The sequence below is a fragment of the Pleuronectes platessa genome, chromosome 19, assembly GCF_947347685.1.
Source record: "Pleuronectes platessa chromosome 19, fPlePla1.1, whole genome shotgun sequence".
Lineage (NCBI taxonomy): Eukaryota > Metazoa > Chordata > Actinopteri > Pleuronectiformes > Pleuronectidae > Pleuronectes > Pleuronectes platessa.
Window position 1 is genome coordinate 7558682 of NC_070644.1, and position 72089 is coordinate 7630770.

Sequence of the window (72089 nt, forward strand, 5' to 3'; positions counted from 1 at the left end):
CTGATGAGACATTACAGTGATGAAGAGGAGGAAAGAGAAGCTACATGTGACATATGTCCCCTGACAATCTAGGCATATATATATATATATATATATATATATATATATAAATATACAGAATAACTAAGAGCTGGTCCAAGACAGACGTGAACCAGCTCTAACTATCAGCTCTATCTGAAAGGAAGGTTTTAAGCAGACTCTTAAACGTGGAGAGGGTGTCTGCCTCCCGAACTGTTTATTTCTTCTGTTAAGCAATTATGCAGAAAGCAATGTATTTGTCCTAAAAGCTTCCAGACAAATATATTCAACCTGAGCCTGACCCACATATCCCTCAGCATCTGAGCTGATTCTGGCTTTTATATGTGCCCCAGAATAGTTCCAGATGTGGGAGTAGCACTAGACAGTATGTGGGCTGGGCTCGGGCGCAGAAATCGGTCCAGACAAAATACAAATGTCGCCTGAATAATTCACCAGAATAATTTTGCTAATGTAAGTACACATTAGTAATGTGTCATAACTAATTGATAGCATTTTTCAAGTAGCACAGCCACCACTGGAAATCTGTGACCTCTTTTGCTGCCTCTATACTTTAATACCAAGGAGGATAAACACAACGTTCCTCTAATAATAATCAGTGGTAAAAGATTAATATCTGAATTTATAATGTGGGTTCTTTTTCTTGTATTTCAAGCCATTTTATTTCCATCCTCTACTAATGAAATGTAAAAGAGAGATAAATAACCTCCTGACACAATGCTGCAATCATCGGTCTGTGAAACAGCTGCTCGGAATATACCAGACACCGACAGCAACAATAGTAGCTGAAGCTGTCAGACCTGTCAGGTATGGGCGTCGGCCTTCAGAGGTAATAATTATACTCAGATGGTTGCACAGTTGTGAGCCATTATCATCAATGCAGAGCAGCGTCAGACCCAAGAGAGAGATGCTCGGAGATGGATGGGTTCATCCTCGGCGTCCACAGAGGGAAGACATTTAGGATTCATTTCATCATAAGATCACAAGCCATCCTATGAATACAGCCCTATAGCGAAGAACGTGGGGGGTAAGATCTGAGCGAGCAGAGTGCGCGAGGGAGGAAGGTCCTCGGAGAGCAGAGACAAAAGGGAAACGGTGAGAGGTGAGAGACGGGGCGAGTTGGTGGCCACCTGCTGCTCCGACGGTGGGGAAGTGGTCAGTGTAATCAGTTACTGACCTTTTCATTCAATCCCACCTGAGCGCCTCCACCGACGGTTGTGGAATTCTATATGCTCGGGAACTATAATCTATATAGTCAAGTTCCATAAGTGTTATGGCTGGTTATTATACCACCCTTTTCTGTAAATCTAAGGGTGAAAAGTTACGAACTTGGCCCATAGGTGTCGTCATTTAGCTTAAGAGTCATTGGAGACAAGTAACAGGTGTTTTTTGTTTTGTTTTGGCTCTATGGAAATACAAGAGCAAGGTGACATTATGTTTGGATTGGTGTTGTTTGTTACTGACCCTATTTCCGTGAAATTTTGTGGAGGGGTGGAACATGACCCCAAAAATTACCCAGTCAATTTTGGAGCAAATCGGGATAAACGTGCGGATCTAAAGCTCTTTTCCCCCCTTTCTTCAACATGGTGAGATATGGCGTTAGCCTTGGTGGAGATACAGAATGAGCTCTGAAGTCTTGCGGCACTGAGTGCATGTGATGCATGTGACAGCTGTGTCAAGCATCTACTGCATCTCATGCATGTCTGTGGTCTAAACAAGGAGTGTGCCTGCTGCGGAGCTGTTTCTGGAATCACTTCTGTTTTTCTTTAAATAGAAGTAGGCTTATGTACTCAACTAAATACCAGGACTCTATGGTAAGAGGCATCATATGGTCCCTCACATGTTTCACAATCAAATGTTGTTAAACAAATAAATGGATTCAGTAAAAAGAAACGCCAGGGTGATTTTACTTTGAAACTGGAACAGGGAGTGTTTGTGAAAAATCATTTTTTGTCATTTATTTTGCAGTAAACTGCGTGTGCAGTACATCAAGAAAACCGGCGAGTCCCAGAGAGACGCCCCTGGACTCAGTTTGGCTGCTCTAACCTGATAAGATTGGCTCCGAATTGAAAAGCAAGACGTTCTGAAACGCATATGAGCTGCTTATACGGGCGTAAGAGTTCCCTTCTACTTAGGTTTGATCTGGTTGATTTGTTATTCGTTCGCGTGATATGATTTATGATAATTATATAAATGATGAGTTCGGTCATGTGGATACTGGGTAGTAATAGCTCGTAATTTATAGAGGAGTGGGTGGCCACATTTTGGTTGAAAACTACTTCTTTTGATCACTGGCAATATCTTTTATCAAAGCTTGTGCATGTATAAATAATCAATGAAAGTATTTAGTATATTGATATATTCTGGATCGCAGGGATAGTTTTGCTATGCTCTACCAAAACTTTTGGGCCCGACCTCAGCAACTTTTTTACTATGTTACGCTAAACACGTTCTCGTTATGGATTCTGCCCATTAACCATCTAATGGTGAGCATTAATGGTGCTATCAAAATCAAGAGGCCGATGTCACTGCTGCTGTGTCTCAGTCGATGCGTCAATTTCTCAGCCTGTTTGCAGCTCCTTGTCCTTCTACGTTTATCCTTAGTTGGTATATGCACCATTGTTCTAAGTGATTTCTCTGGCCCTTTTCAAAACATAGTTACAAAAATCTTCACGGTGAAAAGACGAGAAATGTATAAAATGTACAGATAATGAAATCTCAGCCGAGATCAAATCAAATGAGGCATTCTGTTGATAATTTGTTATATTTTGATAATAAGTTACTAATAGAGTTGCAGCAATCAAATCCAGTCTGTGTAATGGAACGTCTTTGTCTGTCGAGCCTTCCAACACTGCTTAAGTCTCATCTCAGAGAAAGGGAGACAGAAAAACGCTGATTTTACAGGAGGGTTACAAAGCTGTCAGCAAGTGCCAGCTCCTTGTCTCTGAGTCAGCGGTTATATACTTATAGGACCATTTGTCCCCCTTCCAACAGCCCTGAAGAGGATGAGAGATTTGGGAAACAGATAGATGGATGCTTCTTCTTCCGATCCACATTGGTTTACATTACATCCGCCAGCACTTCATCATCTCCACTACAGAGACCCGACATCTGTCCATCACGCTGGCAACTCTTTCAAAGCCTCCTGCACACTTATTCATATACTCCTCTCATACTAGTACTTGTTCTCTTCAAAAGCTTCTTAGCGCAGCATTTTCTGATTAATCAGCACATAAATCATCTTCATCTCAGATTTTTTTTTCTTCTTCATATTCCATCCTCTTCACCTTTCACTGGAGAAACTCTTGCTGCAGTTTAAATTATGTAGGGGTGGCATTCATATTGATATATGATCGTGGTCAGACCTGGCCTCGGCCTTATTCTTCCTTCACAATACAACAGTTTTACCTATTTCTCACTTGTATCATAAAAGAAAGTTAAACATTTCCTCTGTATATAATTATTTACTTGTTATGGCTTTATCAGAAGTTTGTGACAGAGGTAATGATTAGCATTTTGATACATGTCCACATGAAATGATGGATTTGGATGAGGTCAGAACAAAAGTGAAAAGCAAACGAATTAATACAATTTGGATTCAGATATTATTATTCTTTTTAGAAGCAGTATTTACCGTAGAGGTACTAATAGTTTTAAATAGGAAGGCAACACAACACAGAGAATATAGGCAGCCTATGTGTAATTGCTCTCACAAAAAGTTTTCTCATTTCACATTCATGGGAAAGCCTGTTTACCACCGTAGCTGTTTACGGGGTCTAATAATCATGCTCGCCACCAGGGTTTCACACCGATGAGGCTCCATTCAGCTTTTAAGGGAAGGTTTTATTCTTTTATCTGCCACTAAAATTGGCAGCAGTTTCAGCCTTCGAAGACAAATTCTACCTGTGAACGAGATTAAAGAGGCTTTTAAGAAAGGTAACAATCTGCAGAGAAGAAATCTATAGGTAAGAAGTGCTTGGCCTCACATTCGATTGTTTTTAATCCTGCTGAATCTCGAAGCTGCTTTAATCTGACGTTGTGACCAAAAGATTATTACGTGTGTGTCAAACGTGTGTTTGTCATGTAAGTCATAACCAATCAACTTAGTTAACTCATTGATTTGTTTTATTGCCCTCAACGTATTCAGCTTCACTATCTGCCCATCAGGACAGATGGAGTTAGCCCCGAAATGGTGACCATAGAGCTTTTAGAAGCAAGTAGTACAGAAGTTAGAGGAGCTAAAAGGAGAGAATATTAGAGCTACATTTATCAAGTGGCTAGAAGTTACAGTTTAAATCATAACACAGGTTTAAGTGCAGAACCAGCGAAAATAATTTGAATAGTATTGGAATGTGGGATGCTGTAAAATCGGGAATCGCATGTGTGAAGACCAGGGACTAGGTATTTACTCCGAATTCAAAATAAAAATACACCAAGAGATTTATTGTGAAAGGCTCATTTACCACAGTGTTTGACCAAGACGATGTAAAGATATGGTGCCAATTTCTTCCTCGTGTTTATAAAGTCCCTGGACATGACAGGGAGATATGAATCCAACACTATCCAGCTCTGCTGACCTGTTGAGACACGGAAAGACATTTACAGGGGGAGACGGTGACAAGCTGGTCAGCGTGAAGGCTCCCTGTGAATATTCCATTTGTCCTCCAAGCCTTAATTCACAATGAGTCACACCTGATTGAACCTCCACAGGGGAAAGAGGAGCAGGCGTTTCAGAGCACTTTACCGCCTCGGCTCTTTCTTATCTCGGTGCGTGCATTTATAACCCAGGAAATATATGTTTAAAATGAAGTGGGGTTCAAAATGTGGCCTCAGACTTTTTTCGACACGAGCTCCAGAACAAAAACAAATGACTCATGCTAAATATTCCCGGGCAAAACATTGAATGACACAAGGATAATGTTAGAAGAGGAAGAAAGAGAAACAAGAGAAAACCCTTCAGGGCAGTTTGCAATGAGTGGATATGATAGATACGGATTATGGGGCCATTTGGAGTTGGTGAGTCACAGCTGGGGAGTCAAGGTGAGTCATTTGGGGACAGTTTGTGAGGCAGAAGTGCAGGTTTAGGAAAACTTGTCTGCAAGGCCAGCCGCCGTAGTACAAAAAAATCAATTTTTGATCCCCCCCCCCCCCCCCCCCCCCAAAAAAAGAAGAAATTGAACACATGAGCCGGAGTTTGCGGCTTGAAGCCTAAAGCGACGTCTTCATTAAATTCACTTGATGACTGAATTATGCGTAAGCGCCGGATATGAACAGTTGGCGGTTGTTTGGGAGGCACAGGCTGTCATTCACACTGTTTCTCAAAGGGGAAAATTAAACATGCAAAGGGATCACAGAGACTGTTAATTATTGACATGAAAATTGATGACATTTTCCTACAGTGTATCGAGGATGATCGGCCCCTGAATATGGTAAACAGGTGGCAGATGCTGCATCTCCCTCTTAGAGAGGTTAAAACATTGAAGATCCAATTAACCTGCGAAGACAAACAGAAGGTCCAAGATAGAAAACCTGATAAGAGACAGGTCGGCAGGTACATTACTAAGGTGTGACGAGTTTCTCAAAGCAGGCCTCTCTCTGCAGGGGCATGATGGGAGGAGCTTAATCGTCAGGGAGATTCACCTCACGTGGTCTGGCTGCAGGATATAAGCTGGTGAGATTCAGCCAGTCTCCCTCTCTCCCATGGCTGCCACAGAAATGGGTTTTGCTTGTACTTGTATTTCTACATTTGCACTTCCTGTTCATTTCTTTAAATACGATGCTTGTTAGGTTAAACTCATGCGTGGCCTTCGCTACGTATAGTCCAGATTCGAGCCAGGTCGTGATGTAGGACTAACTTAGACAAAAGGCACAGGGTCTGATCTCCGTCTTGGCTATAACATTCACCAAATCACTTCCAGTTTGGCAATTTGTCTTTAAAGTAAAAGCACAGTTTGCTTTGTTGCTGCAATGCTTTATACCGAGCTGAATTGCAGCGCTTTCGATGTTTGAAGTTGTGAACTTGGGTCTGAAGCCAGTTAGTTAACAAACTTGTGAAAAAGCTGACATGCATGTATGAATAAAAAATTACGGCAGTTGACTCAATCATTAAAACGTATAAATAAACCACAAATGTGAACAGTAATAAAGCAAATTCAGTTTCATTACATGACAAATACTGAGTGTAAATCTCCCTAGCAGATAAACCAGGTAGGATGAACGCAAAGTTTTCTAACTTCACTATGCATCCAAGTATATCCCAGAACTGTTTGACGAGGAGTCATTTATTACTTGGAATAATTGAGAAGCAGCTCATCACCAATAAAGTTCCTTTCAAACAGGCAGTTTCAGAACGGGCCAAGCATTAGGGTTGCCAATTAAATAATTGATAAAGGGAATTAGCGGCTCATATCAGCTTTTAATCGTCCCTCTACACGAGTGTGAGCTTGGAGTGACTCAAGGTGCAGAGCGAGTGGGCATAAAACTGCATCTGTGATAAAAGAGTTTCAGTACAATCAGTATTTCAGATAACCATGCAGCCGCACTGCAGCCACTCTGTGATCGAAATCAATCACGAGGATGATGGAAATGAGACCAAACACAGATCAATGCGTGGCACTCCAAAAGCCTCACAGATTTATCCCACACCTGCGTTTTACTGGCTGCAATAATCCGTGCTTTGAGACACACCTTCAGTGCATCTATTATATATGTTTACACCAGGGCTGCACTCAGCTCCCAAAAGCCTGTGGGCTTCCGCTATCCCAGAGGCTGCCGCTGGGACATCTGTTCGTATAAACTTAACAGGTGGGACCGAGAGTCTCCCTCTTCCCGCACTGTCTGCTTCCTCAATTGTTTTCTCCTCCGCCTATATTCAGGATGTAAATCTGAAGAATAAATCTTTGATCTCTCTCTCGCTCAGCCAGCGGATCTCCTCATCCGTGTCTCCTCCAGCTCCAGACAACCCCTACGCCCACATGGACGAGCAGCCAGTTATTGCTTTATTGGGCTAAATGCAGCACTGATCCATATGAGAAAGGAATTATGGAAATCGGCGGAAAATACTTTATTTTATATGAGAAGCATCAGACAGGGCACAACATCTAGCCGTAAGAATTGCTTTAAAACATAACAGCCTTTCAAAATTTAGAAACCAATCTAAATCGTTAACCGTATCCCAATATGCATTAAACATTTTACAGTGTGTATAAATGTACAGATGAACACTATGTGATTGTTCATCGTATGAGCCCTCAGGCACCTACCATGGAGTACACAACGTGTAGCCTGAAGGCTTTTGCAAAGTGAAGTGTTTATTTATATTTTATCTCATTAATTAATTTCAAATCTATATTAGGTCAATGGAAGCTTTCACATAGTAACATTGCAGCTTTTCATTTTTCAGAGCAAAGAAGATATTTCCGAGATATACAGAACTAACCAGGCAGAATGCGTGTTATTTACAACACTGGCTGGCTGCAGTGTAGGTCATGAACCCAGCCTTTTCCATTATCATTGAAAGGATATGGACTAAAACGTCAAAGTGCATATCATATAACTTATTTTCATGGTTTCTGTCATTTGTGGCAGTTCTTGTCACACAATCTATCTTTAAGTGCAAATGCTTCTGGTGAATTTGGTTTTATCTACCCAAGTGGTTAATGTTTGTATTCCCTGTCCATTTGTTGGTTGGTTTGTTTGTTTGTGAACTTGAGTAAACTAAAATGATTGGACAGTTTATCATGAGATCAGTCAGGGAAGACCCTATTAGATGTTGTTGCAGGTTAGTGGGCTTTTATCGATATGTGTGTGCAACGTGCTGCAGCTTGATTGAATGTAAGTTAGCCATTGGGCCTTGACGGGGACATACTTTAACAACAGGCTTTGACTTTTAGAGCGACAGCTGACATAGACTCACGATTGGTCGTACTGGCACGATTTTGCTCCTGTGGCTCCATCCCTCGATGGCTGATGACTCTGACTCTGGATGACATGTTTGGTGCAAGATGGCCACTTTGGTTTATTTTGGCTTAATATATGGATAGTGAGAGGAAGTGACTCTATCCATCTTTATACACACTCTAAATGCCTATAACCAAACTGAAGCACTTTAACATCTGTCTTCTTTCCCATCAACTGTATCTCAGCAATATTTCCTCTAGTTGTACCTACTTCTTGAATTGTAGTGTGTCACTTTCTTTTTCCTTTTTATTATGTATTATTTTAGGTCCAAATAGTATATTGAACACAATAATTCACAATAACTCATATATCATAGGGAGCACAGTGTAATCGCAGCATGCACAGGCAATCTATTGCAGCAGTGCCATCATGCTTTCTACGCATTATTATTGCATTTCTTCGATAAAATAATATCCACCCTTGAGAAAGGACAGAATCTGTTAGCTGATGTAAACATGGTATAATAAGGTTTTGAGTTTTTTTTTAAATATTTTCTTGCCCATTCTTCTATATCCTCATATCTGTATATAAGGTATGAATATGGATGCGTGTCCATAATTAGTGTGTGTGTGTTGCTTTAAGTGTTTGCGTAAAGGGTTTAGGAGAGCCTCAGGAAAATGCTAATAAGTTGTTTTTTTCGTGAAGCAATTCCAGCCGGCCCCGGACACATTATTCACCGATCAACGCGGCTATTTTATCCGAAACAGACAAAAGAGCAGAAGTGAGATGGTGGAAAAGGGTTGAGAGAGCTACTGAGGATTCTCGCAAATTGTTTGGCCGGACTGGGCTGTCAGCGAGAGAGCTGCGGTGAAGGGGAGCTCCGGATGAAAGTATTCAGATCAGAGTTTTGTTACTTTATTTTCACATCCAGCCGGCTCCTCAGCAGGAGGCATCAAGCTGCGCTGCAAGAGGAGGAGCGATCTTCAGAGAGATGTCGAATCACTGGAGACTTCTAACGACCACTCCATAGTTCGTTCCTGAGGTTCGGATTTGGGATGTTTCTGCAGGAATCCATTTAAAAGAATTTGCAAAAACCAGTCTTCACATGCCTGTTTGGAATGGGGATGTTTGCTTGGCCTGTGGTGATGATGCAGATTGAGCAAAGTTGATATATTTTGAAGATATTGCTTGTCTGAATCGCATCAAATTCAACAGTGCACTTCCTCGGGCCGTTAATACACACGCCCAGTGAAAAGCCGATAAGAAGAAGCGTTCACAGGATGTGTCTTCCACACACAGACAGATGTTTGGGGAATTGCTAGGTAGAGGGTTTTTTTCCCAAGCTTAATTACTAGATTCTCAAGACAGCACTACAGTTTCCACTGGTTGCAGCCTCCGTGTGACTGCTCCTTTGTGACATAAACACTGAGCTGTGGATGCACACATGCATATGGGCGCTCTGATCGACTCAGGGTAGCCACCGTGGCTGCTGGTGGACGCGGCAGCAGCAGCAGCATCTGTTAGATCCTGTAATCCGTCCAGATTTCAGCACTGTGGGCAGCTGCTGCAGCACATTCCAGGAGAGGGTCTGCAGCGGGAGGAAGAGGAGACAAGAGAATCTGCACAAGAAATGAGAATTGAGTGATATTAAATGTGTGGAGGGCAAAAACTAAAGATGAGGGTTGCATCTGTGATCAATACGACGCCTGAAGTGGCACTTTTTGTCTGACGATTAATTATGCAACTCGGATTTTATGTACAGTGTCAAACGATACGACACGCTTGTGTGTTTGTGTGTGTGTGTGTGTGTGACACGCCAGCTGTCGTGGTCATTACAAGGTGCAGGCGGTGCCAACCCCTTGGTCAGCCAGCAGCTGCCTCAGTGTTGTGGATATCTCAGATTAAGGCCGGTCCAATCTGCTCTGATCCGTTCGAGGAAACAGATGATGGCGACGACGATGATGATGATGAAGAGACAAATAACTAGAATGAGAGATAGCACGACTAATCTGGACAACCCAACGGATCACGCACCAAAAGTCATCACAGGAAATTACTGCAGATGCTGCCAACGCTTTTAAACATGGCGATGAGGCGATGAGTAATGTGTCTCCTGGTTGATTTCACACATCTCTGAGAGTAGTTTTAGGGACAGCCGGCAATTGTACAAACTGTTTTTCAGAGAGGATACGTGGAATTTATTAATTCATCCTCCTAAAATCGGTGAATCGGTGAAGGACATACCTGAGTAGAAAGGTTTTTCAAATATTTAGAACATGTGAAAACTTTATTGATAAAGCTGTCGAGCAGAAAGTCGTGTGCACACGTTCTCGCTCGTCAATCCCACAAAAAAATGCTGCTCATCGAGACGGAATGTAAGCAAGCAGCTGTGCAGCATCACCTGCCTCTGGGTTTTCATTCGGAAACAGTAAGGAAGATGAGCTGGCACTCGCCTCGTCCAGAAGTTGAAATGAAACGGCCCGGCTTGTGTTCCGTCAGAGAACGGCAACTGAATCTATTTTCAGAGTAGCCTCATCACACAGTGTGTCTGAATGAAAGCTCTGGCTGCAGGCAGGGTTAGAGCTCCACTGCATGTGTGGCAATCGAGCAATATGATGAAGCTATCGAGGAAACTTTCACATGCGCCATATTTATATTGACAGATGAAAAAGGAAAAGAAAAAGGACACTGGAGGCCCCGATGTTGACGAACTTTCATGCACTGCACACTTCTTTTCACCTCACGCGGCCTACAAGCATAATTTTCTCCATCCGCTTTGGAAAAGAAAAAAAAAATCACAAGTATTATATTGAATTAGTTTAATAACCCAAACGTATTGTCAGCAAAGTGAGCGTTAGTGAAAAGGGCTCACTTAACACTTGATTATTATTTGATTTGCTCTCGGCTCACATACCGCACAATTTTAATGGAGCTCCGATATTTGCTCCCAATCAATATTTGTTAGATTAGCACACTGCCTCCCTCTGCCCCTCCCGGCTTTCCTCTCCTTTCAGCTAAATATTCAGTCTCGCAGCACTTTCGGTACGTACATGCCAGTCATACATTTTTTATCTTCAAATACAAAGATCAAATCGGAACCTCTTCACTTTGAAAATATTCAATTGGATTTAATTAAAACATCAAACTTGATTTATCTTTTCAATGAGTCACTGAATTGGCCGGCTTTAGTCTGAGGCTGTGAATATTAGTGAAAAAGATTTAGAACATCACAACAATTGAAGATAAAAAATAAAAAAAGTAGCTGTCATACTTGTAGAGCTTTATTTGAACATGAATTTCTCTGCATGACCTCGGTAAAGGTTCCTCCTTACATCCTATCTTCTCGCGCAGTGGCAGGATCACGTCACCCGCTCTGATAAGTAAAGCCGGAGCCTCATCTGGTTGCTCGTCCCTCGCTGTGGCCATTCCAAGCCCCCGACTCCTTTTCCATGTTGGTGTGTTTGATCCCGGCAGGACTTATTGTCACACAGGAATGAACTTTGGCCGTGCAGGAGTTGCAGCTGATTCCACGGCGTCCTATGACACTGGACCATGAGCCATCTGTGTCTTGCGGGGCAGCGGGGACGCGTGGCCGTGTTGTGACTACCGAGCAGGATTAAACCCTTTTTTCCTTTTGATGTGGGACGGTGTATGATGGCCCTGAGAGCTCAACACACATATGCGGCTTGAGGATAAACACGTGCAAATACACAGAACACAAATAAATAAGGAAAACAGCATCACCTTGAACAAATATCTGTAGCAAATACACACAATATACAGACACATACTGTGAATACACACAATATGACCAAATATTGAAACATACTGCAAATACATACAAGATTAGACACCTGCTGCAAATACACACAAGATACAGACACATTGTGCAAACACACAACACAACCAAATACAGACACGTACTGCAAATACACACAAGACACAGTCATGTTCTGCAAATAAACACAAAATGCAGATACATACGTTAAATACACATAAGATACACACACACACTTCAAATACACAGCCTATGCTGTAAATACGCACAAAACAATATTATTTGTGAATATCAGAAGTGTTTTTTTTTTTCATAAGGCCCCAACCTGTCGTAGTCAAGGATACTATAATCCAAATGGCAAATGGTGTTTGTATTTGATGTTTTACAAATGTTAATTCAGTATTTGACCTTTAAGCTGTGTGACTTTATTTATTAAGCGATGATTCGTCCGGGTCAACTGACGTGACTGTGGATTTTCTACCTACAGTTTAACCTTAAAATCCAAAAATGTCAAATGAGAAAGTGACATGAAGTTACAGCCATATCCTCATTGCAGCACCACTGTCTCCTGAAGGTTGGTTGGGGATCCCAGTGGGGTGGGTGGCACCGGGGGGGGGGGGGGGGGGGGGAAGACTTCCACGATGAGAGAGATGCTCGGAAGTGATTCGTCTTCCTGTCACAGGTTCTGTCTCCCCTGTGTGGAAACTCTGTAACGCAGGTTTAACAGAAACATGCCAAAATCCGCGTGCAAAGGCAGATCTAATGATGGCACGATGCTGTGGTGACGGCTGTGACTTCATGAATTCCTACATTTGTTCTACTGTCCTGGGAAAAGAACATCAGCCGCTGCGTCTAACCTGCCACTTTCCCCGACATCACAGCGTCGACTCTGTGCGACCTGTGGCGACTCGTGTTCTCTCCGACTGTCGGGAAAACGCTGGAGCAAAAATACGACTCAGGTTTACAGGACTGCGTGAGATGCGTTTTCTCTCCACTTTCATCCACATGATTAAATCCCCCTTCAACTCAGAGTAAATTAATAAAAATGACTTACCTGCACCATATCCCTTCCAATGCGCCTGGGGAATCCCCCATCTGCCGATTTGACTGATCAAGGCGCATGCAGAAGACAGGTGAACTGTGGGAAGCGGAGCCTGTTGAGAGACCTTCTGTCTGGGCTGCCATGATCAGGAAACAGCACTTCTGTGGATTTGTTATCATGACTGTCTTTGTCGGATCACTTGGATAGCAAGACGCTCGACACACAGAGAAAATAAGAACATTTTCTTCCCCAAGTTGTTTTTACTGGTAAAGTACAATTTTAAAAAAGGGGGTTGGAGTTATAAACCTTTAGGGACACAGTTGCTCTTCAGGTGACCTCTTTTTTGAGTTTGCAATAGTGACGCCACATCTGATAATTCACATATTCTCTTTGTCCTCTCTATATAGAGTTTTGCTCTGTGCTTTTAGAAAAAAATACTCCATCCTGTGCTGAAAACGGTGGAAATGCGGTAAATCAACACAACTATTAAAAATGACCAAAGGCAAGCGCACTACTCAAACAAGTCGAACACTAGAATTGGAATAAGTAGAGTGCAATCTGTACCTCCACCAAGGTTGAACAATCCTACACATGAGTCTACTTCTCATAGTAAAAAGAAAAAAAGAAAGGATATTATATTATAGATAGTTAAAAAAAAATCTGCCCCGTTGATAATTCACGTACTACCTTGGACGGTATTAGCTGTCAATCACACGGTCCAAGCCCCATTGCACAGAATGCTTATTGTTTATTAGACTCAAAATGTTGTGAAACCTAATTCATATCATATATCTTATCAAATAAACAAAACGACTAACGAGAACGGCCCTCAGTCAAGGACATATCTCTGTTGAGGCCCAATATTTTCGTTGTTATTCCAATTTTCCTGTAATCTATCTTTCTTATAATTGTTTTGTCTTGTTTTGCTCTATGTTGATTTGTTCGTTCGATTTCCACCAAGTTTCATGGAAATCTTTGCAGTGGTTTTGGCCGAATCTTGCTCAGAAACAAAAACAAAACAACCCACAAACTGACAGGGGTGAAATGATGAAAATGTACATTTCTATTAATTTTAATCAACTGATCACAATAGAAAGATTGTGTTGTCACAATGTGGAATATTTACCCTTTTTTTCTATTTCAGAAGTGTCGGCTCATGTAATCCAAATAACCTCAGAGCTAAAATGCCATTATAATGCAAAATTAAATATATTTTCTATACATAAATGTACATATGTGCATGTCTCATTCTTTTTGACAGAAATAATTCATTACATATACATTAAATTAGTTTGGGACACTCAGTAAAGAGTATCCTTAATAGAAAATTTTATTCCAGGTACCCGGTGCCAAGGAAGTTAATTCATGGATTGAACCCATTTGGAAATGCACAATATGTCGCAGTCATACAGTACATTATTTAAACCAGCTGCTGATGGGATTTCAACAGAGATAATTTAACAACCTCCAGCTCTCTGTGAGACTGTTTAGCAAGTAATTTCTTATAATTGACTCATAAATACGTGACGCCCCACCAGTGAAGTTTGGTTATTGCATTTGATATTGATTCTATATTCATTGCAGTTTGAGAAGAGGAAACTTGATGAATAGCACTGGGAGCTCTCAGGCAATCAGAGGAGAGCTGTCCGTCAGGGTGTGGGGGAACTGATGGATGGACAAGTGGTTCGCTGGATGGAACAAATACCACAATGAATACGTGCAACATGATGTGTGATGATAGCGGAGATGTGTGTCTACTTTTTTCTCTGAGCAATCAAACCAAAGTTTGAATTGTCAACCCCTGTACCGTGTGTGTGTGTGTGGGGGGGGGGGGGGGGGGGGTTAAAGGGCAGGGCCAAGGTTGCACAGGCTCCAGCTGAAATCTGATTGGCCAATGAAGTGCCCCCGTCTTTTCAGAAGTCTTTTTTAATTTTTTGCTCATAAAGACCAGATTCAACATCTGCGTTTATATACCTTTAAGAACAGATGCGACATATGTGTGTATATACCTTAAGACTGGATACGACATGTGTGTGTATATGAATTTAAGAAAAATGCGACATTTGAGTGCTTCTCCCTTTTGAGCGAAATGAGTCTCATCCACACTGTCATCGTTTTCAATACACGCAACTGATGGAATCAGAATCGGGATTAGCTGAAATACAGAATACATCACAGGATATGCAGTTTGTTTCTTTGTTAGCGATTTTAGCTTCTTAGCGATATTGAAGCAGATGATACTAGTCTCGCATTGACTAAAACTGTTGAAATATTTAAGCTACAAAATGTTTTATTTCATGTTCCTATTTGCTTTAGAGGGTGAGAAATTAAAGTTTGTAAACGTTTTCAATGCTGTCAGCTATTCAGGAATCCCTCAGGTTATAGGTGGTAGTTTTAGAGTGTTTTTATTTGACGTCGAAAATGGTTAATAAACTCGTCTTAGACGACAAAGGACATTTTGTTAAGTATTATTCAATTTCAAAGTCATCTTGGAAAACAAAAAGAATTGCATTGCATTGCTCAAAGCTGTAGAGTTAGCAGTAAATAAGGAATTACTTTAATGTGCACCTAACTGCACTAGGAATTTTGCCTCGATGTTGGACGGGTAATTGGCCCCTCTGGTAAATTGTGGCCCGTTCATGGCCCCTGATTTAGAAAAATCCTAGATCCCCCAATGTCTCAAGGAAACAATATAAATTTGGGTCATGTGAAACATCTGGCAGAATCAGGGCCTGCTCCTCCTCTGTCAAACCAGATGAATACCCTGCATCCAAATGTGCTCCGGCGCTCCCCGGTCACACCTCCATCCATCACGCGGCGGGGATCCACCAGACAGGGTTCACTCTTTTCCCCATCTGTCAATCAGCACCCAGAGGCGGACAGCCAAGACCCCCCCCCCCCCCCTTCCCTCTCTGACAGACCACACAACACCTGCCATCTTGCTGCTTCTGCCAAGAATGCCCGGGCGTTCGACTAGTTGTGTGAACCGCATCCCTAAAGACCATCAAGAATCACGCCCGGAGCATCTTTCACAGGTAGCCAACACAGAACCATACCACTGTTTATTAGGGCCCGAGCACCGAACGGTGGGAGGCTCTACTTATTGGATTTTGGTTTTCTAGGGGCACCACTGCTCAAATGCAATTCGACCATAGTATGAGATCAATTCTCAAAGACTAACAAGCATGTATGTTGGTAAACTGCATGAGGAACAGAACAAACTCTTTTGAAGCCGTTAACGCAAAGTGTGATGGATTGGTCGGCACCACTTGCTGTAATTTATCTCCTCTGGTGTTCACACTGAGAAAAAAATGAAAGACAGGAGTCAGAGGGACTGGACACTAAATAAAAGTGAGAGAGATCATGGGCTGTAAAGCAGAGCTGCTCTCAGACATGCCCTGAACCCTCTGAAGTTGCTATATGTGAGAACCCAAATGTGAGAGCCTCCAGACTTTCTGCAGAGGTTTTTCTGGCCAGTGAACCCTGTGCAGAAAGTCAGGAGGAGCCGATGTGAGAACACAGCAAGATATCCGCCGCAGGATTCACCAGGAGCGAGTGGATATGCTGATGAGGTTTCTAACACGTGAAAGACGCGAAAATGATCAAAACAAAACAAAAAGAATACAGGCATCTCAGCAGGAATAAGCGCGTAGAAGACACCAGGGAACATGTCAAGAGAGCTTTGTGTGATAAGTTGGTGTTGATGTGCTGTGAACAGATTTGTGATCTCCTGAGCGGGAATCAATACGTTACATCCCGCCTCTGCCTGCTGCTTCAACTCTCACCTGAGCGATCTGGAGATTTCTATGAACACGTCTGAGGGGAGAAACCCAAAGTGGTGTTCCTGAGTGAATGGCAATCTCTGGAGGAAGACTGGACCAAATTCTACAAACATACTATATTTGAAAATGTCTTGTGTAGATGAAGCAGTCCCCAGTAACAGTATCTGTGAATCAGCCCACGTCATATGAAGCTTTTCTTCATGAAACTCTGACTCCACTGCCAAACTTGCAGATGGTGAATTATCATTACTTCCTTATTATCGTCTCTTTTTTATGTTACTACAAATTAAAGGCTGCATCGAACCCAGTCGTTAATATGAAATACAACATCACTTAATTACCACTACTGTGGATTGTTATTTGTGTGCAGTCAAACAAACACTTACATAATCTGAACTGCTAATTATCCACAGGACTGTTGCGTCTTATTCATTTGTGGCTGAATCTAGGTTTGGGGAACTTTTTGGTAGAAAAATACCAAATATACAAATGTCTGTCTCTGTATTTATAGACATGCTTGTCTGAATGTGCTGTAATATTATTTATAACCCTGTGGTCATCAGAATTGAGCCTGGAGATGTCGTTTGTGTTAACCCTCCTCTCATCCTCACATGATGATACAACTTCACACTAATACATTTTAATTTTGAAACGTATTTAAAACTAAACTGATCTGTGTCTACGCAAAAGGTTTTAACCCCTCCCCCCATCAGTGATAATCTCTGTCCTTATAACGGAGCGTGCCAGGGTGAACATCCAGTTCGCATTGGGGATGTGAGCCAAGATGCGTCATTTCTGACCTTGTTATGATGAATGTAAGCTTAAAATAGCCCACTTGTAAAACAGCAAATGTAGGACCAAATATCCCAAAGCGAATTTAAGATTTTTTGAGCAAACATGTTGTGCGCGAGTCAAGGTGTTATCTGGATGTAAACCGAAAGTGGCCCATGTGGTGAATATGGCCCAAGTAGCATTAAACAGAATCGGGCCACCTTTGGTTCACATGTTGTATTGTGATGGTTTACTTGTGGCCCAGATCTGGCTTGACATCTGGCGTGGGAGTGTGGGCCAAATCCGGGCCAAAACAACTTTGCCTTATGGATCAACAACACGATGGAACTGTCAGTGTTTACAACGTTCCGCATTCACCTTTGACTGCCTCGTCATGTGCAACCCCATCCATACTACAACGCAGCCCCAGAACAGGTGTTAACATAGTAAGAGTGATGTGCTTTCATTTGAAAACGTAGTAGTGTGGATGTAGCCCTGAAAAGAGTTTGGCTTCATGAAACCCAAAAGTAACTTTCCCCTTATGGTTCATTTTAGCTGTAGTCCAAAAAAACATGCTTTGAAAGTAATTGTAAATAATATCTGTAAATGTTGCAACGATTTCGGACTTTAATATTTACGCCTGAGACACACTATCATTGGAACTGACAGATTAAAAACATAATTTATATATTCATGAAAAGTAATTGGATTCTCATCAAAAAATTATAGGGATCCATTATTCAAGTTTTTTGGAGATTTGAAACACAGAGCACAATCAAGCTTTATTTCTCTGTCATAGATTGTATGAAATGTATTTTGTGATATCAAGTTAATCTGTTGTTCGCCATTCACACAGCTGAATATTGTATTTATTCTAGATTCAATTTTTATTGCTGTTTTTATTTCCTACTACATTTCCCCCTTGTTCTGCTGTGTCACTTTTGAATTTCCTCCAGGGAGGATCACTCTTATCTTACCTTATCTATTATTTCTAATTATATGAAGTCATAAGGGATATTTGTTTAAATATGGATATTAATATCAAATATTAAACTTCTGTAGATACTGCATGTGTAATCCTCTTGTATTTACGTTGCACATTTATGATGTGCATATCAGAGACTAAATACATTCACGTGATATGTTTCCAACTTTTCCACGGGGTTTCAAGGTTTGTTTCTTTTCTATTACACACAGTTACACCGAATGAGACCCGACAGCCAGATGATTGCACCAAATTAAGAGCTAAAAAAAAGCTTTTTACAAATCCAGCACAGACGACAACACATGGCCTCATTCTGTTTACACCTGATAGTCCTCATCCTAGTTCCTCAGGGACATGATAGGAACTTAAGTTTGTTCAGACTTAACTGACTGGGACTTTCTCAAATGCCAGACAGCCCTCTTTTTTCTCATATATCCAATCGATGCTCTCATTTTTCAGCCCTGAGCCTCTTGATCAAACCGTAAACACTTATCTAAGAGCAGCATTAAACCAAGACAAACCGCAGCAAACAAATCAACAGAAAATTACATTCTTCCCGGTCCCTGCAGCCAAACTTTCCTGCGAGCCGTCGCTGATCGTCGGGGGACAATCTGTCCCCTGCACGCTGTCTGGCTGCTACTGTTCCCCAACCTCAGGGATTTCAGGTCTAATCTGTCAGGTGCATGCTCAAGCATTTCTTTATCAACTTTATCAATAACGGAGCAGCATTGCCAGGGAGAGGGGCGGCCAACAGCCATTCCCTTGCTGGAGCAGACAGTAATTACTCAGCCTCTCCCACAAAAGCTTGGCGCAGGTAAGAGGCTGAAGGATGACTGATGTCCACCTACCACAAACTAAAAACACATTCCGCTGTTCAATCATACACCTGAATGAAAGTCTTGGTTTATCCTCACTACGCATGCTGTGGAGTAACATGCACTGAGGATGTACACAATGAGGAGGCTTTGGTGCTGAGAGTGAATTGTAGACTACTAATTAGAAATATGTCTTTTTTACATTTTTCATTTTACACGGTCTGGACCCATTTCTAGAAAGACAAAAAAGCATGCTTCTTATGATAATAGTCATTAATTTATGATTGTTTTATTTGTGTGTTTTAAGTGACTTAAAATGCTTTTAATGAAAATTATGGAAAAAAAAGTTGGTTCCTCCCTCTAAGTTCATAAACTCACCAAGTACTGACTTATTCAGATGAATTACACATGAATCTTTATATTTTTCCATCCAAAGAAACAACATCAAAGCCTCATCTGTTTCAATATGTTCTAAGTCGACAGTTGGAAGTAGGCGGTTTAACTCTATACCATCATTCAAGATTTCTCTTAACAGACATCTTGACTTGTCATAAGACAATTTATGCGGAATACTATAAAAGTTGTATTTGTCTCTCTGTTGGTCTTCTTGCCTCTGTCCATCACTTTACTTAATGCCTTTATGTGTAGGAGCATTTCTGAAACGTAACGGCAGAATTAAAAAAACTGAAATCATTGAAACAGCCATAATCTTTGTAAAGTCATTTTGTATGAGTATTTAGGCCAAGTTAAACCAGCATTTAGTACGCCTCGAAAACAGGATTGTTTTGTGTTGATGAAACTTGGGATACCTGCACAATTAGTTTCTGTCAACTCCATTTACAAATGAATTTGCTCTGTTTAACAATAGCAAACTGTCTTGATGAAACAACAGAGAGCCCGGGAGTCCCAGGAACTGCTATCATAATTCATTCCCCGCGTTGCATCTTGTTTGAAGCTAATCAGCAGAGAGCGTGTTGTTTCCACTTCAAATTATTTCTTGACTGAAATAATTTCTAATCCTGCAAACAGAATGCCAGGTGGAGTAAACAGTTCATTACACTGAAAATGGGAAGACGCTTGGAGAGTTGATTCTGGAGTAGCTTAAGTGTAAGCATGTTTGGGAGCATACTACAAATGCAGACGTTAGCTTGCCAGCTCCGGTACACCGTGATTAAGGCAACCAGCTAAAAAACACTGGTCTGACAATAAAGTTGTTCTTTATACAGCAAGTTTTACCGTAGTTATTAACCTGCCCTGTGAGTAATGTATGTCACCAAAGTTTCCAGTAGTTTACCACGTAGTTCACAAGGACGCACAGGTAAGCGTCGCTGTGCCTTCTGGTGTAAGTGAGCCTTTATTTACAATTATAAACTGTGGGCTTCTAGAATGAACAGGGCTATATGTAAAAATGTCAATGCTCCTAACCTGAATTATCTTGAATGACCAACAGAGCACGTTGGGTTGCTCATTGGCTTCAAGTCCAGCTGACCAGGACAGTACGACTCCAGACCTCACACCCAAAGAACTTGATACCTATTTTAACAGTTATCCTGCCTGAATAAGATATTGTGACAGCCAGCTGTCATCTTTAGAGGAATATTCTTGTGTGGGAGGATACACTACAACTACACTTAAAATTAAACATTTGCTTTAGACTTCAGTTCCTTGGTTTCTCAGAGATGTCAAAATGGAGAACGGGTAGAAATCTTTATTAAGCTGAATGCCCGTATTGACACGGGGATCTCATGGGAGGGTGGGAGGAGAATCAACAGTCGGATTTCAGTTTGACAAAATTGTTTGTATCATCTGACAGCTCCACAGCTTCCTGCAAAACATGATGTAATTATTTGCTCAGAAAGAGAAGGAATACAAATACAGTGCAGATAAAACAGTGTATTTTCACAAAGATGTCAATCATGGGTGATTTCTACACAAGTCACATGGGGTTCTTTCTGCACAGAGCGTTTTAGCACTGCAGCTATTTGTATTTACTTCCACTTGCTGGAAAAGATGATCCCAAAAAGACACATGTTTGTTTATTCATGAACACAACAACTGCATGTCCATACTGAAGCAGACAAAGAACCACACATGGTCCTTCTGAGCTCAGCTGGATCACTCGTTGTTTCTCCCAGCGTTGACTAGCAGCCAAGCATGAGCTCCATAAATTAGCTCCCTTTATCCATGTTGTGAAACACTGCCATAAACTGATTTACCGATTTTGTCACATCCATGATGCATCACCCGCGAGATCCTGCTCACACCATCGACGGAATCTGAGGAAATGCGTGTTTAATTTATGACCCAATAACAGGAAGCTTCTATTCATATTGGCTCTTTTTTGATTTGTTGCTTGCAGATGATTAGGTTGGCTACAATGGCAGCACAACTGATCCAAATCAAACACAGTGCTGTCACAATGACAAAAAGTGTGAAGAGATTTGTTTTCGTCTCCTACAGGGGAGCGCAATTAGACGAGTAATTGATCAATAAGTGGTAATTTGTTCCTTGGTTGCCTTACAAACCAGCACTACACCCTTCTTATCAAAGTAGAAATGGTAAAACCTACACAATCTACCCACGGGGAGACACAATACGCATGGAGATGACAGTAATGTAAGAAGAAAAATGTAAAGAATGGTTTTGTAGCCGAACAAAGATTTGAGGATAAAGCGGAGCGCGAGCACAACAAAGAGGGATGGAAGCAGAAGAAAGGGACAGGGGGATGCAGCAACGAGCTGGCAGTCTATCTCCCTCTCCAGCTGCATGCTCAGGAAACTCTTTGGAACACAACCGCAGGATGGTGGATGGTGCACAACCCGAGGAAGTGTTACACCCAAATGCATCCCAGTTGCCGTATGAATTATTCCATCCCCACTGTTTGCACAGGCTTTGGAAAACAACAACAGGACTTTAAAGTGGGTTTGAAAGATGAGTGGATGAGCACTCGGATAAAAGATGCTACAGACGCTACAACGGTCCAGTGGGCTGCAAACACGGCCCTCAGTCATGGGAACGGAGGGCAAAGAGAAAGACAAGCCTGCCGTCCAGAGTTATTTACTTTTTCATTGGCTTGTGGCTGATGCAACACAGAGAATAAATAAAAACAAACGTGGAGGTTGGGGAAAAAATATTGAAAGGGACAACAAAATTGTGACAAATACAGAGAGCAGCATCCATGCACTACATCCACAGACTTGAATATATAACATGCAAAGTGACTGTGATACCCTATAGACTCAGGGAAGCAGTGGTTGAGGGCACTTAAGTGAATATTTGCCCATTTCAACACGTGGCACTGAAGCAAAACATCTCTGCATCACATACACATGACCAGGGCGGCTTTCAGACTCAAAATCTTTTGAAACGTGGGTACTAGGTTGGACATGTTTGCTTAATAACCGTCTGCAACAGGCTTAAAGGCACATTCTCTCTCATTCAGTGGGTGTGTCAGAGGTGTTGTCCAATCAGCAGCGATTTGTACATATATCTGCTGTATTAAAAAGTACTACTACTGCTCAATTGAAGATGGAATTACAGCTATTTAATGAAATAAGATGATAGTTACCAAAACATGAGGCAAATTTTGAAGTAATCATTTTTGTATATAAAGATGAAGGACTTGAAAGATCCCCAAAAGTGAAGCCAAAGTGTCTTGATCGCCCCCTTGGACCATTGACCAAAACTGAAAACATTACATCAATTGATAAGATGATTTCTGTCTGTCTGTTAGTTCTTATCCCACTGACATTGGTTTAAATGATCATTTGTCAAGTAAATTTGGCTTTAATTCATTCTTTGATGCACAAACAAACAACAACAGGGTGATAAACAACTGAAATACCGGTGATGGAAAACAAATTCAACACACTTCGATTTGTAAGATTGCAGTCCTTGAGCCCAAGTGCCAACTTCACGTTCTGAGTCACTGCAATAAATTCATAATGCTTTTTTGTACAACCTATCTCTTTAATTCTGCGTTGCACATTATGTAATCCAGAGAGAGATGACTTTGTGTGATGTGGATTGAGCATAATGGCAGGTCTGTGCTTTGTTGAAGAGCAATTCCATCAAAGAGCAATCTGATACAACTCCATCTGAGGCTGACAAACTCTACATCAATCCATTTCACTTGAACATGAGTGACATTAACATTCTATCAGAAGGTGCTACAGCCTCTAATGAATAATCGTTTGTGCTGTGTGTGTCTGTGCCTAATTTGACTTTTAATTTACTTGATCAGCAGCCTCGCAGATAAATGTGTTTAGAAATGTGAGATTCTTCGTCAAATTATTTTTCTGTGATTTTTTTTCCTGCAGAGTAGCCCCTTTAAAGACTTGCTTAATTAAAAAAACACCACTTCTGTTAGTCATATCCCAGAGAGGCCCTTTATTCAACACCATTAAGAGCTTTTTTTTTCAAAAGGCTATTTACACAAAGGACTGCAAAGCTACAATCTCTAAAAACCTGTCAGCTCAGAGGGTTTATTAGTTTTCCACTGAGACAGATTTTTTTTTAAGTCAACATCCCTCTGTATCTAGAGAGCAAACACCTCCTACTTTCAATTTGGTCAGGAATATGTTACAGTGATCAAAAGCCTACGAGTCGAAATCTCCATTCCAGTGCGCTTATCAACAATACAATAAAAAAAACATTTTGCAAATAAATAGAGATAAGATTTGACTCTGCTTGTTATTTGTGCAACTTTTTAATGGAGTGTCTTCTCAAACAAACATTACTTGTCTCAAGGGTCAAAAGACATGATTATAATCATGAGAATCAATTACACATTTTTAATTGAATTTTAATTTCCCCATGAGCTATAGAACTGTCTGGCTGCATAATTACCACCATATTTTCATTACAGTGATTCAATGCAAAAAAGATAGAAACAAGTCTTCTTAAACCTCAAATTGTACATGTGGGATACTTCTTCCATCTTCCCAGGCAGAGCCAGTCCACCTGGACAATGCCCCCACCAAACAATCCCCCTTTTTTACATGGTGTTGTGCCAGTGGAACAAAACAATTGCTGCATTCTCAGAAACAAAAACCCAGAACCTCCATCTCATTTAGTCTGATCCATTATGTCTGCTGTCACTGAGAGTTTCAAGCATTGGACCCACTCACCATAAACCTAGGACTGTATGTAAAGATTGAAGATGTGGTCCTGCCATCTTGTGCTGTCTGCTCTGGAGTGATCATGGGGTTGGAGCCACAATAGACAAGCTCAACCAATCTTGAATTGTCAATCAGGTCATTTCACCGTGTTTTTATTGCATCAAATAACTGAAAACTTAGTTCACTTATTTCTTCAATCGTATTGGATTTGGCTGCAACACTGTTTACCCCGGAAACTCCAAAAGTGTTTTGTGGACTCAAATACTCCACCCAGCGTTCCATCTGCATAGGGTGAGTAGATAATGAGTGAACTAACCACACATTTAGACCTCATAGTGAAACTATAAAGGAACAGTTCCAGAATCTCCAATGTCAGTAAGACCCATCCTCTGGGGACCATGAATGTGTTCTTTACAATTTATGGCAATCAATACAACACTTATAATTAAAATAAAATAATTAATTCGGACCAAAGGGGTGAACAAACCAACCAACCGGCATTGTTGTCCCTAAATCACACAAATGTAGAAAGTCATTTGAAAATGTGATGATTAGTCTCAAAGAATTCAGTTCCCTGTGGGAGCTATTTTGGCTCGAGAGGAGTCCCACGAACGTGCTGGGATCTGTAACGATCTTGTCAGGCCACGACTCAGGCCAAAGGCTGCCTGTAAACACCCGGTTTCTAACCTTGATATAACCACCTCCAGGCAATCAGTGGAGGAAGTGAGAGCAGACGACTCGGGACAATTTGTTTGAATTCAACACATTTTGAGAGGCTTGCAAGTACTTTGGGAGCCAATCTAAGCAGAGGGAAGTGCAGATTGGAGATGACAAGAGGACGGACAGAGCACCAGAGGGGGTCCCTGTCTCCTCCGAGGGGGGGAGGGGGGGGGGGGGGGCTGCAGTACAGGGCAGGATTTAACAGTCCTGGATATCTGGGTAGGAGTCACAGTAGAGTTATCACTGAGAATATGAATATAAGCAACAGAGAAACACTCTTCCCATGGACATTAAATGTTTTGTTAACCTCCTCAGCTTTTTTTAAAAAGCACTCAGCTTTTTAAATTTGCTTTTACACAAGATTCAGCACCGTCACTGATGCATTTATAGAAGAGGATGTCCTCTATATTTTTCTATTTTCCTGTATTTGTACCTTTTCGCCCACCTAGCCTCAATACTGCTTTTCTGTTGCTCTTTTTTTGTGTGTAACTTATTTGGAGACTTGTTTTTTTTCGATTTTTCAAGTGCCTGAAAGAGTATAAACATAATGTGTTATTGTTATTAAACCAACAAAAGAACAGTCCCAGGCATTTCTTTGAAACAATAAATAATGGTTATGATTGTTAAGACGGGTCTAAAATCAGGACTAAAGGAAAATAGGCAGTGTTCATTTTAGTATGGTATTCTAGAAAAAAATTGAATTTGCGCCTTGTGGTCGTAGGCCTCTTCCAACCAGGTTTCAGTCAAACCAGGTTTTCCTGACATATTGCATTAATAATAATATGAGGTCACGTAACCTTTGACAACTGAAATCAAATTGATTAATCTTTGAGTACAAGCTATAACCGGTCAAATTTTAGAGAGATTCCTTAAAGGCAGACTTTAGATAGCACGTTGAAGAGGCCAAGCACATGTTTGTGAGGCAAGAGTGGCCTTGACCTTTGACCACTGAAATCGTATTCATAAATCAGTGAGTAGAAGTGAATGTTTGTACCATATTATTTGACACATTCACAAGGCAAAGAAAGGGTTTTGTGAGGTCACAAGGGTCTATCATGTCAATGTTTGAGTTGAAACAGAATTTCAGGCTAATTACAATCCCCACCTGATCTATAAAATACAAGGCCACTGTGACCTTCATCTTTGAACACCAAAATCGAATCATCATATCCTTGAGTCCAAATGAACGTTTGCACACAATTTCGAAAGGACTCCCTCGAGGTGTTCCTGAGATATTGCATTCTTAAGGCAAAAAATGTATCTTCTGTGGTCACAGCGACTTTCGACCAATGACCAGCCAAAATCCATTCACTTAGCTCTTGAGTCCAACTGAATGTTTAAAAGAAATTCCCCTCTGTCGTTCTTGAGGCGTCAAATTCACCAGAATGGGACGGACAACCCGAAAACATAAAGTACAGACCGGTTGGGATTCATTGGGGTTATTCTGTGTTCTGTAGATGAGGCAATTATGAGGATCTCACCTAATGGGCAGATTTGAGATCAGTTAAAAAGGTGAATCTGTTATTGCTGTGCAGAGGTCAGACAAAAATATTTAAGATATGGGCTGCATTTTTGAGGATGTGGAGACAAATTATGGAGCTGTAAATAAAGATCTAGTTCATCACATTATACACTACTGCACAGGCCCAGACACATAGTACAGACTATTCAATTGACAGAATTGGGAGACGGAGCAATCAGACGAGCTGTTAGTCAAGATATTGTACTTAATCTCAGTTATGTATGGTGTGAACCATTATTTGGCTCATTTAGAGACCTATCAGAAATAATTGTATGAAGTTGTAGTGATATTCTGTCATTTATCCTTGAAGCTGTTAACTGGTTATAATCTCGGGTGACGAGGCTCATTGATCACACGGTAGTTTGTCGGCACACGTCGTTACACTTTGAATGGTTTTTCATCTGACAGTGTCACTAATGCGTCTTCCTCCACGACTGCCACTGTAAACAAACAGCAGTTGTCACAGGACTGTCTCTTCATGCAAAGTCTTTGGGCCCCAGCATGTGTGTTAACACTGCTTTTAATCCCCTGGCTTTCCTCAGTGGTGTGCCAGAGCAGGATAAGATGTCATGGCTGTCTGGCTGGAAGACAGCTTCCAGACGCCTCTCATGTCAGTCTGTCACAGCAGGTTTGACGGTGCTCCAGGTGACAGGTAGGCAGCCTGGGAGGGGGGAGCGCTGCCTTTTTTAAACTTGTTTTGGCAGCGATGGTGACACTCGTGAGCTGATCTTACTCGCTTCACATCGCTGCTCGGTATCTTCTCAACCTTGAATCAAAATAAGACTCCAGGTCTTCGTTGACTGACTTAATTATATAGGATTACTGAACTTGTTCTAGGAGATTTTAAAAAACAAATTCTCTGTCAATATTTTTGTTAATATTCATGTATTAATAAGGTTCTTGCCATTGTAAAATTTCCATCTTAGACAATCTGTGAGCTCAAAGCAATTCTTGAAGATGTTCAGCCCAACCACAGCCCGTTCACAGCTCCCAAAAGTGAAACCAAATTATCTGGATCACCCTCTGGTGGTTGGCTGCAGGTAGTTCATAATCCCTGCCTCCACCATGTTAGCAGATGGGACATGGATCAAACAAAAACGTCAAAGTAAACGTCAAATACATTTTTCTCAAAGATGTTTTCTGTTAAGGGATTTTTTTTTCAGTTTGGGTTTAATTCGTTTTTTGATGCAATGAAAATAGGGTGAAACATCATGATTGACAGCTGAAACTGACTCCTGATTGGCATATTGTTAGCACACCAATACTGAGACCTGACTCCAGATCACTTATGCACAGATCGAGGCTCCAAATGACCAGCACAAGATGGCTGCATATTTAAACAATAGGAGACAGGTCGTCCATCTTTATTTACAGTCATTGTGTTGGCCACTGAGTGATCTCCAAAGAGGAGGAGCAAGATTTCTTGTTCCTATCTGCATTCATATGCAGATAACTATATGAAGTGATTTGCCAAAATGACTTTGGGACATATGAAATGTATATGTGATAATTAATCTCTCTTCTCATTGCAAAATTAATACGATTCTGAAAATGTGTTTGGGGGCCACTCTCATAAATGTTGCATGATACGACTCCCACACGCCCTGATGTACAGTGGCGCCCATGAAACGAATCGCTGGTGTGTGCCATGCTGCTGCAGCTCATACCACTGAGGCTCAATATACTGGAAGGGTTTTTAAGTATTTTCAAGGATAATTGGGTTGAGGAATGGTAGCACATAAACAGGTTTCTCTCCAGTCACTTCTCAGAAACATTTTATTGCACACTCTTTGTAGTGGGATTAAGATTTCACTCGGTACCTTGCAGATTTATTCTGTGAAGGAAAGCCTCAGGTGGACAGAATAACCTCGACATCTCAGCTTCAACCAGCAGAGTACAAACAATAATATTTCTTTCTATACAATAACGTTTCCGTGTTCTTTTTTATTTTGTATTTCTCCACCCAATGGAATCATTTTACGAGGCTCTAAAATGCCTCTTTAATTGACTTCTAATGGAGCAAATAATTACATGGACCAAGCCACACATAGGAAACAGAAACCTTTTGTAAAGCTTTTTGAGATCATTAGATGAAAACAAACAGATTCAGTGAGCCATCGCTGAATGATTTTCAGAGGAATCGTTACTGTTGATTCCAGAAATTAAAGATGAGTTTGTCGAAGCGAATTATTCTTTGTCTGGACGATGGTATTAACAGTGTCAGAGGGACAGGTTTGTTGACCCATGGCAGCTGGGTCACGTGCTTCAGTCACTACTTACTAAGCAGGTTATTAAACCCAAACATCTGGAACAATCAAAAAGGTTTTCCACGTCTAATTTCAACCAAACAACAAATTTACTCTGTAAAGTTCAAAGTTATTCATATATTTGTAAATGGAAGACACCAAGGTAGGATGAACTGAACTTTTTGAATGCTGTTTGGACTTGTTGTTTGGATGTGTGAGTTCCTTCGTTTTGATAAATAATCTAAAATAATTTCATGTCTTAACTTGTCATTTCTTACCTTGCATTTTTCATGCTACTTAGTGTCTTTGACTTGTTTACTGCCAATAATTGGCTGCCTGATGGTGTTCACCTGTGTATTTCTGCCTCCTGTTGTTTCCCCCACTTTTCTTTCCCACTCCATCAGTTTTTTTCCTGTCCTGTTGCCCTTTAGTTAACTTTTGGTGCTGTTGAGCAATTTATTCTTGCTCCTGTTTTTACTGCCTGAGTTAGAAGTTTGGGATTTCGTCTTGCAACTTTCCAACCAGTGACAAAAAGCCTATTTTTCCTATGATATATTCTTCCTGCCAGGCCCGGCCCGAGGCATAAGCGATACAAGCGGGCGCTTGGGGCCTCCTGACCGCCAGGGGGCCCCCTATCGGAAAAAAAAAATTATAATTAAAAATAATTAAAAATAATAATAATAATAATATTAAATAACTTAAACAAGTGACCTGATTGAATGAAATAAAGAATACATCTATACAAGAAAATTCTGATTTTACGATCAATATATCTGCCAGCGTTCAAGTCATGCATATCAACTGCGTGCTCAATCTGCTGACAGACACTGCATAATACTCAAGGTAAAGTTGGAAGGGACATATATAAGCATGTCATCTAAAAGGACGTATCTCTCTGGTGCCCAAAAACGGAAAAAGAAAAGGACAGAAGATGAGAAAAAAGAGCAAGATAAAGGTATGATTGCATGATTATTTAAAATATGTTTTGAACTAATTTGAGGGAGGAGCAGCTCAAGCTATCATAGGAGTTAGCTAGCTAGCTAGCGAGTTAATGTCATCTTATATTTGCCATCACATGAGCTATATTCATCAACAGTGTATGTATCTCATTAATATACATTTATCTAGGTGTATATCAGATGTCAACGATATTGGCAGTGTTTAGGATGTTCAATCAAACATGTACTGCTAGCTCTTGCCAGGCTTAATCTAACGTTAGCTCGCTGACTGAGGTGGACATTAGCACTAGTAGCTAGCTACATGAAAACAGTACTGTTTTATAAATGTGACATAGTGGTGAGTCTGACAGCGACTAAGTGCAGAGTCTTAGTCCGTGAGATATCGGTTTATATTGGAGGAAACAGCCAAAGGTGAACTTAACCTTCTAGGTGTAAGGGATGCAAGCTAGCATTGCTGTGCCTGTGCACGTTAGTAAAAGTGACATCTCAGCCAAAGATGGAGCACAATGTGCGCTCTGCTCTAAGATCTTTGTTGAGAGATGGCCTATTGGTCTTTATGAGAAAACACCATGTTGAAGTGAGGAGACGTCTGTGATAAAAATATACTTATATTGTATTAATATTATATTTAGGATGTTAAGTGTTCACCACACTGCAATTAGGCTGTGCCTTATTTTGCCTCACTAGAATAGGAATGGTTAGGTGTGGAATTGTTTGTTGATGAGTGTAAGTAATGATGGCAAAATAAACTCATTTTTCATAAACTCACTATCAACTATGCACTTTTGCAATGTTATTTTTTCAGGAACACTGTTGAAGTATTTTGGAGCACAACCAACTGTACCTGCCCCCGATGTGTCATCAAGTGTCAGTGCCTCCACAGCTGATGATACAGCAGGTGAGGTTTTTCTTGATGGCAAATGACAACATAGTCTTTTAATATGACATGACACATTTAAAAAAAAATAATTACATTTTTTTTATTTGTTGATTTATTTATTTTATCTTTGCAGGTTCACCCCCAGCAGACTTACAGTCACCTGAAAGTGAGGAAGAACTTTTACCCATTGAGGAACAGTTACCAGCATTGATAGTCACTGATACACCGACTTCAACCTCTGCCGGCATAACAGGTCAGTTAATCTAACAGTTTTTGTTTTGTGTTGCCTTACTTAACTGTGAAATATCTTGTGTTATGTTATGACAAAACGAGATGTGTGAGGTTTACCCAAATCTTTGGGTAGCTCTCAGGATAGCCTGCACTCTGCCTGTGACAGTTGCCTCAGCAGAGAGGAGCTTTTCCAAGCTAAAATTAATTAAAACATACCTGAGATCATCGATGGCTCAGGAAAGATTAAGTGGACTTTCTGTTATTAGTATTAATAGCAAAGTTGGCCAAGCAATATCATATAATGATGTCATCAATGACTTTGCCTCCAGAAAAGCTAGGAAGGAAAGATTTTGAGGACAGTTACATTGTATTGAGACAGTTGGGAATATTTTCACAATAATTGATTGTTGAACCCTTGCTGTCATGTTACTGACTTATCAGTTTTGTTATTATCGTTTATTTGAATGTTTTGAAACAGTTTGATTTTAGAAGTTCCAAATAGTTAGTTTAAAAGGTTAATTGAATACTGAGTCACTTTCATTATTTAATCTATGTATCTATGTAACGTTCCATTTTTTATTATATTCATGCTTGTCTATTTTGTAATTGGAAATTGCTAACTTAATACGCATTTGCACAGTTGCAAATTATTTATTTAATATGTTTGTGATCGTTTGTTTGGAATACAGAGGCACTATCATTATTTATTTTTTATTTTTTAATGTTATTTTTGATAATACTAATGTTTGTGTATTTTGATTTCAGTTTAAGATTGCACATTTACAAATCTGTTGAAAGATCTGTTTATTAAACTGATACTTTAAAAAAAAATACAAATGCTGTTGTATTTAATTATTTTACAATTTAACTTCAGTAAACCACACTTGATGCTTTACTTTGAATATGAAAGTTTAAAATAAATCTGTGATCTAAGTGCCCTCTAAGGTTAAAAGGTGACTGTTTTGGTGTAAATAACGACTATAATAATACAGGGGTCTATCAAGGGACAAAAGTCTAGAATATTTTTGGCATGAGAGCAACTGAATGAGCCTTCCAGGCCCAAGAGGTCAAGGGGCACTGAAGCCCAAGCCCAAGTCACCATCTCAATAAGTCAAAAAGCAAAATGCTATGAATATGCTTAAATTTAGGTATTTCCCTTCTCCAGCTGGCCATATAAAAAATACAGGAAATCACATCTACGTAATTCAGTATTAATACAATTGATAATGTCAATTAATTCATTGTCAAATCATTGTAGTGTGACATTTTTGTCAATAATCGTCGAGCGCAAATGACTCCGCTAGGTGGGAGGGGGGGCCCCAATATCAAATTCTGCTTAGGGCCCCCGAAAGGCTTGGGCCGGCCCTGCTTCCTGCACTTACCTGCCCTGTCTGACGTCTTCTCTTTGTGTCCTGAAAACCTCAATCACAATACTACACACATATTTAATCCACATGAGGCAGGAATACTCAAGTTGGATCCAATGAATCCACATAAACAAGTCTTCATTAATGAAAACTATACTAATGCCTAAGGTGGTTGGGATCAATTAGATCAGTCTGCCCAATAGGGGAGGGGGCCTAAAGGATATATCTACAATTATATACAATATCAAAATAATTTTCATGGTGTCATTATCAAACCTATGTGATAATTAAATCAAGGCTTGAACTTCACATTCATCTTTAAGGTATAAAATCACCACACATATGAAAATAATATCAAAAATAATTATAATAACATATTCTACATAAAATGTAAACATAAATGCGAATATTTTCTGTATTGTTATTGTTAAAAACATATGTAGCAAAATAAATGCTGACAGTCTGTCAACTGCTCTATCAGATGATTTTTATTAACAAACCATTAAATGTCTAATGTCTGTGATCTGTGTTATTGGAGGATAAACTTTAAAATAAAAGTGACAAGACTCCTTCCTCTTCCTCCAGAAAAATGACAATCAATTCTGAAATGATAATAATGACCAATTAACAATCTAAAATGAATTGTGTTAAGAGCCACCTGAGAGTGGGATGTGCTGTTCTCATCGCTCAGTTAATGTTAATGTCTCAGCGTCGAAAGCTCTTGACTTTGACACTGGGCACCGGGCTCTCCTTCTCCTGCCAGTCCAGTGGTTTTGTTTAAACCATAAAGTTAATTTCCCGTAAACCGGGGGTGGGGAACCTTTGTCCTATCAAGGGCCATTTCAACACCCTTTTGAGGGCCGTATTAAATTATTGAACACACACTGTAATAAATTGCTGCAATTTCGTGGTGGATTTACAACACTGTCTTGCTGTACCTCATTGTTTGAGGTCATTGTGTAATTTATTGAAAAGCTAGAGATTAGACTTTTAACAGCGCAGCGGTTTTCCAATCTACAGTTCTGTAAATAAGGCAAAAATGTGCCATTAACTGAAATGTTAAAACCGTGTGAAGATGTTAATAACTTACTTACCTGTGATAATACAGAGGCGGCTGCACAAACAGGACGATTTTCAGAAGGGAGTGTGGACCTGTTTTTCTCAGTCGATGAAATGAGGTGTGTCTCTGTGTTATTCCAAGTTTATTGCTCAGGTCCCTTTCACTCCCTTCATAGTTTAGTTGTCACTCCCTCCCTCCCTTGGTTAGTTTAATACTTTTTATATTTTCCCAGTGACATTGTGTTGCTCATTATTTGTTGTTTGTTGGTTTTACAGACGCTTCTCATTAGTGATTGTGTACTAACTGCGATCACATCCTCTCTCACTCTTCCCTCTTTGTCTCCCTCGCTTCTCTGGGTTTTGATGTAGTGCTGTTACACTGCTCTCGGTGCCATTTGGATTTGGCATCTGATGTGATTATCACGAGTTCAGTAAAAGTGGCTTTAATTTTCTACTCAGTTTTTTAAATACAAATGTTCCAATTTAATTTTCTTTTTGTTCATTTCTGTTTTCTTATCACCTCCCCCAAGTTGTTCATGTTCACATCTGCGTTTGTTTGTACGTTTGCCATTTAGCAAGATTAAAACAACTGGATGATTTACATTAGTGCCGTTTCCACAGGTCACCACTGGTCCCAATAGCAATTGGTTGCTTGGCATCCACTCCCGGGTCATGTGACTCTGCAGGAGACACAGATTTGAAGGAAACGTGACACCCGTGTGAACACACTAATTTGGGCGAGATCGGGAGGTGAGAGAGTGATGCCAAACATGACACACCAGGGGAAAAAACTATTAGTTATATTCCCCTACTGGTGAGGGGAAAGGAGTCAACATCTTGTTTTAATGTGGATGAGCCACGTGTAAATAACTTACGTATACCTGCTTATTTGGTATAAGGAGTACAAGAAACGTTGAGGAAGGATGTAATATCAGTTGGGAAGAACCCATTGACTTATTTGTTTAACTTTCTTTAACTTTGTAGATACAGGGCACTTTCCTTCAATTTCCAGTGAATAAATCATGAATCGAAGGGGACTCTTGGACCTCAGGCTGAACACTCCGAGCGCCACTCTTGTTTGAGTTTGTGATTTAGCTCTCGGAATGAAATGCAAACATAGCACATAATGTAATTGTGGGGTAGATTTAATCTATACCTATTAACAAACATTGAGTGAAATTACTGTAAATCCCAAGTATTATCCTGTCATAACTAATCAAATGTATGGTAATATGCTGTTAAAGAAAATCACAGTAATAAAATAACGATATAACGCTAAGGTCTCTGATTATAAAATACACCGTGTGATATCGTCTCACTGGTGTTACTCAGATTATTATTATTCAAGAAGATCCACATGAATTTAAATGATTTGGCGTCACAGTGTTTGGTTTTTATTTTAACCAGAAGAATCTCAGCAGGATCCTTTTGAGATGTGAAAATGTATGACACAATGTAGAGATTGGTTTGCATTAATGTAACTGTATCTTATGTGACACACACAAACACACTTATTGTCGCTGTGACTTTTACATTGACTTTCATTACATATTTCATATTTTATTTTATATATTTTGTTAATATTCATATGCTTATATTTCTAATCTAACGTGGAGCTATTGTAACAAACACAGTCTCCCCCTGGGATCAATAGAGTATTTTTGATTCTGATTCTGATTAATTTCCTGGAGAGTTCCTCTAACTTCAACCATAGGGACTACTTGCCAAACCCTAACCTTAACCTAACATGTCTTCACTTTTCAATATTGGATGATTACATTAACATATGTATGTTAGACACAGACTTAGGTCCCTACAACATGAGTTATATCTTGAAAACACATACACACACACACACACACACACACACACACACACACAGTTTTCACAGTGCTATAACAATGTAACACCTTCGTATGATTGAAATGATAACTGAAGTTCAAACAGTTATTCAAAGAAATGATAAAAGCAATAAATACTTCTGGTTATGACACGTCAGATTTTATTTTACTGTTCATTGACTTCAGAGCAGTTATTGAACTTTATATTTCTTAAGTTCGAAATTAGTACGAAGTAAATTCCTCAGTGACGATCTCAACTTCTCATATTATGGTGTTACCGCACTTTCAACGTTCATTCCGTGTGGAACAATCATCTCCGTTAACGTTTGTGTATATCTGTGTATCTGTAGCTGCTCCAGTATTGTTCTGCACCTCCATACGATTACTCTCATTAAAGACAAAATGCTGACCTTAGAAAGACACAAATGGATCTTTAAGAGACAGGCTCCTCCATCACAGTGAAATGGAGCGCTCCCCATCTCACCATACTGCTATTAAGTTTCATCAAGGCCCATTACATGCCGACTCTATGTCATCTCCTGTGCACTATAAACTCCCACCCTGCAAACACACAACACCACAATATTATCACACACGCTCGCTATTGTCGTCAGTGAATGCCTCTCATGATACAAATTAATTCTTTTGAAGGTTGCTAATATATAAAAGGACAAGGAAATGGGCACTGTCGCGGCATTAGATCCTCCCACATTAAATGCTATTCACTGAGCGATCATGAGCGTCTTTTGTCACAAACTCATAATTCAGTGTTTAATGGCCAAAAGTACGGTACGTGTTTTGTAGCACAATGCAATAATCAAAAACAATGCTGAACTTGAATCGCTCTTTGTGCTTTTATTCAGCCGCTGATTGATGCCCAAACTTAATTATATCTGCTGATGCCTCCGAGGTGTAACAGCGGAGCGACACTAAAAAGAGAAAGAGAGAAACTAAAGTTGAGACGAGGGGGAAAGCGAGTGAGACAGGCGGGATTGTGGGTAGGCATGGCGGCATGCTTATATGATCTTGACCCGAGAGTTGATAGAAAAAAATGGAGGTGAAACCTGATTACAGACAGCCCACATCCCAGTCGGCTGATTTCATTTCCCTCCCTCTGCTCGCTGGGGTAAAAGACAGAGGTGTGAGGCTCTGCACCACTTCACTGCACCGGATTAATTCAAGATCTTTCCTTCAGACTTGATGTTAGCTATGACGTACACATCTGTTTTACTGGCAGTTACTCTCTGCTTTCTCATTTCATGCTAATGAAAGCAAAGTGCACTTTGTTCGGTTTCACGCTCCTCCGACATGGGGAACAAACACAGGCGAAGTCGGGAATAAAAAGGACGGATATTCACGTTATTATACAATATTAACTCAAAACAGTGTATTTATGTTAATGTGAAAACAAAGGCGCACAAGAGCCACATATATGATTAAACAAAAAGTCACGTACCAGCTTCGCCCAACGCTTCTTCAATGGGGAACAAAGGGACCAGACAATGATAACAAACAAATAGTAAAGTTTGTGATGGAAATCTGGAAATACAAGAGGCTGGAACAGCAAATTTGTCTTTGTGTATTTAAATAGGGGCTTTCTGCAGAAAGGATCCACACAGGGAGTCACAGGGATCTCAGAGTGAAGATGCAGGACAGTCAAATGCAAGGATCTTCTATAGGAGAACTAAGGCTGTCTCTCAGAGCCAGTTCAGACTGGTTCTGCAGGCGCAGGTTGAGAGAGGAATCTAAACACAGACAACTGATTTACATATGTTTCCTTTGGAGTTAAGCAGACATACATTCAGTTTTTTGGAGAGAAGGTAAGTGATAAAAAGGGTATAACAGTTTTCAGGTCATACACAGTTCAGACCATAAAACAGTTCAGGTCATAAAGTATTTGGACAGGTTGTATATGTAGGTAGATATAGGTCATACAACTTACTTTTCAACTACAACATAGGTTTCAACCACACTTAGTTATTTTTTCCACTTCAAGTTTAAACTGCATATATGCGTGAATGAGAACAAAGCTAGCAAGTGTGCAAACTTGGTGTTACCTGTGAACGGGTAGAGGGAAAGTGTGTGTGTGTGTGTGTGTGTGTGTGTGTGTGTGTGAGTGTGCACCTCCAACTGTCAGTGAAAGAGCCGCTCTGCAACATTTGCCCTGTAATTTTTTCCCCACTTTCGATAGATGCGAAATTCGCTTCCCCCCGAGTTTATATGAATTTGAACTTGAGCAAAAAATGTGCGTGACGCCGTGTTGCAAAGGCCAATCAACCGTGAGAATAAATCTTACTGGAGACTGGTCCTGGCAATGACCCGAGCTGACAAGTCATCAAACCTGGTCACTGGTCATCCCCAGGTCGTGCCGGAAACGTCATCCAGACACAGTTCCTGGAGAAGACTGCGAAATCCCCCGAGCCGTGTGCTCATGGACTTGTGGACTCATGCACGATGGACAATGGACAAATATATAACAATGTAAAAATGTGCTTCTGCATTGGTTATGAACACCGCAGCATAGCAAATCCACCTTCAATCAGCTGAGGGGGACGTAATAGCGACTGCTCCTCACAGCACCCTGCTCCACTCCGATCTGAAGAAGGAGACGTAACAAGTGGATGTCAAACAGTGTGCGTGTGAAGGTGGTCGTCCATCCAGCTACCTGATGAGTTTTGAATTAAGACCATCCGCGCCTTATGAAGTGCGCTCTCCACATCGGAACTACCTGGAGTGTCACACAATTGCTTTGCCTCCGACTCTCCATCTAAGAGCTAGTTCATCTAATTGGTTTCACTCCCTCGTGCCCCCTTTGGTTCTATAATGGAAGAATGTGATGAAAGGCGCCTCCATATGTATTTCAGGATGTTTCTCTCTCTGCAGAAGGATCTCCACAGTCAGCGGTCGATAATGAACTGTAATTGTATTGAAATGGAAATCAAATGTCTCATCGCCCCACATAGAGTATTTTATTGAAGCTCTGTTTTAATTATTCTTGCACTGATCAACAGGACATCATTGAAAATTACTTTTTTGAAATGAACGAGCCACTCATTTCTTCAGAATAAAACCGATTCAAACAAAGCCCATTTAGGCACCATTAGGAATTATTTCAGCACAATGGAGAGCGGACCATTGGAGCAACACACATTCAGTGACATAGTCTAACTCAGTGATACAGTTTAATGTTATGGACAGTAACAAAAGGGCCCACTTGTTATGGGCCATGAAATGAGCGAATGAATAAGATGGATTTGGGGTCAATCGAAGTGTTTTATGCATGGACACATTTTTGCATATCTTCCTTCCTATTAGCAGATAAAATAACTTCATATATGGCAGCACATAGTCCAATGTGTGCCTCCACACTGGAGACTTCTTGGTTTGTCTAATGAGATTTACTTATTCCATATCCAAATCCTATGTGTAATGTTTTTTTAAGGTTTCATTGCAAGTGTCTATCACCAGTTTTGATTTGAATGGGATTGATGGTAACTTGCAAACGAATCAAAGACCACGTGCTGACCATCCTGATAAGTTTGACCCTGAAGATATGGAAATAAACCTGCTCAGCATATTTGCCTATACAGCATGTGTCCTTCTGGTATTAACTTCAGCTTATGATGGCTTATGTCAGCAAACTTTAAAAATAGATGCCGACGAACTAACTTCAACATTCTAGATTATTTATCGTCATATGCATAGTGAAAACAGGCATCACATTGTACAATGCAATTCATACTATGCTCTTCGTCCAATGACACACTTAAAATATTAAACGCAAAAAATAAAGGTCAACCATTGCAATACAGACTTGCTTACTTATAAATAACTTATATGTATACAATAATAAATAAATAATAATAATAAACATATATATATTCTCTACATATATATATATATATATAATGTAGAGCAAAAAAGCAGCAGCAATGAAATCGAGAAATGAATAGTATTGTAATAGACCATAAAGTGTATTGTGCAGTGTTGAGTGTGGGAGCAGTGTTGTATCAGTCATACTGGGGGTAAGAAGCAGTTTGTCTTAATGAGCCTGATGGCCTTGAGGTACAAGCTGTACCCGTTTTATTTTGAAATCCACATGTGGGCTTGTTTGAGGTGGCTTCAGTTCTGATCCTCTTGCCCCCCCCCTGCTCTCCTCACTATCTACACCTGTATCCTAATGTGCAACACCTTCATTTTATCGTCTTCCCTCCCTTTAAAGTTTAGTCTTTGGGTTTCCCTCCTGTTTTTGCCACTTCATCTTGTTAACTTGAATACAGCCTTCCAGCATGAAGTCAGTCTACTTCCCACATGTATGACCTTAATCACTTTTAAAGATTTTCTTTCAAGCCTGTAATTGTTTGGTACTTCTGCTTCTGTCAAACTTATTTCTATCTATTTAACCCTGCGTTAAAAGACTGTTTTCTGAGCCTGAACATTGTTCTGCGTTTCAGCATTTGGGTCCTGTGTTTGTCCAGTGTGATGGTCTACCTAACATTGCATACAAACCAGACAGAGCATAAATCAGCCACTGAGATCTGGTGAATTCTATTTTCTCAAACATCACCTACCAACACTTGAACTTTGCTCTGTGAAGATAGATCAAGGGTGGATGCTTATGAAAGGCCATAAGTCAAACAGATCATTTGGAGAAAATCGTCTCCTCTGTTGTCGTGTTGATTTCTCGGAGGGTGCATGTGGTTCCGGAGAAAACGGGCTGTTCAGTGCATACTTTGGATAATTAGCCAAGGTGAACGGCAGCCACCCCAACACGCCTGTCAGAATAGGAGGCTACTAATGAGGAGAGCACCACACTTTCACCCGGCATATATTAGCATCACGTATGAGGCCACTGTCAGCTTCTGTTCTCAACCATCCACTACCGCTGTCCTTAGAGATATATAACATTTATTGACATATTCTTTACTGAAATGAAATCCTAATTCTCCAAAACACATACCCTAATGGTTATTGGGGGGGTATTCTAGCAAAAGGAATGAGTTGACTTTGAACTTTTTATTCTTATTAAAACAAAACCATGAAGACACAAAAAATCAAGTGGGTTTCTTTATTCACAGAAGAAGAAGAAATCATCTACCATTCAAATGTCTAGAAAGAAAATATATTCATCAACAATTCAAAGTGCTGATGAGGAGAATTCAACACAACAGGCTTTTCACGTTATTATAGATAGATAGATAGATAGATGTAATTTATTGATCCCAATTTGGGAATGGGTTATATCACAGCAGCATGTCAAGGGCATTTCACATAGAGCAAACAACAAAAGGTTAAAAGGCAAAGGGACAAGCAAGCACAATAGCAGTAGTTGTTTAAAGATGACTAAAATAAATAAATATGACAATAAGATGTGCAATAAAATTAATAACGTATTTAATTAACATGCACATTAATCAGGCGTGGGTTTTCTTTGGGTCTGTTAGGTTTTTTTTCGATAAATAGTCTAGAACTGGTGTAGTAATATATTTATTTTGTTGCTTATTTTGGATTATTTGTTGTCACTAATATCTTTTAATGGCTCCTCTTTTGCACTTGAACATTAATGTTCAGGCATGTTTTTCTGTAATCTCTGCCCTACTCATATAAATAGACTAGAAGAGCAAACAAAAACACCCACAAGACATGTAATTGATTTGTGCACCATCCACACAGACAGCAGATTTGCTTTGTGCTTTAAACCGAAACTGTAGGTGTTGATAAACATACGTTTTTATGAGCTAACAGTCTTATGTGAGGGTGATTTTATTCTTCAACTTGAGACATACTTTAGATAAAATGAGCCGGAGAAATAAATATTAAAGCCAGCTTTGAAGAAGCTCATTCCATATTCATCTAAACATCCTGGATAAAGATTTGAAATGAAATAACTTCAGATTGAGTTTTGTTTACGCCAACTTTTTTATTAAAATCTTACAAGTGACGATACTCTTTTTCAATCATCGATGAAAATGTGATGATTAAGTTTCTTCTCTATTCTGAAACGCAGCACCAATCTGTGAGCGTTATTTCCATATAAGAGCCTCATACTGTATCCACTGCAGGTATTAATAATCAGGCAGGCCATTTTTCACACCATGGATATACAGTAAACACACTGCACGAAGATCAATCTATTCTACATAACCAAGGACTCAAAGGCGTATCCGACAAGGACAAATTGCTGCCAGGGAATAAAATGGATGCGTTTGGGCCATTGAGAGTCGGCCCAGTCACCAGCAGTTGATATAGTGACACGTTATTATTTCAGAAAGCCATGCTGCGTGGGTTCAGTCACAGTCCAGGGTCACTGCCTCCACTCCTCCCCTCACACAGCTGTTTGAGAGGTTTCATACACAAGATTCCAATCATTAGTATTCAGCAGCAGCCAGCGACTATGTAAAAGATACGGTGGAGTGATGGTGTCCTGAGCAGAAAATAAATGGAGTCGCTCTCCTCCAGTGGGTGTTGAGATCCCAGCTTTTTCTGTTCGTGGTTTGTCAGTCGAACGTCCTTGTCAGTAAGTGTGTCTGTGCAAGTGAGCCTCTTCCTGTGAACGCATTTAACCACCCCATCTTCAAAGGGACAGATGACTACGATGTGCAATGATGTAAACACGACACCTGGGAGGACGCATTTTTTAGCCATTTCCACACTGCGACATCTTTCACAGACACAAAAACTATAAACACACCTGTCACCTGCCCATCACAATGCTGTTAAACCCCCAAAACGCAGACACACCTTAATTCTACACAGCCTATATCGGAAAGACACAGCATAGCACGGCTAAGCTAAACGTGCTACACTCTAGCATTTGCTTTGGTCCAAGAACATGGTGCTTGTGCATCATCAAATGGCAATGAATATTGTACATATTTAACCTTTAACGTATCTAGCTAAAACATCTTAAGCTTTCCAATTCATGTGAAACTATTAATACAAATTAATGGGAAACAGTGCACACACTTTCATGTGCCTGCACCACAAGGCCGATGCCGCCCACAGCGGAACCTAACATTAAAGTGGCAGCCCGGGTGGAGACATTTACATGCACGGTCACGTTACGGTGAATGTAAATAATTGAATTTAAAGATGAAGAAATGTTATAAGGTTTAACTTAGTCTCTAGGATTTGAATGTAAGTCAATGCAAGTTCCTTTGAATTCATGAAGACACGACTGTGAGCGTCAGAGTACGTGTGTGTGTGTGTGTCATAGGCAACATTTGGGGACAAATTTGAGACTAATAGACCTGCCAATTTTTGGACTGCTTGTCCAATTGGGAAGAAAAGCTGTGTCCCAAAATAGGAAAAAGCCGATGTTTGGGTCAGCGGTTAATGTCAGGATATGTGTCCAGGAAAAACAGAAAAATACTGTGAGTCGATGCCGGGTTCCCAAGTGACATAAACCTTAGAGTGTGTGTGAGTGTATTTTTGCAGTATTTACTGTAATGTCTTACAGAAAGAAAATGATTTAGTTTTAGAGAGCAGACGGCACTGGCATCGCTCCAGTTAAAACTGTACAAAATGTATTTTTGCTGAATGCTTGTTTGTAAGGGCCATCTGACCTGTTAAACTACAGGTTCAAAAAAATGATAAGACTGAATGATGCAGCCTTAAACCCAGTGCATGAGTTTCCATTGAAGCCAACACAAATGTAAGAAAGAAGAAGCCTTGAAACCCACATGTTTGCTTCCCAACCCACCAGGGTATAGTAAACAAGGAGGTGGCAGGGGTAAACCATCTTGATGCTCTACCAAGGTGACCCTGCTCTTCCTTTCTTGTGCTGGGAGATCACCCTCATGGATGCAACATTTCAGAATTATAGACACATTAGAGGTCAAGCCTCTCTGCGGGTGCAACCGTCTTTCAAAATCGCACATGGCCAGAGTCCACCAAAGGTAGATGCAGTCGTGTGAGCATGACTGATGGGAGTGCAACCAGCCATGAGGGGAACACTATGGAAAGAAAAAAATCCTCAGCTTCACTATCATCTTAAAGATAAAACAATGACACAGGCAGGAAAACGTATTTCTCGCAGTTTGCAGTGCGGATCCTCGCAGGAGCCGTCTCGGACCCGGGGCTTCAAGTGTCCAAGCTCATGTGTATCTGCAGTGTGTGGCAATCAGCACTCACCAGTGAGGTTTGCGGGAGCACAGATTAAATGATAAACTGCAGAGAGCGGGGATAGAGGCAGCTCAGAGAAAAAAAATACATGGTGGCAATGGAAGAACGTTTTTTTTTTTTTAATCGTACCTTCCAAGCTCTGATATAAGCTCGTTCATGGCCTCCTCCCTCATCGCCTATCAGACACCTGAAAACACCAGAGTGCAGACAATATGGAGTGAACTCTTTGTCCGTTCAGGGGCATATGTGACGTCTCCCTCTGTCTGTACCTGTCACTGAGGTGATTGTGTGACTCACTGGACGAACGCTGCAGGTGCTTTGTCAAACATAGTGTCGTCCTTCACTCCTGTTTGTGGCTTGTTTCCGTTTTTAAAACCGTCTTAGCAACAACAACCTCGGAACTGCAACCTGCACAATATCCTGAATATTACAAAACAACCAACGCCTCACAACAATACCAATACTCACAAAAATACCTAATACATCATTTTGTAAGTCTTTGATTGTGTTGTCAGTCTTTGCTTGTGTTGTCAGTATTTGCTTGTGTAAAAACTCTTGGTTGTGTTGTCAGTATTTGGTGATGTAGACACTCTTGGTTGTGTTGTCAGTCTTCGATTGTGTTGTCAGTCTTTGGTTGTGTTGTCAATATGTGCTTGTGTAGACACACTTGGTTGTGTTGTCAGTCTTTGCTTGTGTTGTCAGTATTTGCTTGTGTAGAAACTCTTGGTTGTGTTGTCAGTATTTGGTTGTGTAGACACTCGTGGTTGTGTTGTCAGTCTTCGGTTGTGTAGACACTCGTGGTTGTGTTGTCAGTCTTCGGTTGTGTAGACACTCTTGCTTGTGTTGTCAGTCTTTGCTTGTGTTGTCAGTCTTTGGTTGTGTAGACACTCTTGCTTGTGTTGTCAGTCTTTGCTTGTGTTTTCAATATTTGGTTGTGTTGACAGAGATCATATATACATTTTTAACAGTTTTAACCTTTTATTCAGTTGTCTCCCCACATGCAAACGTTCCACCAAATACGTTCCCTCTGACACCAATTTGCAGGGACACTGTCACCCTGTATCCTGACCTTACTGAGAATAATCACAAAACTATTGTGACTGGTTGCAAGAAGTACAAACAAGCCTGACTGTTTATTTTTCTCCCCTATAGCAGAATGATAATGGCTGCGGCCAGAGCGTTCTCCAGCGCTGACACGGTGCTGTGGAGATAGGTCTGGCTATGCAAGGGTACTGCCTGAATACAAATGTTTCCCACTACCTGAAGTCTGACTTTCCTCTCTGCAGAACAATTACCCCCTAAAATATGATTTAATACAACATTAATTGGTTGTAGAAGTATTTTCGGATACGTTTATTGTAATCTAATTTTGTCCGAGTGAGAAAACAATCTGACCTCCCTTTTTAAGGGTGTGAGGCTTCTCTACTTGGGTTTTACTATCACTATAGCATTTATAGCACTCTCAATGGTCAGCTATTCATATCTCACTTAAACTGAGTATACCATTAAATTAGAGCTGTGAAAAATAACGCGTTAACGCGTTATGATTAAATTACAGGATTAGTTCGTTTTTTTTATTAACGCATTTAACGCATGCGCAGAAGGACCTTCTAATTCCGCCGCCTCTGCACTAGTCGCCGCTCTAATGCAGTCAGACAGCAGCTGCCATTTAAACAAACAAACAACATGGATAATTCTGATGAACCGGAGGACCTTCTGGACGGGAAGATCATGTTCCATAAAAACAAAGATCGAACATTCAGTAAAACCAAGGTGATATGCACACTCTGCGAGAAGACGTTATCGTTTCACCGTAGCAATACCCGCCTAACCACCGCCATGCGAAGCATGCGTTGGTGTTCAAGTGGAATGCGACAAACCAGACTCACTCGCAGGACACATTGTGCAAAGGAAGCGGTCAGCTTTACTGTCAGAGAATTTGAACAAGTTATTTTGCCTCACCAACTGGCTAAAGAACGAGTAGCTAAGAGGGCCTTTAGAGGCATTAGATTGTGTCATGGTGTGGTTAATGCTTGTTTGACAAAATATGAAAAATTTCAACCATCCTATGGCTAAGAAGCTCAAATCATTTCTGTTTGATTTAAAAAAAAGAAGTTTTATTCAACCACACAATGGCTAAGAAGCCCGAATTCTGTTTAGGATGAAGATTATATTAATGTTCCATATGGAATAGCAACGATAACTGCTAAAGAACTGCTGAGTTGCAGCACCGTTGTTTTGTTTATTTATGAATATAAAAAGAAAACGTGTTAAATGTATATATCCGTCTTTTGTCATAAATCTCTTTGTTTTCCCAAAAATATACCGAGAAAATCGGTAATGTGATTAATCATGATTAATCCATAGAAAACTTTGATTAATTTGATTAAAAATTGTAATCATTTCACAGCCCTACATTAAATACTTGAAATAAATGAACACATCCCAGCCCATGCTATTTATGGCCCTGAAGCTCCAGATGTAGCATGATGTGAAGTATTCCACCTGGATAGGACGGAACACACATATGACACAATGACGCATTGAAAACACAGGTAATAGCATTTGCATTCAGAATTCATGTGGTTTTTCTGAACCTCCACCACCAGTCCAGCTCCCTGCCTCCTGAGCTGCTCCTTACGACATAAGTAGATGTATTAAGTATTCTCAGCTCTTTATCTGCCTGCCCATGCGATGATTATAGCCCGTCTCTTGAGAACAAATAGGACTGTGATTGATTCCAACCTGAGGAGGGAAAAGTACATCGAGACCTTTAAGTGCAGATGCTTTGTACCATCTGTACAGGCTGCCCCTCACAATTCCACAGTACTTAAAATGCTCCTGTGATTATACTTTGGATGAGCACAAACCTTAGGCCTACAAAGCGGGATACGGTGTTGGCGCGTTAGCTCAAGCCGTGTTCACATTACATGACCTTCGAAATTGTCAGATCACTGGACAGAGAGTTCACACTACCCTACTTCACAAGATCTTTCACCAGACACCCCAACTGGTCCCCCAAACTATGTGAAATCACCAAATCAGACAAGGTGAATCCAACTGTGACTCCCTCCCAAGCACAGTCAGACAGCAAATGGTTTCCTCCACGGGTCTTTAATGAAGTCTTGTTCGCCACATCAAACCGTGAAAACTAAGTTATACACGGTAACAAAGACATAACATATAACGTTAGCTAGTTAGCAAACACAGTATCAATAATTACAATCAAGGTTAAAGTAAATAACAAACAGACAAAATACCTCGTTGGTTGCATGCTCTGCAAAAAGGAATCTTCTTATCTTCTCTTAATTAACAAACTCTTAGACATGTGTGTAACTACATCTGCCTGCTTCTCTGTGTCTCTTCTTCGTGTTTCTTCTTCGTGTTTCTTTTCAAACCAGCAGCTCAGCGGAGGCTTCAAAATAAAAGTCTTATCACTAATTACACAGTAATGGTATATACAAATACAAAATATACATTGGAAAACCTTTACAACATATTATAGTAATATAGTGGCAACAGTTACACCAACTGATCCTCCTTCTGTGAAGTCATTCTACACAAAATGACACATCAGGAGGAGGATTACCCGTAAACACTATAGAGCGCATTCTTCTGTCTGAACCCGACATGAGCCAGAGAGAAAACTATCCAAGCCCGACCCAAACCTGACAAGCATTCTGTTATTTATGTCCAAACCTGACTCAAGCATGATGCAGTTCATGTAAGCTTCACTGGCTTTGTGGTACCCTGTCCCTGACACGCATGGTTACTGCTCATTTTGCCTGATTCCCTGGGGGCTTTGTCCTCACAATGCAAAACTGCTCAGCGACTAGCACATCAGACTTAAAAAATCTCGGAGTGTGAACGAGGCTTCAGGGCCTAATCGTGGGTTTTCAGGGTTGCGACGGTGGAAGCTGACAGGGACAGATAGATAGACAGATAGATGGATACTTTATTAATCCCATGAGAAATGTAGGTCACCCAGTAGCTTATACACTTAACCAACATACATACATAAATCACATATACATAAGTAGATCTACACAGTGTAAACAAGGACAAACAAACTTTTTTTTAAAAGCTAAAAGCTAAAAAGCTAAATGCTAAAAAGCTAAAAAGACACAAGACAACGGAATTACATGGAAAGGCGGCCCCTCGCGTCGGCGCCAGAGAGGAACAAAGGTGATAATGAAGAGCAATAGATGTTTTTATAGATCAGTCGAACAGTTTTGCTGATTCAGACGTTCCATGGGTTCCGCGCTGGTTTAAAAACAGCTTCATTTGAATTGAACAAAGATTCTTTGATTCCAGACAGGATTCCTGACGTATTCTATCACTGCAGCTCGGAACAACATGGGGAGACTAGTGACCTGACGACAATTGGAAATAAAAAGTAAAGCCTGTGATGTCTATTATTCAACAGATTCCACATGATTATGAATTAACATTTGTATCTAATTGGCCTCGTCAGACATGAAAAACTTATCTTCTTCTCTCGTCTCCGCTTGGCAGCAGAAACAGAAAAAACCCTTTAACTTGAACTTCCAAGCATCAAAAAGAGCAAAATACTCTCTGAGCCATAAACTTAATTACTCCTGGACTTGTTTACCATAACCTGACTTTAATACCAGCAAAGCATTTCTAGTTTTCACTTCTTTTCTGTTCCAGCGTTGTGATCAAGGTTGCCATATTTTTGCAGATATAAGCTTTTCTTCTCATGTTAAGATGATTGATTTGTTTTGACGATGTCACTTGTAATTGACAATTCTACCTCACAATAATAATAAACCTGGAAAATCCAGCTTTTATCTGAGCCGGATGAAACCAGCTTAATAGTACAGATAAGTATAGTAAATGGACTATACTTATATATATATATATATATATATATATAAGTATAGTCCATTTACCATTTACTTAGGATAATATTGGCTGTACTGGAAAATCTGGAAAATCTGTACTATATATATATATATATATATATATATATAGTGCTTTTCCATTCTTACCAACCACTCAAAGCTTTACAGTATGAGTCACATTCACACAGTCATGCACACATTCATACAGCTCCTCTCTACTAGCACTCTGTTACACTACATTCAGGTTAGTTTTAGGTTGAGCATTTTTCCCAGACACTCCGGAATGCAGACTGGAGGTGCCAGCTAGGAATCAAACTTGTCCAGATGTTCAGCTTAAAGGGGAATTCCAGTATAATGTTAAAACTTGGCCCTGTGTTGATAAATGTTGGTAAGTCAATGGATGGTACTCTCCAGAGCTTTTGCACTCAGTCCAGTAGATCACTAGCCTGGATGCCAGACGAACTTAGCCCCGCCCACAACATTTTAGGTCTAATGTTCGGTCTGGAGTCGCTCCGTTGGGAAAAAATTATGCCCGACCGGGCCAATCAAATTTTCAGGGCGGGCTTTATACGATGGTTGACAGATGATCAACGGTAACGTAATCAACCACGTCATCACAGTGCCCTTGGGTTGAATTTGTTTTCAACAAACATGCCTGCCGCTGGCGAGCTGAGATGTGTAGATGCTGCCATTGAGTCTGTTTTAGAAGACATCGACAGCGCATTCATTTTGAAAGAGGAACACAGAACGTGGAGGCGACGCCAGAGCACCGCGCTAATCCCTATCACCCCGGCGCTTGGCTGTTCACATCGGACACTGAAGCGACGCTGAACCGCCGGGCAGCGCTAATAATATCACCCGTTGATCCAGTAGATCGCTGCACGGCTTTGTGCCGGTCACACCGGAGGCTGAAGCACCGCGCTGCGCCAAGGCTGCCTCGCGGTGCTTCAGCCTTCAGCCGGTGTGACCGGCACAAAGTTTTAACATGGGAGTGGATGGGAGCCAGCTGTTATTTAAGGCTTGGCGCTGCGCTGAAGCGTCCGGTGTGAACCCAGTAAATAACTCACAATGCGTTGCTTAGCATACGTCACATACTACGTTGCTCTGATTGGTTGTAGGTCTATCCAATTGAGCGAAGAAGAATTTTACTTCCTGGTCAGTTGAAACACGCCCCATAATCACAGCCCAATGGAGCGGTCTCAGACTCACATTCTGATCAGAATTGTGAGTCTGACAACGTCAGGCTAGTACTGTAGATCACCTCAGCAGCGGAGACATGGCAGCACTGTCCAGATTGGAGTCTTGTAGGGCAACTGCGACAGTCCATGAAATGTCTGCTTTAAGTGCTTTTTTCACAAATAAAAGGCTCAACTTGTTCTGTGATAAGAGTCTGGCAACATAACACGTGTCTCACTAGAAACCTTGCAGCAGCTCATTGTCCCTCCTCTGATTGTTAACTCACTCTCTCTCCCATCAAGCCTTTTACTGGTGGAAAAAAAGCACTTATAGTGGCTGTTGCCCTATTAGATAACATAGGAAGAAAGCTTACTGGCAAATGTTTGCCGACAAAGTGCAGCATCTCGTATGTAGCCCCAAAAAAAGTCATGATGGGAAAATCCGCTCATCAATATTACAGCATGCTCGAACAATGTACAATTGTTTGTTTTTGAAGAAACTGTCTGTGAGGTCAGAATACAAATGTAAACCTTTGCTCCCGAAAATTCCGATTACAAGGCATGTCTCAGTATGTTTATACAGGATATTGATCCCCTGATACTGTAGCCTGATCTCATTCCATAAAGAGGTGAAGGGGCAAAACCATTGTGGAATGAAAGCAGTCATTACTGAGATGCAAAGTTTTAAATGCATCAGTGTAAAGAGATCACGGGTGAAGGTTAATAGACCTTGTTATCATGTGCTTCTTCTGGGGTCAGCAGCTCAAGGCTGCACGACACACACAACCTGCTGGGGCCCTGGGCTTGTTTTTTTGCACATTGCTCCTGAGCCGGAGGGAAGATGGATCAACAGGAGTCCAGGGGAAGGGGCAAGGACAAAGCTGTTAGATGTGGATGTGTCTCCCTGTGTTTGTTCATAGTTGTGTTTTAAAGTACATCTGGCTGTTATCGAGTGCTTGAAAATTGACTTGGTAATTTTCTGAGAACCACAGGACGCTGGTGGAGAATAATAATGAAGGGGAAGATAGAAGCTTGCCACAGACACAGACGGGGGAGAAGAAGGAAGGACAAAAAAGAGAAAGAAGGACAAAACCTATCAATAAGCAATTAATTCTAATGTGTTGAAGTTGGGCGTGTGCAAAATGAATCTGCGATGCAGTATCTGCAATAATCTCCTCTTTACTGTGTTTGAAGTCAGATTCATTATGGTTGAATTATATGACAAACTAATAAAAACAGAACTCAGCTGAAGGGTATTAAACCAACAGATTTAAACAGCAGGGAGTTGCTGGGATATTTTAGCCGTGTTTTAATGCTTCTTGAATTAGCCTTAATATTTCACATAAAAAGGGTTTAGCATTGTTTGGTATCAGCACAGCATTGCCTATATTATTACAGTATAGCATAGATTATACTATATATAGGACCCCAAGACAAACAAGAAACACGAAATCTGATATGGATATGATGTGCGTTTTTCTTTTACAGTCAAATATATTTAAATGTGTTCATGTCATATTTATGTTAGATATCCACCTACAAACTAATAAAAGCCAAATACCTGTGATACAACAAAGCAAACATTCACTATTGCTGATAAACCAGGTAGGATGAACACAAAGTTTTCGAACTTCCCTCTGTACCATAGACTGTTTACACCGCGTTCCACATTATTATGCAAATTACACTTTGCTCAGATTTTCCTAAATAGTAATGCACAGCCAGTCAGTATAATTTTCAAGTCATCAACTGTTAGAGTATAATTCAAATTTTATTGAACAAACCTCCCAATGATAACAGTATTTTTTTCAAAAATGAAAAACTCAAAATGCAGTGTTCGAAATTATTATGCAGAGTTTCTGAGTTTCAAAGTTTCAAGATATTTTATAGGTTGTAAAGAACTCAAAATTGTCATTTGTTGAATTTGCAGCATTAAGAGGTCATATTTACTGAAATCAAAAAAAGTTTTAATCAAAAACATCTTAACAGGTCAAGTTACATGTTAACATAGGACCCCTTCTTTGATATCACCTTCACAATTCTTGCATCCATTGAACTTGTGAGTTCTTTGATAGTTTCTGGTTTAATGTCTTTGCAGGATGCCATAATAGCCTCCCAGAGCACCTGCTTGGATGTGAACTGCCTTCCACCCACATAGATATTTTGCTTGATGATGCTCCAAAAGTTCTCAATAGGGTTAAGGTCAGGGGAAGATGGGGGCCACACCATGAGTTTCTCTCCTTTTATGCCCATAGCAGCCAATGGTATTCTTTGCAGCATGAGATGGTGCATTGTCATGCATGAATATGATTTTGCTTCGGAAGGCACGGTTCTTCTTTTTGTACCACGGAAGAAAGTGGTCAGTCAGAAACTCTACGTACTTTGCCGAGGTCATTTTCACACCGTCAAGGACCCTGAAGGGGCCTACCAGCTCTCTCCCCATGATTCCGGCCCAAAACATGACTCCGCCACCTCCTTGTTGACGTCTCAGCCTTGTTGGGACATGGTGGCCATTCACCAACCATCCTCTACTCCATCCATCAGGACCATCGAGGGTTGCACGGCACTCATCCGTAAACAAAACAGTTTGGAAGTTAGTCTTCATGTAGACCTGAGCCCACTGCAACCTTTTTTGCTTGTGAGCTTGGTTTAGGGGTGGCCGAATAACAGGTTTAAGGACACTTGCAAACCTCTTGAGCATCCTACATCTTGAAGTTCGCGAGACTCCAGAGGCACCAGCGGCTTCAAACACCTGTTTGCTGGTATTCAATGGCATTTTAGTGGCTGCTCTCTTAACCCTACGCATTTGTTTGGCAGAAATCTTCCTTATTTTGCCTTTGTCTGAACGAACCCGCTTGTGCTGTGAATCAGTGACAAATTTCTTCACCGTCCGATGATCACGCGCAATTCTTTTGGAAATATCCAATGTTGTGATACCTTGACCAAGGTATTGCACTATTTGCTGCTTTTCAGCAGCAGAGAGATCCTTTTTCTTCCCCATTTTGCCTGAAACATGTAGCTTGCTTAATAATGTGGAACATCCTTCTTAAGTATTTTTCCTTTGATTGGGCTCACCTGGAAAACTAATTATCACAGGTGTCTGAGATTGATTTCAATCATCCAAATAGCCCTGAGACACAATACCATCCATGAGTTAAAATTCAAAAACTAAAAAATGAATGTTTATGACCCTTAAATCCAATTTGCATAATAATGTGGAACGCGGTGTATATAAAGACAGAATGTCCAACACACAAACAATAAAAAGTGCCAGCATGTTGTAGAACTGTTTGAGGAAGACTCACTAATGACAGGGAATAATTCTGAAGTAACTCCAGAGCATTAACACAGGTCAAGAGAACAGCTCATTCCAAACAGGCAGGTTTAAAACAGGTACTGCACTAGTTGAGTTAAATGCAACACCTGTACATGCTATCCTGCATAGTTTTACTTAGATGTAAATACAAATTTGTTTCCCGCAAAGAATTTATACGATTATGTGTCTGTTTTAACTTGGCCTATCAACAGCAAACCACTAGAACAGAGTTTCAAGCTCTTTCTCTATGTTTGTGATTTGACATCTTGAACCTCCAAAAAAGTTGATCTATTTAAACTTGGTAAATCACTTCGAGAACAATTGTTCATCCCTGCATTGTGAATTTAAAGACATAACATTGGCAATATTTACCATTTATTTCATTGCCACAGAGCATAGTTAAGTCTTATTGGCCGAAGGGGTGTATATCCTATTCAAATAACCACAGGGCTCTGTCATCGAGGCCTCATCTTCACACTATTCATATTTCATATTGCTTTCATTTTACTTGACTGTTTTTTTTCTACATTGGTTGTTGTGAGACTTCCAACTGATTTAAGGGGAATTCAATTTTCAACTCATCCCGTTCATCAAAACTTGCAGTTTGATGCCACCAGAGGCTGCCTCTTTCAAAACATGAATATTTTTTTGGGATCACAGAGAAGTGTACAGACGTGAACACAAGAATAAAAAAACATCCGTGTCCAGCACAGGTCACGTTTCAGTCCATCAGCCGTATACGAGAAGACACTAAGCCAGAAAAATTAATGTGACGTGGTCCTTTTGAAATGCTAATTTACAGTGAGAGAAGTACAGCATTTTAATTAGATTGTCTTTGAATTGTAATAGTTGCTCTTTTGTTGCAGCTATGAAGCGCTGATAATTCATTAATTGCCCTTTTGGCTATAGCTGTGGCATTTAATTAGAAGTTCTGTGAAAAGACTTTATCAAGACTTGCTTCAAGACTTCTCGGTTTGTAAAGTGGATTCAAACATTAGCAGACGCTGATGAGGACGACTCTTTGTTCAGCAGGTGAGAGGGAGGTTAAACGTACAGTACTAGATGGTGGGGGGGCGCTGCAAGGGAATTTTCGTCACGTATAAGCAGTTTGGTGGTTGCAGGGGAAAACACACGCGCACACGTACACATACACAGATCATGACTTCAGTAGCCATCTCATTGATCTACATTCATACCCTGCAGACTAACCCAACCCCTCCCTCTTTAAAACATGCCTTCACCTTCAAATTCTGTTCATTTTCATAATGGTGACTTGCTTTTTGTCCCATAATGTGACCGTGTAAGTAGATTCAGGTCTCCATTAGTGCCATGATGTCAAAATGTTCCCACAGGATAATGAACTTGTGACAACACCAGTCCGCTCAGTATTTGTAAAGCACCTGCCAAGATCTGTAGATTAAGATTTTGCTGCGGTCAGCCTCAGCCCTAAGGTTCAGAGTTTCCCATTAATTACCTAGACTGTGGAGACCTGTCATAGTCTTTCTTAGTCCTGACACAGTTTCACAAAGATCCACGGTCTCACCACTGTCACTCTCTCCGTCGCATGTAGGACCGTGAAAACATCCTTAAAGTTTTTATCATCCGTGGACACCAACTCCTCATCCATCTTTCGTCTCTCCACTAATCACATGACGAAGCTCAGATAATTCTGTGATGTGACTCCACTCTGCTGCTGTACTTTGACTTTCCCTTTGTAACTGCAATGTCAGGCTAGTATTATAGTAATGTGAGTATTGAAGTGTGGTATTTTACCAAAGCGGTGCCAAACATCACTGTCAACAAAATGTTTTACTGAATGTAAAAACTCTTCTGTTGTGTTTATTTCTAGGGATTCAACCTTTTCACAGGCCTGGAAATCTGCTGGAACACCTCAATATCCCCTACTGTTCTACCTGCTTAGGCCTGTCCAGCTCTGTGTGTGTGTGTGTGTGGCCCTACCTATTGTAGCTGTCTGCACGGTGGAACTAGCTGTCACATCTGATCAGGAAGCATATCACTCATGTTTCCCCGATTTAATTAGCAGAGCCCAGGCAAAGCTGCCCTTGGGAAGCCAGTTTTCCTTTTTCTTAATTGGTGCATTAATTAGATCAGAAAAGCACATTGTGTTTGCCCACTTGAAACTTGACTCTGTTGAAGGATCTTATGAGTGTAGGCGTATCTCTGCATACGATATCAAGGATAAGGGGAAAGTAATTAAAGTGTCAGGATAGCATGGGAGACGGGTTCGAGGGTGAAAGCCGAGGTCTAATTCAGAGGTTCCAGACAACTTACAGGTGACAGGCTCAAGTTATTTTACATGTCCCGCTCGGAGTAAATTTCTTTATAGCAACTGCACTTCATCGTGTCATTACAAAACGCACCTACCGTACATCATGGTTCAAAACCCAAAAGCAATTATGGAGAGGGGCGGATTAGATCCCACAGAGATAACAGCTCACGTCGCAGGGGCCCATTATATCCAGGTGATAGTCTTATTCACATTTATGTTAAATATGTCTTGCAGCACAGGTGCAATACAATTTATTTCTTCAATCGAACCAGCTATTTTTTGTCTTCTTCAATGATACAGAAAAACCTTGCTGTTTCCAGATTTATAGTAAACAAACTTGTATTTTGCAGTACTATATTCTGAAAAAAAAAATGTGACCTACATACGTACCATCAGATTTGCACTTCACCAAAATGCAGTTATGATCCCTGCAAATGAAAGTAGCTATGGCCTGTCTTAATGGTGTTCTAAGAACATCAGTACTCTCAGTTAAATGACCAGTTTTTTTGCATTTCCATATAAAGTGGTTGTGCTGGATGAATTTTTTTCTGATTTTGTTTCTTAGTCTGACTTTTATTTTCTCTTAATTATGCCGCTGTTTGGAATTCCACAGGATGCAAATGTCCAGAAAAAAAGACGCTGTATCCTCAGGTGACATTATAGATGTGGCTCTGGGTTGAGGTCGCAAGAACCAGCGTTAATATGACCAGAGAGTTGTTTGCCTCTGTTCCTCTCGTTTATGAGATAATCCAGCGACTGGAGGTGACGCTGTACAGATAGAGACGATAGACTGGGTCAACTGCTTAAGGGAAGTATCATGCGTTGTAAAAAGGTTACGCAGATAACTGCCTGAGGTTAGAGTACAAAGTTAAGGTCACCAAATACTGAAAAATGTTCAGGGATTAAGCAAGAGGTCTAGAATTAATTTACAATGAATCCTTGAAAGTTGAGAGCAACAAGGAAGATAATAGCTCTGTCTCAATTCAGGGGCTGCATCCTTCAGAGGGCAACATTTGAAGACCAATTGCATTTAGGTGGCGCAACTAGACTGTCCCAGTTCACAGGTTGCTTCAAATGCGGCGGACAAACGCATCCTTCCAGTCCTGAGAAACAAAGCCCCCAATAGAAGGATCCTTCTTGGACCAAACTATCCCAGGATTCATTACACTTCAGTGACTGTTTTTCTAATGTTATGGCACCATCAAGCAAACGACACGTCCGATACTTGAGTATCTTCAACAGTGCATATGTTGAAAAACTAAAGCGGCATTAAACTCTGTAAGTGTTTGTCAGCTCTGTTGCTAGGCAACAGCCATAAGGGGCTGGTGACGGCAATCACGGAAATCCTCTGTGGACAAGAACGTCTCATTTTGGTTCAGCTTTTGCAGGGGCTGCTTAGGAAGCGCACACCTCAGCCAAAGCTAACACCCTATCTAACTGTTAAATAAAGTGTGAAAAAGATCCTGGATCTGCCTGATTATCTTGAGCTGCTCCAACATTTAATGGGTTTTGGGCTCATACCCCACTCCTCCACAAAATTTCATGGAAATCAATTTAGAAGTTTTGGCTTAATCCTGCTGAAAGATAAACAAACAGACTAACAGCAATGGAAACAGTAGAAGGGCACTCAGAGAGCATATGGCTCCACCAAGGCTGATTCACACACCGCTACAGATTTAAACCCCAAGGAGCTGGTTTGGGGTCAACAGGTCAGAAGATGAAAGCAAAGTGAAACTCATTTAGGCGGCAATTGTGTTTGGATAAATCTGACTTCACTGGGTTGTTATTATTATTATTTTAGTTTTTAACTGGTTCTTCCACCATTAATAACATATCGCTATTATTAGTTGTTCATAACAGCCAGTGTTCCTTGTCTCTGTCTGTCTTCTCTCTCCTCTTCCTCACCTCTCCACTTACCCCCACTGGTCGAAGCACATGGCCGCCGACACTAAGTCTGGTTCTAGAGGTGTCTGCATATCATTGTGGCCGGCCCATCCCACCTCTGCTGTTCTTTAACAGCATTTGATTCCCATCATGCGAGGAATTCCGCAAGTGTGTTTTTTCTAATAGACGTGTCCAACAGGCATTTATTTAAATAAACACACTCCATGAATCCTTTTTTTTTAAATCCACTTTGTTCAATTGTCTTTTATTCTAATGGCTTTTCCCTCCACCTCCACAGTATTAAATATGGGTAAAATGGAGGCTTAAGACATGCCTCGGTGCTCTCTCAGCCTTATCACTCATTCTGAAGCAAATTAAGCTCATTATAATCCATTAGCGATCGTCTTAGGGTTCCCTGTGGGCCGAGAGGAAAGCATCTCTCATCTGAAACCTCAGCAAGAGGCTGGTAGCCTTCGGAGACATCATGAAGTCTAATAATTTCTGATATTGCTGGCGCTGCTGTGGGAGCAGTGTCGCTACACTGCACAAAGCGCCATCGATTGAATAGCTTTAGTCGTGATGGGTGAGGAGAGTCGCACGCCTGTGGTTCAGTCTAGCGTGTGCACAGGCCTGCCTCAGATTTTGGTTACCCAGACAGTGTTTCATCCCCCCCCCCCCCTATCTGATGTGTTGCAGTCTTACATATAAAACACAAGCATCCTGCTGTCCTTCACACACACTCACCCTTATAATTGACTCAATTAGCAATCCTCACTGTCCCAATCCTCAAGCCCGGGGACTGAGGGGAAATATGTTCAAGTTTTTCCACATCCAAACCTTTCGCCCGCCTACGAAGGCAGACTGCCTGAAAACTGCCAAGAAATTAGTCCCAGCGCTGCGATCAAACTGCAGCTCAGCTGGAGACAATAAGTGGAGATCCAACAGTCTTGTCATGTTCCATTTTATACTCCCCTACCCTCCTCTCATCGCACTTGGTTTTTAAAGTGTGCCATGCCTGTAGCTGTCTAATGCAGTGCCTCATTATCAAGCTCACTCCCTTTTTCTCCATCTCCGCTGTCAATGTATTCATCACACAGCAGGCCTAACTCCCTGTAACAGACATGTACGGCTGGAGACTTTTGGTTCTAACACAGTTTTCCTGTTAAATAGCCTTGCTCGCATTAGAGAGTGGTGCTTTCAACAAACCTCAGTACTCTAGATACAAAAAGAGACATGATAAATAGAGAAACTTAATAATAATGTAACACCCAGGACATAAAAAGATACACTCACTGAGAGAATTCTGATAAGTGTGATATTAGCAGTAAGCAAATTATAGACATAGCAGGTAGAATTTTACTTCAGCTTGCAGCCCAGACACTTAAAGCTCCCCTGAAGTACATACAGAGAGTTGTGGTGAATTCAAATGGACAGAGGATTTTCTTTAACAAATCTCCAGCCAGAGATATTCAGTCTGCAGTATTAGGTAAATCAAACCTTTGACTCCCTTTCCTCATCCATTTTTATTTTCCTTTAGACATTTATTTTGAAATATGTCAGTTGGATTCAGTGCTGGATAGTTACTAAATACATTGACTCAAATTACAGGTACTTGTATTTCACATTAGTATAGGCATTTACGCATCTATCTACTCCTTCTCCGTTACATCTCAGAGAAATGTTGTATGTTTTATATATAAAATTGTAAAAAATAATTTGGACCCCACACCCTAATGCTCCTACTATCACATATACATGATGTAAAAAAAATAATATATATATAATATGTATTTAAATGTTCCATAATGTTGTAGTTGAGGTCGATTTAAATTTGTTTATGTTTATTATATGGGCATTTTGTCTACCTGCCTGGAGAACATGTTCATTTAGGATGAGTCTGAGTTTGAGTATTTCAGCACCATGGACAGAGACAGTGGCCAACAGGAAGCATTGACAGTAAGCCAGATGAATTCAGGCCGACACCATTCCCTCTCACATTCACATCTACAAGCATTTAGAGTCTCAAATTAACCTGATCCCAATCTGCATGTCTTTGGACTGAGAGAGGAAGATGGATTATTAGGAGAAAATCATTTTCTTTAAAACAGTCCCGTTATTCTTGTGCAGTCTAAAGCTCAGGATGCAGCAAAGTGGCTCCCACTAAGGAGTTTTGGGACGGAACTGGCTTAAGTCTTTTCGATTTGCACCTGGTTAAGTGATCGGCATTAATAAGACTAATTTACCCCCATTAAAACCAAACCAAAATTGAATCTATGGGACCGCAATCTCCAAATAACAGTTTGCATGTCGTCTACACATGTTTGAATCTAAATCTTTGTCAAGTTTAGTGTTCAGCTTTGTGGTCTCCAGCAGCAAAGATGATTTTCAAACTATAACCGGCCAATGACAGGCATGTAACCAGAGGCTTTGGTGCCTACTGGAAGAAAAACATTTCTCAAATCTCTCATTACAGTCTTTCATATAACTGAATTACTCATTTTACTTCGAAGACGATAATCTTTTTCACATCTTGGTGCCAGGACCCAAATTAGAGAAATGGTTCTTGACAGATTTAAAAAAAAAATCTTACCACTTTTATCATCTGAGTATTTAATGAAGTAATAATGTTTGTTGGTGGAATGTGCTATACAAATAAGCTTGCCTTGTGTAATGTTAAGATAAAAGTGTTTAAAATGTTGAATGCCTGTTTATACAAGTAAAGAGCAGAGAGTCAGAACTGACCTTTCACGGCTTACAAGGAAATCTGAGCAGCGATAACATGTATCACTTCATCAGCTACTACATGTCCAGCAGATGACGTGGGCTAGATTATTTTGCAGAGAAGACCTGGTTTGATTAGGAGAGAAACCAAAAATGTGCTTTTAGATGGAGCAGCTTCCATATCTAGAAAATGACATGACAACACAGAGTTGATACCAGGAGGCAAAATTTCAATCCCACCCACCAGAGACCGCCTCAAGCATCTGGGGGGTTCAGAGAAAGAGCTAACCCCCCATAAAAACACATGAAAGAGTAAAAAAATGATTCAAGTTAGTTCACCTCAATGGTGCTGCATTTTGGGAGTGAAAACAGAAACCCATTATTTGCATTTGCATCTTTACGTAGGTTAGAAATAATCCAAACATTTCCCTTCGTTCAAAACTGAAACTGCCATTTTTGCTCTGGATTTAGGAGAAGCAACTACAATTCGGCATTTAACAAAGCAGCTACAGAAAAGAGGAAAATAGGCCAGCAGAAGACAGGTCAGAATAAAATTCAGACTCACTTATTTCATGAATCAAAATGAAGGTTGCAATAAAATACATTACAATAAATTTTGGCATGTTAACACGAACTTTTTCTGGAGTGTTAGAGAAACAGCCAGGACGATTTAGAGGGTGACAGAAAGTTGACAAGGGTAACAACCTGGTTGTAAAGACAGTGATGGACAGGAAGAATATATCATAGCAGAGGGGTACAACCCAGTAGTATTGGCAACAGATGAGAGAGAGGCCACCAGTTGCCACACACCTCAGGTGAGGAGCCCTGAGTGTGACTGCTTATGCTTCAATCGTCTCTGTGCTGGGAACAGTCAGCCACACAAAAACCTGGAGACTGTGTCTGCCCCAAACCCTTAAATAAATTAAATCAGAAGTAAACAGAAGGACAGTCACACACAGAAGACTATTAGAAAATGCCCATTTTGACCTTTTGGTTTACCTTTGTGAAACTTTGTGTTTTAAGGACTTTTGATGCATCTTTGTTTCTATTTTGAGTTCATTACTTCCTGCTTTACTTTAAAAATGATTTCTTTACATCTCTCTCTCTCTCTCTCTCTCTCTCGCTCTAACTTTACTTTTGTGTCTTTGTCTTGGTTTTAACATCTCCTGTGATTGTCTGCATGTCGTAATGTGTCACACCTGAGATCAATGATCCCTGCTTGTCTCCTCTTGTGTATAAAGACTGACTATAGGCTCCTTGAGAGCACAGAGACTATTGCGAGTGATCCATAATCTCAGGAAGAGTATTACTCACAGTTCTTGGCAGAACTTCCACCAGCGGCTCCAGGACCCCAGAGGCGGCCTGAAGATCGTCCCCTATAGCCAGGTTACAAAGAGCTACGGGGTTTAACCTGCGAATGAACATGGACATTGGAAAAACTGAAATGGCGTTGGTCTATAAATCCAGAGCCCCCTATTATTCTTCATTAACAGAGGAAAATAAAAACAACCACAGGTTTCTTTGCAGCTATTTGACAAGGCTGACAAAGAGTCACGGCTCCAGTGATCCCTTAAATTACAACGGAATAAGACGTCAGGTATGAGTAATTCAGCTCAAAGGCTGATTAACTCATCCTTAGAATTCATCCACCTAAGTAAGTTATTTTGCTTATTTCACAGACTTTGTTCGGTCTGAACTCACATAGGATCATTTTGTGTTTCCTTATCATGGTGACAATTAATCTTAACTGGTTACTTTTAATCCATGGTGCCATGAAATAAGTGGAGGATGCATATCTCTGTGTTCTTTCCACAACACTAACACTATGTTCAAGGAAATAGGGAAATTGTATATATTGTACATCAACTCCTTGCTGTTATTTCCCCCTTGTGATCTTAAAGTACCAAAGACAATGAGTAGAGAATTCAATATTCTTTATGTCTTAATGTTTCAGAATCACAATTTTCTTTTTCATATAAGACCCTGCACAGCTGGTAACTAAAGAGCATTTTTCCTACATCAAATCAAACTGTGCTATTTCCAAAGGGATCAATTTTCAATCAAACACTGTTTAACATCTACTTTTATGCATATGACATCCAATTATATTGATAATATTTCTACTGATCTTTATTAAGATAAGATTCATAATAATTGAATCTGTGGCATTATGTACTGGCTGATAACATTTCCTCTCACTGAAAAATGACTGCAGACGTTTGGAGCTAAGAGATAAGGACGTTCAGTGAGTAACAGTTGAAGTAGGGTCATAAGCCCTGGTGGTACTTATGACAGAACTTCAAGTTTTAATACTAAATAGAATAGAGAGCCTTCGTTGCCATCGTACAAGTGAAAGCAGGACAATAAAGTTAGAGCTGCTGCTTACCACACTAATAAACAATAATAATACAAACAATATATAATATTGCTGTTCAGCCTCTGCTGTTCAGTGCTGCTTCTTTGCAGGAACTCTAGCAACATGCAGCTGAGGCTGGGTGGAGACTCTAAATTGCCTGTAGGTGTGAATGTGAGTGTAAATGGATGTTTGTCTCTATGTCAGGACTGTGATTCACTGGGGACCAGTCCAGGGTGTGATCCCCACGACCTTCGAAGGACAAGCAATACAGCTAAAGGAGGGTTTTCCTTTTTTTTAAAGCCCATTATTGACATGATTTAACTACAGTATGTAGGGATTTTCACTAAAGTCAGGTAAATATGGTGGGATTTGAGCCGAATTTCGGCGCGATTTCCGAGTTGCGGTGTGGAAGCAAACAGATGATCCGGTTCTTCTTCTTATAATTATTATTTTTATTATCACCGAGCAACAACAGGCTCGGGTACGCGACGCTGGCAGCCGGGGATGCTCGCGGCGCGTGCCCTCGGGTCACTGGGACCCCGGCCGACGTGCTCCAGGCCCTACGTCTTCGCCGCTCGGAGAGAAGGCCGTTACTAACAATGCATCCGTGGTACAAGTCGGTACAACACCGTGCCGTTGTCCCTGACGAGGTCACGCGATGTCACATCAAGAGCGTTTCACCAGAGACCAGGTTCTCCAACAGCTGTTCTACTGGCGACAATCCTCTGAACAGGCAGAGGACCAAGACGAAGAAGACGAGGAAGACGAAGAAGAAGTAGAAAAAGAAGACGAAGAAGACACCGACGACTGGTCCCTTACCCGGGTCCCACGACGCACGCGACGTCCGGCGTCAGCGACGGTATAGAACATCGTCCTGGAGATGACTAATCAGGAGGGTCGTCGGAAATACGGCGACGGCTGGAAAGGGATGGACGCGACCGACCCGCGCGCCTACGTGGGGCTGCTGATCTTGGCGGGCGTGTACAGGTCCCGGGGTGAGGCCGCCGCCAGCCTGTGGGACGCCGAGAGCGGCCGCGCGATATTCCACGCCACGATGCCCCTGAAGGTATTTCACATGTACTCCAGACTGCTGCGATTCGACGACCACGAGACGAGACGCGAGAGACGCGCCTTTTAGTCACTGCGCTATGTTACGTGGCCTCGTCGGTTGTCCGCCGGTATGCGACTCTGAGCTTTCTTCTTCTTCTTCTTCTTCTTCTTCTTCTCAAGCCGGCGAAATACGGGATCAAGTTGTGGGTGGCGTGCGACGCCAGATCCAGCTACGCTTGGAAGATACAAGTCCACACCGGAAAGCCGAGCGGCGGGCGTCCGGAGAGGAACCTGGGGCTGCGGGTCGCGCTCGACCACACGGATGGACTGAGCGGGCGCAACGTCACGTGCGACACTTACTTCACCTCCTACGAAGTTGCGCGGCAGCTCCTGGAGAGGAACGTCACCGTGGTCGGCACGGTTCGGAAGAACAAGCCCGAACTCCCGCCCTGGCTGCTCGCGGTCAAGGGACGAGCGGCGTTCTCCTCCGTGTTCGCCTTCACGCCCGCCGCCACTCACAACCTGGACAAGGTGATCGGAACGTACAGCTGCAGGAGGATGACCGCGCGCTGGCCACTGGTCGTCTTCCACAACATCCTCGACGTCTTTTCCTACAACACCTTTGTGATATGGCGAGAGGTCAACCCCGACTGGATGCCGGGCAAGCGGAACAAGCGCAGGGTGTTCCTCGAGCGGCTGGGAAAGGCTCTCGTGGCGCCTTACATCGCGCTGCGGGAGCGCGTTCCACGCACCGAGGCATCCGGCCGCCCCTCCGGCCCTAACCCCGCAGTGACAAGAACAAAGACAGCAACAACGACAGCAACAGCAACAACCCCAGGGTCCGGCCTCCTGTCTAGCCCTGGCCGTCGCCGCCACCACGGCCTCCGTGGCAGCCCCGCTCGCCGCGAGCAAGAGGAAGAGGTGTCAGATATGCCCCAGGAACAAGGACTGTAAAACTCACACAAAGTGCCGCGGGTCTGACAAATACATCTGCAAGGGCTGTTCCCTTTTCTATTGCCCTTCTTGCGCGTACTGATGTGTGGTGGGCTGTGAAAAGGCTCGAATACGCGACACTGACAGCCGGGTCGGTCCAGCCTCGCGAGTCGTTCAGCTATAAGAGAAATAATAAAAATGTGTTTATTTTCTTCTCCTTCTCCTTCTTCTTCTTCTCCTTCTCATCACCGAGCAAGAACAGTATCGAGTGCACGACACTGGCAGCCGGGTCGGTCCAGCCTCGCGAGTCGTTCAGCTATAAGAGAAATAATAAAAATGTGTTTATTTTTTATTATTATTATTATTATTATTATTATTGCGCAGGAGTCTTCTTTTCTTCTCCTTCTCCTTCTCCTTCTTCTCCTTCTTCTTCTTCTCATCACCGAGCAAGCACAGGCTCGAGGACACGACGCGGGTAACCGGACAGGCCCGGCTCCGCGAGTCTCAGGGTCACGGGGACGCCGATGGGAGAGACGGTCCTCAATGCGAGCGGCCGCGCAAGCCCCTCAGCGCGAGCCTTCGGGTCTCAGAGACCTAGGTCGATGAGACTCGCCAACGCGGGCATCCCAGGGGTCCTACGTCACACCGGCGCGCAACTTGGAGCGGGTGTGACATCTGCAAGGGCTGTTCGCTTTTCTATTGCCCTCCGTGCGCGTGCTGATGTGTGGTGGGCTGTGCGTGTGCGCGTGCAGGGTTTGAAGCAGGGTATCGCAAACAAGCGTTAGTCAAATCGCTACCCAAACGCTCACAGCCAACAGCATGGGGAAGCAGGGACAACACGAGGGTTAACCATGGTCACGAGTCAATTCCCCCCGACTGTGTCTGCGGAAAAAGTAGTTTAAAAAAATTATTTTAATGGTTGGAAGTATTTTTTATAAACAAAAAATTTGATAACGGGGTTCTTTCAGTACTGAAATCAGAAAAAAGATGGTGGTCAATTTCTAATACATTAGCCTCAAATTGTAGTTTGCTTTCTTTCTGAAAATGGACAATGCAAAACGCTCACGTGTTCCAGTGTCTATATGCCAACCTCAGAACACAGAAGGATCAAGGCTGCAATGCCTGGATCTCCATTAGCATATGTAGCTAGCAGTGAAAGGTGGTATTCTTCTTCTCTCACAAAGACATCAGACCATCAGCAGTCATGTTGTTTTGGATAACCGGATTGTACAGTGTGAGCACATCAATCATGACCTTTCGCTTTCTATCTCAGAGGATTGACTTGCCAGTGTGAGATGGAATTCAACAACATTTCTACATTTGCACATTGTGTCTGTTTATTTGGATCCTGATACCTATGACTATAATCCTCATAAGGCCTTTGGAATGTGAAACCCTAATAATGAAATGAGATATCACCTTCCTTTCAATTCAGTGAAATGTCATAGAGAACAAAGGTAATTCCATTCCGGACATTGTCGGTTTACATTTTAGAAACTTGAGTTATAAATCCTTTTTTTGGTCGGTCACTTTTTACCTGAGCATAAGCAAGAACAACTATGCGTCACCAGGCAGACGCATCAAGCATGTGTGAGAACGGTTTCAGACAACGGTAGAAGAAAAAAGATATTTGCTTCACATATCTTTTTATAAATGGCATACTAAGCCCCTTTTTATGATCTTTTAATGTTGCTCCTTTCCAGGAATCTATAGTGCTTTAATGATTCATGTCTGGTCATACCGAGGAGCTGTATGGTCTGCACGCAAAGTCAATGTGTCTTGCTCGGTTGGCTTTGTAGCAATGCTCCTGAATGTGAATATGCTGAAATCAAAGGTTACAAACATGCATCACCACATGGCTCCTTATCTCTCACCAGGGAATAGCTTAAGCCTCAGATCAAACTTTGCTCTTATGCATCAGGATCTAGCAGCAACATGATGTAAGTCCACAGTCATAGTCCTTTCGGACTGAATGTCACTCATCGAGGGTTTTATGGTTGAATATGGGAGTTTAAAGAACTTGCTTTATTTCTAATTCAGCAATCTCTACAATATGCCACCGGCAATGTTTTGAAGTTATAAAGTCCCTTATCACACTCTTGTACAAATCTATATAAAACTGATATTTCGTTGCTACCTTGTCTGACCCACTTGCTTTTTACTTTGATTAACTTGTTTCAGTCGTTCAGTCTCTATCAAACCAGGTGACTTTTCAAAGTTACATTTATTACCAAGGAACCAATCAATCAGTTCAGTAATAGCGGATGTAGTGTGGTGTGTGGATGTGCAAAGGTGTAAGAACTTAATTAGAAACCTGCAGGTGAGCTGTCACACCAACTCAGGTATCAGGCATCTTCATTCTACTAATTATAGTATTCTCTGTCTGTTTGTATGTGGAACTTATATTTCACGTATTTTGAGCGATGGAAAAGTTCCTTAAGTGGAAAAACAACGAAAGTAATTCTACTAATTCTCCCAAAAAATGTCAAATTCGTACGTGAGTACAACCCCGTTTAATTAATATGGTTTTGTTCACGGAGTTGACGATGGAGAGCCCAGAAGTGTGGAATGCGGCTTGACGCTTTGGAAGGCGCTGTCGTTGGGAACCAGTTCTTTATCTATACATTGTATTCAATGGCTTTTTTTCTGTAAAACAGGGAGTTCTTTATCTATACATTGTATTCAATGGCTTTTTTTCTGTAAAACAGGGAGTGGCTTTGTGGTAGATATTTATACAATTAAGATAGGACAAAGACTAGAATCAATTAGCCAAAACAATGAGATATATATGTTAATGGACCCTGGACCACTCCATGTATGAAGAAGTGGGCCTTGAGGTAAAAAAGGTTGCGAACCCCTGATCGACAGGACATGTTTCATTCCCATGATGAGTTAAGCGCACATTTATTCAACACATACAAGGTCAGCGCCACACTAACTGATACCACCGGCTCCGCTCAATTGCTAGACTCTATTGCCCTAAAAGAGATGTCAAAGCACGGAAATAATGATCATATTTGGACACCTGGGCCCCTGGACCTTTTACCGGGATCCTGAGTATGCACTAAAGATTCTGACGACTTGAGTCAGAATCTTCTATTTTGGATTGACTATTATCCCTGGAGCACAGTGTAGAGATTTTCTCTAGTGACAACATAATGTGTTTGTATAGATATTTGCTCCCAAATAAAGAGTGGACTCTCAAAGATGCAACCATTTCATGGCCGGTGAATTGCACTGCACCTAAGGAAGCACAGTGTCAATAGGGAAGTTGTTTGAACTGGTATTGCAAATCCCACCAACTAAGACATTGGTCTGAGCTCTCGGGGCAGTCACAATGTGCAGAGGATGGGGCTGGAGTGTTGAGCCGCCTGCCCCTTTGCCCTTAGATGTCCAAAGTGGTCTTTTGTCAGGGGTAATTTCAAGGCCCAATCTTAAAGATGTATTAAATATTTCTGAGTTCTACCTGTGTCCAGTCTTACAGTCGACAGCATTTACCTCTGATCCATTGCAGCAGAAAGACACTGATCTGGCTGCAGCACAATATATTAGACCTAGAGCATTGAAGGTTCTCCTCCATAGCAGAGGAGACAAAGAGTTTTGGTTTAACTTGGAGACGTGCAGATTTTTTTTAATTGCATGACATTTTTTTGGACACGAGGGCCCGAGAGAAACTTTAAAGGACGTCATAATCCACATTGGAATATTGAATTACCCAGTGCCTGTCAATTCCACACAACTAGAAAACAGAATTACAGTGACAGTGACATTCCAAGCAGTGAAGAAGCTCCGCCTGTAAAGCTGCAGACCGAACTTGAAGGTCTTTCATACCCATACTCATGCCCCAAACCAGTCAATGTGAAATGGCTCTACACCATGACACGTCCCAGCAGCTGAAGACACGTCCACAGCAACTTGGACCGCTCTTTATTCAGACTCTGCAGCCCTCGCACAGCAGAGAGGCTGTCGGTGCTTCTTTTATCAGGGATTGACAGACCTGTTCCTATCCCAGTGACAAACAGACCTGTTCCTATCCCAGTGACAAACAGACCTGTTCCTAACCCAGTGACGAAACAGACACTTTTGGACATATAACCAACAGACTGTTGCTGTCGCAGATTCAACCAAGAGCTCTACAACAACTCAACTGAATCCTTTCCACCAATGGGTTTAAGTTGAAGATCGATCATATTTGATGAGTTACAAACAATGTAACAGTACGCTGCGGTTTGTTGTAAGATACCATGACACATGATCGAATAATGGTGGCTGTAATTAAAAAAGGTTACGATTATATCGTTCAGACGCCTTGTTTTAATCAATGCTCTCTGCAAAGCTCTGAGGAGGTAGAAGCATGCAAGACAGAGATGTTGCCTCTGTAATGAGTGTTACACTGTACGCCATGACCCATGAGAGCTTCATGTCTCAACTGATTGATTTGATAAACAACTTAATAAAATACTGATTTCTTTGTTCACTCAAGGGGGTAGTTGCACTTTTGTATAGAATACGTATTTTACACCAATATTTTTTAATGTTGTGGTAAGCCTGCTAAAAGGCCATTGATTCCTTTCCTACTGTAAGAAGAGGAGTTTGCTTTTCAGTTTTTCCATCCTTGTGAGTCATGTTTAACGTCACGCATGCGCCAGAAAGTGAGAGACTCTCTCACCCCAGTGTTGAATTATGCATGGTGGTAAAAAAAAAGAAATGCAACACTGAAAGAACTGCTGTTGCATGTTGCACCGCAAGATGTGAAAAATAAAAAGAACACTAATGTTCGTAGCTATTCACTCACCAATTCCCACAAGTTCAATGCCCATCATAAAGCTGTAGGAGAAAAGGTGCAACATCAGTGAAAGAGAAGCGTATACACCCGGGTGTTCATGTTTCCATCTTTGCTGATTGGAGCTGTATCTAGTGCAGAGTCATTTGACCTGGGAGTGAATGCTGATTGTAACCACTCCCACTGCAGTCAAACGCCAGATGATTGTGGTTTTTCAAGTGACAGGAAAGAAGCCATGGCGTGCATCATGATGTTTATTTATGTGAAAAAGTCAGGATATTTTGTCCCCTCTTGTTCTGCTCTTTAATCTGTCACTCCCAAGTACCCACATTTCTTTCAAGTGAAACACTTGGCAATGGCCAAGACAATGGGGCCTAGCAACGGCGACCATGTCCCTTTAAATATCCCTCTTCTCCGTCGCTGAGAGTGATTTGTTTTTGACAAATGGCCCGGCAAATAATTCATTTTATTGAAATGCGTCATGTTTTTTCATCAGGGAGTCACAATAGTAGGTCATAGTTATTGCACCCATTAGTTACAAAAGCTGTCAGCACGGCATGTGTTCTGATTTCCATCACAACTGTAAAACCACTGAAATGTTGTAACCAAAATAAAACCCTCAGGGACACGTCTGTTTACCCAGCCGTCTGTTTTCCTCCTCTCTGCCCATCCACCTGCGATTTAAAGGTCTGGATAATATCAGGTATGAGCAAAAACAACAGGGGCAGGTGACTGCAGGTTTTTAATTAGATTCTATTAGCTAAGTAATTGCATCAGGAATGCTTATAATGAACTCTAATTACTTGTGGAGCTCTAAATGAGAAAATCAGTGGCGGGCAGCGGTGGGCAGGGGAGAGTTCAGGCATGTGGCAGGTGACTCTCCTTGGGGAAATTTGCGTGACAAATGACTCAATGTTCATGTTCACTTATCCATCCTTTAACATGGAGGAGGTTCTGCACAACCGCACTCTTAACACAACAATGCAGTTCTACTTGTTTCCATGTGTATTTGTCCTTTGCATATCCTTGGGCTAAAGGTCCTGCAGCGTTCCCAGGTCGGCCGGCTCCGTCCACCTCCTCCGGGCCTTTGTCTTTGTGTTCTGCTTCTCTTGTTTCGGCTGTCACAACAAGAGATTAGTCATTCCATCAGGCTGAAGAGGAGTCGTTCGGCAGATAAGGGCCTGTGCTGAAGGAGCTCCTTCTCCACACTGCTCCATATGTGGCGCAAGATTGGCTCCTCGCTTATCGACACGGGACATTTGCATCTTTCCCACTATTCCTCTCCATCTTCTTTCGTGCACTCTCCCTTAAACTCGCCCTATCTCTGAGAATTCAGAATAACAGACTCATCCCCCCCCCCTCTATCCCTGTGCTCATCATTCAGCTATCTCAAGCAAATGCCCTGTCAAATTCTGCTTTCATCTGGCAATATGAGGTCGGATAAGTGAATGAATGCTCTCCTCTCCGTATTTGCTGCTTGTACAGTCAATTACATCTGCTTTATATTCACATATTCAAAAGACATAAGAGTGAAATTGTTGAGCCTGCAGCCATGTTTGCCCCCCCTCTTCGTATTAAAGGCAGTCATTTTTGCCTAAGTGACTGCTCAGCATGCCTCTGTTATGCGTGAGAGAGTTTACTGACGGATGCAAGTGACGAAGAACGATTGTGCAACTTGCATGTACACAAACATCTTAAACAGAAGAAATAATTTTTCAAGGTGTTGCTGTGAAGACGGTTTTCTGACGTCTGTGTGATTTTGTTTGCCAGTATTCATGTCGACTCTGTTTATTTGCAACGCGGTATGCTAGGCTAACTTTACAACATGAAATGAGTGGAGTTTACCCATTAGGCAACATCTGCTGACATGCCACCATCGCACGACCATGAATCCGGATGGAGCTTTCAAGCACTCAGTTCTTTTCGATTTCTATCATCATCCACCCACAGCCTGATGCTTTTCATCAGCGCGGATGAGGCGACTAGCTCATGTTGTTTGCGTATGAAAGTAAAATTGGTTGATCTAGTAAGAGGAACATCAATTAGATGGTTTTATGGGTGATCAGAAATAGATGGCAGATGTGCCTCTATCATCCCACACCGAATGAAGCAAATGAAAGGCAGTGGTGGCCATGTCTGCTCGCATCAAACACTCACCCATTCAAGGATATTCATTCCTGGTGGACGCCATCAGTAGGATTGTCACCAGTAAACGACCTGCTGATGCAATTTCTCCAGCTAATGAGCGCAACGAATTTCCCTCCAGTTTTGTCGATAAGTAATGTTAAAGCAAACATCATTCCCTTCTTTTCCCCCACAGTACCCTGCCCCCCTCGGCTATTGTCCTGGAGAATTGTTATAAAATCGAGAGCTCACTGACCTAATCAGTACTATATTCACTCATCCTACAATTTTGCAAGGCGAACATGTGTAAAAAATGTGTAAATAATAAAGCAAAATTTGCTCTTGGCGATATTCAGGCTCCCCCCAGAGGTTGGAGGCTTCATTCACTGTCAAAAACATGAGGTGCGGTTCAAGACTCCCCGTGCACACACACACACATGCATTGCTGAGAGGCGGTGGTCTAGTGGCAGAAACTTGGACTATGGGCAGAAAAGCTCAGACGAACCTGGATTGATCATTCCAAAAATCCAAGAGGATTCTCCCTGCCCTGTCTAGTGCCCCTGAGCAAGGCACCTTACTTCCCCAACATCTGCTCCCCGGGCGCCGTACATGGTTGCTCACTGCTCTGTGTGTCCTGCACCAGATGGGTTAAAAGAAGAGGTTAAATTTCCCTACCTGCATGAGTGTGCCTGTGCATGTCTGTGCATGTGTTTGGGACAAATAAATGTATCTTAATCTTTAATTTGTCGTTTGCTATCAAAATGGGTTGACCTGGCTTCTGATGAGTAACTAGCAAGTCGTCAGCTTTATTACACAGCTCAACCTCAAGCAAGCAGAGCAAGACATAGAAATAAGCAAAAGTTATTCAGGACTTACTCCTCCAATAACGACAATGTCCTGCATCCTTTGGCCAAATTAAACTCTCTCCAATGAGTGAAATTTGGTGCAGTAGCCGAAACTCCGATCCTTTACATTTTCTCCAACAATGTCTTATAAGTAAGTGAGTCTCTCCTAGCTGCTCACCCTGGCTCTGATGACTGTTTAAAGTATGATGTGGCACAGGTTTTTAATTATATAAAGCACTTTGTAAACCTTGTTTTGGAGAGGTGCTATATAAATAAAGTTTAATATCATTAATATTATTATAAGAACGATACAACAGCGAGCTCTGTGGCAATGACAGACATGCAATTTTCCCCATTTTCAAGCTGTGATTTTAAAGTGTAAAAACTACCCAGTGCTGCTTTAAAATATGCACTTTTCAAGGATCACATTTATTCGTCCAAGCCTCCACAATGAACTGCTTTAATATGAATATATCAAGTACCTGTGGCAACAGGCCGGACTTCCGGGATTAGGATGGATGTGAGGGTTAGCAGAGGCCCCCGAGGCGCCTGCTGCTACTCTATACCTGG